Source organism: Mesocricetus auratus, unplaced genomic scaffold, assembly GCF_017639785.1.
Source record: "Mesocricetus auratus isolate SY011 unplaced genomic scaffold, BCM_Maur_2.0 Super-Scaffold_15014, whole genome shotgun sequence".
Lineage (NCBI taxonomy): Eukaryota > Metazoa > Chordata > Mammalia > Rodentia > Cricetidae > Mesocricetus > Mesocricetus auratus.
Genome location: NW_024429186.1, coordinates 53,636,279 through 53,708,367, shown reverse-complemented (window position 1 = coordinate 53,708,367; position 72,089 = coordinate 53,636,279). Strand labels below are relative to the sequence as shown.

The window sequence follows — 72,089 nt, the reverse complement described above, 5'->3', positions numbered from 1 at the left end:
ATAAACAAGATTTTTAATATGACATGTAAAATGTAGAGAAAAAACTTTTGAAATTTTAATTTTGATTGACATCTCAAGAATATTTTCTGTGCCTTGATTATGGTGAAAGGACTATATTTCTTTAACAAAACTAATTGCTAAAAAATTGAGTAATAATGTGAGAAAGGACTGGCAGGTGTTCAGGGGGCTTTATTTGTGGAGATATACAGCATAGAGAATTATTCAAAATCACATTTGGTCCTTGTTAGGCATGTGTGTTCCCTAATTGGCACTAGACGAAGCAATCGTCCTATTCTCCCTCAACTAGGAGACCAACAAATTCACTTCAATATTTGCATTTTGAAGGTTTGGCTTCCAGTTCTTTAAGATAGGATTTTTCTTGATTGTAAAAGTAGCAATACTTTGGGAGGTTAACATATACTTCAAAGGGGCATGGAATTGTGAGGAATTACAGGTTTAAAGAGCAAGTGTCTCAGAAGAGGAAGGGAATGAATATATGGTCACTATCTTTAGAAGAATTTGCCCAGTGCTTAGTCAAGCCAATGAGAATATTAGCACCATAATGGTTATTGATTACTGTTTAGATTAGCTAAATCCTTGTGCATAAAGGAACATTAGACAAACCAAATAAAATGAATAAAAATATAATAATCACTGTGACAAACGACTTTCATATTCTGCAATTAGGTTGTTTCCACAATTTGAAAAGAATCAGAAAACTTATAGATTTACAAAAGTTCTTGAAACTGACAATGTATAACAACATATATTTTGAGAGAAAAAGAAATATTTTAGATTATTAATGAGTATTTTCCTAAGCCAAAAGTAATTTTAGATTATCTAGCAAGTACTGACTTCATAATAAAACCTAAGTCTAAGTACTAAGTCTACATATAAAAATGTATAATATATGAAGAGTAACAAAAAACCTGTAGAATGGAAATTTAGTAATCCTTTAGCTTAATCTAACTTACATAACTTCCCTTTGCCTAAACTTGGCTATAATTTGTCATAAAAATATAACCTTATATGCAATTATTAGAAGCACAACCCTGGACAGGCACTATGAAAAGAAGTATGGAAACTCCATAAAAACTGAAAAATAGATTGTCATATCAGTGTACTTACCTCAGATTACATACGAACAAGTCAAAGCCAACACAGAAAAGAGATAACTTGGGGCTGGAGAGATGGCTCAGAGGTTAAGAGCACTGACTGCTCTTCCAGAGGTCCTGAGTTCAATTCCCAGCAACCACATGGTGGCTCACAACTATCTACAATTCAATCTGGTATATATGTAATAAATAAATAAATCTTTAAAAAAAAAAAAAAAAAAGAAAAGAGATAACTTCATTGTGGTGCCTATTATTCAATCAGTCCTGGTATGTATCAGGAGAAGAATGGATAAGGAAATGTGGTTCACATACACAACAGAGTTTTATTCATTCATAAACAATAACATACTTATACAACCAAAACCCTAAGATTGTCTATGTACCTTGTCATGAATGTGTTATCCAATACCAATTTTCATTCCTGAAATAGAATCCATTCAATACTATAAGGGTCCAAGTAGATACACACACAACACACACACACACACACACACACACACACACTATAAATAGTTTGATGTATTTCTGCTTGCAATTTTTCATGTTGCATCACCCATTTTGTATCACAAATCTCTTTGCAGTCTGAGTTCTAAACATACATCATGCACCTTGCCATCACAAAAAGGAACACAACAACACAAACAAATGCTTCTTGAAATGACTTGTCTCAGAATCAAGACCACTTTATATTATGAACTGCAATGGTTTTACTGTAACATATAAAGCTTTCTGCATTTGTAATAGCATAATTGTTTCATTTTAAGAATTCAAAGACTTTAATAGATTTTTTACCCATCATTCCTGACCAGCTAATAATAAAATCTATTCACATTTTGGTTCAGTTATTTTAGTTGCTGTATTAGTGGCTTTCCTGTTGCTTTGATTAAAAAAAAACTTGACAAAGTAAATTAAGGAAGAAAGAGTTTGCTTTCTTTCTTATGTTTTTGGAACATATATAGTCCCTAATGGCACTGGAAATAGAAGCTTAAATGTAAAGCGGGTTATCACATTGCCAGTGTTTAGCAAGCAGAGAGAGATGAATTGTGAGGTCAGCCATCAGTTGAAAAGAGGAAAGAGGCAGAATGGGTGGCAGAAAGCTTTGTACACTGTCCATGGGCATACACTTCCTAGGAGACTATTTTCCTACCTTAAGCATTCCTTAGTTGCCTCATTATTTGTGCATGTGGGTTATTGGGATGATTCCTCTCTACATTACTATGTCTATTTTAATTGTTCTTATTCAGCTCATATTTAGGGAGACTTTTAGGATGTAGCTTCTGACATTCCCAGGAGACAAATTTCACAGGAAATTTCCTGGTCATTTGGCTCTTACAATCTTGTGGCCCCTCTTTCCTGGTGTTTCCTGATACTTAGATATTTTGATTCAAGAATGTTTTGGAGATGTGTCCATCAATCCTGGATTCCAATGGACTGCATCATGATTTGGTGTGGGTTTCTGTCATGGTCTCCATGTATTGAAAAGACAAATTTCTTTAAATGAATTTGATTCTGAAGAGTTCTCTCTCTCTCTCTCTCCTCTCTCTCTCTTTCTCTCTCTCTCTCTATCTCTATCTCTGTCTCTGTCTCTCTGTCTCTGTCTCTCTCTGTATTTATTTATTTATGCATTCAGTGAGCCCATATCCATACCTACATCTTCAAACCATTTGAGTTCCTCTTAAATGTACAGAAAGGGTGGGTTAATAAAAAATCTCAAGAGATAATAAGTGACATGAGCTTGATGAGGTCAGATCACAATCTGTGAGGAAAAACCAAACCAAACAAAAACAAACAATTCCAGAAAAGGTGTTTGCAAACCCCAGTTATAAAGGTCAGTAATACAGTTAGAAAGAAAGCAGTCTAAAATGTCTTCAAGGTAAGAGGAAATATTTAAAGTCACCTCAGTCACTGCCTTAGTTGCCATTTTAGTGACTAAGCCAGCAAACATGATTCTTTGATAACACTGCACTTGAATTTCCATGCTCTTGTAAAGGAACACTGTTTAAGATCTTTGTTTATATGGTTTTTGGAAACAACTTACTTCAAGAAGCCTCTTTTCCTCAGTAGACTAGCTCCCGACTCATGTGTTAGTTCCTATAAAAGTGGTTTCTTCCTTTTTATTTTTTCTTCCTAAAATAATAGTCTTTTGAAATGAACCCTTTTATTACTAAAAGTTTAAGTGAAATTAACTTTTCAAATTTACAACTGTATTATACTTTCCATTTTCATATCATATTGTTTGATCAGATCTCCTTTCAAATATTCCTGTGCTTACACCACATAAATACATTGCCTCCTTTGGTCCTTTTCTGATAGCTATTCAAGGATTTAGGCAGAAGTCTACATTCTAGTCTTTGTGTTTGAATTATCATCAATAACAGAGCAGGTAAATTTGGTTCAGTAATTTAATAAGACAATGAGCTTCATAAACTGCTGCTTTGCTGAGATGTGAAGATCACATGCTGTGTTAATTGTTTCTATGTGTCTTTCTCCAGGTAAACAATAAAGAATATCTTCTGCATAAGAATAATGCTCACTTTCACATGGATCAGTGAGGTCTGTGTTTGTGCTTCCTGTTGAGTTATTGACGAGTAATGGGATTGAAGTGATAGTATCTGTTTGCCTTTATGTTTGTGGGTCTGAAGTTCACTATGCCATGTGGTTTGTTGGTTATTTGCATTCATAAACACACAAACACACACACAAACACACACACACACATACAAACATACACTCCTTTCTAAAGTTAATAAAGAAATTGGTTTTTAGCATACTGGCTTAAAGAGAGTCTGTATAGAACCAATTTGGAAATGTTTAATGAATTCAATATTTCATAATTTACATTATTTGGCAAATGAGACAAGATTAATATTTTGTGTTTTAGAAAAAAATGTGTGTTCTGATATGTCAGTGTTAAGTATAGCATGCATTTGATATTTCTTGTTGAATATTTCAGCATACTTACACTTAATGTTTAAAGTATAAGGGTGCAATTTAAAAAAAACATAAATGACAAATTAGTTTTAAAAGAATATTTTAATTAAATTAATTAATTAAAATAATTAAAAGAATTATGCTTTGTGATGTGTCTGTAGTTATATGATTTGAACTGGCAGTATTTGAAAAAGTAGTTATTCATAGACAGATTATTATGAGACCACTGGTACACTAATAGGCAAGGCTAAACTCTTATACTTCTGTATTTTATTTTGTATGCAACTAATAGAATGTGTCTTTGAGTTTGTAATGAACACTTAACTTCTGTCAGTTAAAGAACAGAATAAATTATATATGGCTGCAGAAATATCTGTACATGTGAATTATGCAAATTTGCAAGCCAGAAGTTAGCTACACAATGAACAGCAAGTGGCTATCTTTACAAATTCTCACTAGTATTTTCCATGACATTTAAATTCGTTACTGTGGTTACAGTTATAATTAAGAGGAGGCTTAAGTTTGGCTTGAAAAAAGTAACAAACAATTCCAGAGAGAAATAAGTGGGTAATTATTTCTAATGATTGTGAACAGGGTGATTCCTTTGTCTTCAGGTTTTCCTTTTACCTCTGACCTTTGTAACCCATTGAATAATTAAAGGCTTTTAAAACATAAAAGAACATAAACTCTATTTATAGTTATATTATTCAAAGCAACACAGGTATTTTAATATCAGCCAGTGATTATATTTAATTATAGCAATAACACATATTGCTATATATTACTAACATTGTTAAGTTGACTGCGGTATAATGTTCCCAAAGTATTTGCAGAAAGTAAAGTTTCATCCTATTCAGAATCTATGAAATTATTGAAGGACATTGTTTGAAAGTGAAATATATTTGGCTTAAAATAAGAGATAGAAATGCTATAAAATAGTTGAAATCTAAGTAGAGTTGCTCATTTTTATGCTTTTGTTTCCTTGACTTACTGTGGGACTCTGAAAGTCTTGAACGCTGTCTTTGTTTCCTTGGTTTACTGTTTGCACGCAGTATTAGAACAGTGCCTTCATTCAAAGTTTCAGTTACTTTCTGGAATGTTGACTTTGTCCCAACTTTACACCCTTAACTTAAGGTTAGTTTCTATCAGACATTTGGTTTTAAAAGCCACCCCTGTCACTTACTGATAGATATTTTCTATTGTAAAGATATTCCTGCTTTCTAGGATTACTACACTTATCTTCATTAGTATAATTGTGATCTTTTGTCACATAGGTCATATGGAATTTAGAATTTTATACTGTTTCTTGAATTTAAATGCACAACACAACAACTCTGAAAATAAAAAATTCAGTTGCTAGTCTTGAAGAAAAATTATGTGTTATTATACTGTATTCACATTTTTAACTTGACTTAGTTATATTTTTAAATATTACAAAGGCAAGCATTTCAAAGTTGTTTTGATTTACATTTTCCTGATGGCTAAGGATGTTGAGCACTTTCTTAGGTGTCTCTTGGCCATTTTAGCCTCCTCTATAGAGAATACTCTATTTAGTTCTGTACCCCACCTATTAATTGGATCTTTGCTTCTTGAGTTCTTTTAAATATTGGAGATATTTTCCCATTCTGTGGACTCCCTTTTTGTCTAGTTGACTGCGTCCTTTGCCTTACAGAAGCTTCTTAGTTTCAGGTGGTCGCATTTGTTAATTGTTGATCTCAATGTCTGTGCTACTGGTGCTATGATCAGGAAGCGGTCTCCTGTACCAACTCATTGAAGAGTATCTCCCACTTTCTCTTCTAAGAGTTTCCACTATATTCCTAGCAACATTATTTGTAATAGCCAGAATCTGTAAGCAACCTAGATGCCCCTTAACTGAAGAGTGGATAGAGAAAATGTGGCACATTTACACAATGGAGTATAACTCAGCAGAAAAAAACAATGGAATCTTGAAATTTGCAGGTAAATTGATAGCACTAGAAGAAACCATCCTGAGTGAGGTAACCCAGTCACAAAAAAACAAACATGGTATGTACTCACTCATATATGAATTTTAGACATGGATCAGGATAGTGCCAGTCTGCACTTCCACTGACAGAGATTCTGGGAAACTGGAAAGAACCTAAGAGAGATATGCATGGTACTCCAGAGAAGAGGAATGAGGCCAGATATTCTGAACAGATTGGGAACACGGCGAGGGGTGGGGGGAAGTGGGATCTGGGAAGAAGACAGGGGGAGAAGAGGAAGAGAGATTAGGTAATGGGGGAACAGGAAGGTGGAGTGGGGGTAGAATAGGGGGAAGAGGGAATAATAGGTTAGAAGACAGATCTGGCACCAGTGAGATCTCTAGTGGTCTAAAGGGATGACACAAACTGGCAAGCCAAGCAATAGTGGAGAGACCACCTTAAATTCCCATTCCTGATAATGAACTTGATGTCTATAACCATCATAGAACCTTCATCCTGTGACTGATGGAAGCAGAGGCAAATACCCACAGTTAAACATTGAACTGAACCCATGGAACCCAGTGACAGAGAGAGAGGAGCGATGAGCAATTTGGCAAAGAATGGGCAGGCAAAACCAGCAGAGACAGCTGATCTGAACAGGGGAGAGCTCTTGGACCCCAGACCGACAGTTGGGAGGCTAGCATGGGACTGATCCAGACCCCTTGAGTGTGAGAGTCAGTGAGGAGTACTGGGCAACCTATGGGGCCCTGGGCAGTGGATCAGTGTTTGTCCCTGGCATACAAATGGACTTTGTGTGCCCATAACAAAAAGAGGGATGCTCTCTCAGCCTGGACTCTTAGGGGAGTGTCTGGACCCTGCCCTGAGCAAAATGATAGACTCTAGATATCCCCTGTGTGGAAGGAAGTGGGGATAAGGTGGGAGATTGCAGGAGATTGTGGAGGGGTGCGGGAGGAGGGGAGGGAGAGGGAACTGGGATTGACATGTGAAGCAAGCTATTTAAAAGTAAAGTAATATAAAAAAAACAAAGGCAAGCATGTTTGGCTCAGTTGCATTATCCTAAGGAAAGAGGTAGAAAATTGTTTAGTTTTAATATTCTATTTCCTGAATATATAAAGATATCTTTCACTATTCTATTGTTATATGTAGATGCCAAATGACAAGTTTCTGCATTTATAACAGCAATAAATGTCTTAAAATAACATGTTATTCTCCTGCCCAAAAGCTCTTGAGTGTTATTATAGTAATATAATTTCTTTTATAGATTAAATTAGAATCTTTCATTTTTGCAAAGACATAATTATATACTTCAGTACATATACTAACAGGAAAGATAAAATTAATCATAAAAGTTTTTGAAAAGGGGGGTTTAGAAAGTAAGGAAAATGAGTAATCAAAGATTTTTATATTCAAATGAAAAGTCAGTGATTTGGTAGAATTTGACTTTGAAACTTTTTTAAACAGATCACAAGAATTATTTGTTTTGTTTAAGTGAAAAGATAAATTTTGTTTATATTGAGACAGCTGTAAATACAGATCAAATAAAGGAAAGGAGTGCGCAGATCAATATTGAAAAGTGTTATGTTAAAGCTCTACTTTAAACTAGGTACACAAAATAAACAGGATTTTCACAATAAAATCTGCAAAACTCTAAAAAGGAGTTAGCAGAAATTATTATTCTTTTTGTGTTAGTGTATTGACTTTGAAACTTTGAAACTTTTAGATGGAACTCTATAAGAAAATGCAGAGAAACTGTGGGCTGCTGCTTTTTGCTAGCACAACTAGATAGGAAAGATGGCATCCATATTGGAAAAAAGAGAAATGTGTATGAGTTAACACCATAATAATCTCCAGAAAACAAACAGTATCTTGTTAAGAATTCAAAGTCACATATTAAAATTGAATTGTAATTTGCTATATCTGACAGCAATAGAAAGTTATACATTAAAATTAATAAAAGAGAAGACATTGAAACAACAAGATGATGAAATGCATTTGTGTATGTATGACTAAATATCATTGTATTCCTGAAAGTGGTGTAAGACTTTATATGTGGATAAGGGTTTAGCATATTTATGAGTCAGAGGACTCAGTGATATCCATATGTCAGTTAGACTTTGCTTTGTTTATAGATTAAATATGGAAATAATGAAGGTTGTTTGGGGAAAAAGAAAATTATTATGTCAGAGCAACACAGGAAAAATGTGTTATTGATCTTGCTTATTTTAGTAATGCTCATAAATTGACCATAAGTAGTGCTCTGAATTAATCTACGCATGTGTGAACAAATGATATCACTCAGTTCAAGTCAGTGAGGGAATGACAGTTTTCAAACACATGATAGTTTCAAACACATGATAGTTTAGATAGGGTTTCTACTGCTATGATAAATACCATGACCAAAAGTAACTCAGGTAGAAAAGTAGGTATTCTTGTCTACAACTCAGAGGTCACAAACCATCACTGAGGGATGTCAGCATAACCTGGAGACAGGCACTGAAGCAGAATACATGGAGGAATACTGTAGGATTGCTCCTCTTATCTAGGTCAGTTTGCTTTGAAATAGCATTAACCACTGGGGTCTAAGCCTTTCCAAAACATTAATCAAGAAAATGACCTATGAGTTTGTCATAAGTCAAAGTGGATGGAACTATTTTCTCAATTAAGAGAATATCTTCCTGTCTATGACTAGGTTTGTGTCAATTTGACAAAAACAAACCAGAACAATGACTTTTGTCAACTTGACACACAATCCACTATTAAACCATACCCCTCGTTTTCTTGTTTATGCCATATTATTATTAACATCTTGGTATAAAACACATTCCAATTTTTTATCACTTCAAATTTTAAAAAATGCATTTAAAAGTTCAGTCTCTTTAACACATCCAAAGTCTACTTTGAAGTTCAAAGTTTCTCAAAAATATGCAAAGCATCTCAAAATGTATCAGTAAGTTATGTAATCTTATTTCAAAAAGAAAGAGCCAGGACACAGTTAAAATCAGATCAAAGCAAAGTCAACGACTTATAGTGTAAAGTTCAGTGACAGACTTATGGGACTCAGAATTTTCTGAAATGAAAGGGCTTAGGCATCTCCACTTCCCTGACACTAAATACACAGCACACACACACACACACTTGTCTAGTAGCATCAAGCCAGCTTCATTCCATGACTGCTGCTATCCTTAGTTGACCTTCCATATTACAAACATCTCCAAAATTGCAGTCCTTGCAAGTGGGCTACATGTTCACTGATAGTCTCTCTCAGTCTTTCTTCAGGGACTTTCTTCAGAAGACTGGCAAGCAGTACTTCTCTCTGAGACATCCAACCTAGTTTGTTTGTTTTGTTTTTAATACAACTTAAATTTTACCTTAACCAAAGGCCTCTCCTAGTCTTTCACATTGCCAAGGTTTAGGTGCTCTCAATGAACCCTTCATGCCTTCAAAACCAGTGGTTCCTGAGAAATTCTTTTATTTTTTTATTTATTTTTGGTTTTACGAAACAGGGTTTCTCTGTATTGTTTTGGAGGCTGTTGGTCCAGCCCGGCCTCGAACTCACAGAAATCTGCCTGCCTCTGCCTCCCGAGTGCTGGGATTAAAGGCGTGTGCCACCACTGCCCGGCCCTGAGAAATTCATATACACTATCATGCTTGACTGCCAACAGGTGGTGAGGTCTTGGCTGCTTCTGGACCACAGATTCTGTGTGCTGACCAAGAAGAAACACTTAGTAGAGATTTGTTTTTTTATCTCAATGATGATGGTATATCATTTTATTTTTGAGGTTTATAAATTTTTGAGCAAAACATGACTGCATTCTCTATTGGTTATATAATTTAGTTTCCATTTACTATGGTGTTTTATGGGGAATTTTGGGTTCATTTGTTTATTTTAGAGAGAAAGAAAGGGCATGTATTATTTGGGTGAGGAGGTAAGGAGGAGTGTCTGGGAGGATTGACCAGAATATAAATCATGGAAGAATTCTTCAATATAAACAGATAGATATTTTAAGTGAATAGAATTATAACACATTGACCCCCCAATCTGCTCTTTATGGTCCCATTACCCTTGCTTATGTGCCACCCCACTCTAAATTTCATAGCTTGTTTTTCTTTGATTGTTATTGTTACATACATACATACATATGTATGTATTACCTGTATGTACACATACGTAAATATATTGTGCTGAGTTAGTTTTGTTGTTTCTGTGAATAAGTTTTCAGGGCTGATCACTTTGTGTTAGGTAACCAATAAATGGTGATCATGTCTGGTAGAAGCTAATTCTCTCCATTCATTAGTTGCTTGTAACTCTTTGTCTATGGATAGTACTCAATGAATTTGCTCTCCTTATGTGTTTTCAAGTCTATTGATACTGCCATTGTTCAGCTTATGTTCATGTTTCCCTTTCTAGTGGAGAATATTTCACCAAAGACTTTCTTGTTTTCTGGCTTTTATAATATTTCCATTATCTTTTCCATGAACCCCTGATAATAGATGCAGCTTCTTTGATTTATATACACCTACTGATATTGGGCCTCTGATTACTCATTGATGTGTGTATTGCTTTTAGTTGTGCTAGTCTGTGACAGTCATTGTCTTTTATAATTGCAGATGGCTGTTGAGCCCCAGGTGACCAGTATCAATTGTCCCAGCAAAGCTAAGTTTTCACTTTTATATGTCAGGTCTATAATCATAGTCAACTCTTTAGTGCCAGAAGATGAGAAGCACACATTCTTCATTCAAAATATAAAATTGTCAGATCGATTCTTTAACAGAATTCCATTCCCTCTGAAATTTCATACTCCAGGTCGTCACCACCTACAGTGTTCTCAGCATTATCTTACGAGGTTCCCATGATATTTCATTAAGCTAAGCTTGTCTTTTTTAGCCCAACGTTCCTTTTATTTTGTTTTCTTTGTTTTTGAGGAAGGCTCTCACTATGTAGTCCTGGCTGGTCTACTCCCACTATCCTTGAACTCAGAGAACAGCCTGTATTTGCCTCCTGAGTACTGGTGTTAAAGCTGTGAGAAAACATACCCAATGCTTTCTTTGTACGCTACTTGTATTTATCTGAAAATGTGAAGAGAATAATGGACAGAATTGCAGTGTGAGAATTCATTTGAGTTCAGGTGATTAGATCATTTTGAATTTGAAGTCCTGTGTATATGTCAATAAAGCACTGTTGGCCAATAGGGAAGCAAGATAGGTGGGACTAGGTGTTGAGGAGGACTCTGGGTAGGAGAAACACAGAGAGTCAAGATGTAACCGCCATAGGGATAAGAAGCCCGGAAACTTCTCCGGTAAGAGAAATACTTAGATTAACAATTATGGGATAAATACTTAAGTCAGAGCTAGCCAGTAAGAAACAAGCAAGGCCAACAGCTTCATAATTAATACAGCATCTTGTGTGTTATCTGGGGACTACAAGGCAGCAGAGCCCAGGCGACTGGTGGGGAAAACCAAAGCAGCTAGCAGGGAAAGTCTTCTCTTTACATTTCTTTTTTTCTTTTTGTTTTAAATTTATTTACCTTTTTACACATGTTACTCTCAGTTCCCTCTCCTTCCCCTACTCCGCTGGCCCCCCATTCCTTCCAAACTCCCATCCCACTCTGTCTGCCCTCTGCTGCCCAGGGAGGGTAAGGGCTTCAATGAGGGATTTTCAGAGTCTGTCATATCATCTCTGGCAGAGCCTAGGTCCTCCCCCTTGTGTCCAGGCTGAGAGAGCATCCCTCCATGTGGAAAGGGCTTCCAGATTCTATTTGTATTCCAGGAATAAAGAGTGATCTATGTCGGGCAGTGGTGGCACACGCCTTTAATCCCAGCACTCAGGCGGCAGAGACAGGCAGATCTCTGTGAGTTCGAGGCCAGGCTGGACCGACAGCCTCCAAAACAATACAGAGAAACCCTGTCTCATAAAAACCAAAAAAAAAGGGATCTAGTCTCATAGATTGCCATGGCCTCCTCTCAGTCACCCAGGTTCAGTGGGAGGGATGTCTGGATCAGTCCCATGCTGGCTTCTCAGTCATCATTCTGGGGTCCATGTGTTCCCTGGTCTGATGGGGAAGTCCTGTGTATATGTCTATAAAGCACTGTTAGCCAATAGGGAAGCAAGATAGTTGCAACTAGGAGTCCAGGAGGACTCTGGGTAGGAGAAACACAGGGAGTCAAGATGTAGCTGCCATTGGGGTTAGAAGTTCAGAACTTTTCTCCGGTAAGAGAAATACTTTAGTCAGAGCTAGCCAATAAGATACAAGCAAGGCCAACAGCTTCAGAATTAATACAGCGACTTATGTGTTATTTGGGAACTACAACATGGCAGAGCCCAGGCGACTGGTGGGGAAAAACCAAAGTGGCATGCAAGGAAAAGGCTTCTCTCTACACTGGTCTTGATTCCTTTGCTCATCACTCCTCTCTGCAACCGGGTTCCAGGAGTTAAGTTCTGTTTTAAGTTGTGAGTGTCTTCCTCTGCTTCTGTCACTGGATGAGGGATCTAGGATGGCATATAAGGTAGTCATCTACCTCATGATAATGTCAGGGGAGGGCATTTAAGGTAGCCCTACCATAATAGAGGGAGCCATTATAAGTTGGAGGAGAGACCTGGCAGTAGTGAGACCCTCACATATCTACAAGAATGACACCAACTGGCATTAAGTCTACCTTGAATTTATTTTTCTAGTGTCTGTTCTAATGGAAAAAGTATACAATATATCTGTCCTGAATCTTAAGAGTTGGTCTGTCTGTGCTAATCAGTTTTCCAATATATCTTGTGTTATACCATGACTCCTTAAAATATTTAAGTTATGTGTCATTGTGACTAAATTTACATTAGATGACTTCCTGTCTCAGCTTTACTTGTAAAGATCAGGTCATTGTTTAGTCTGCTACACAATGAATAATGTAGAGTTATCTTTACTTAAATAACAACAAGAAAAGACGGTAGCAGCAACCATTATTAATGTTTATATGAAGGATTTCTGTAATTTCCTTTGAGAATCTTGATAACCTGTATATGTTTAACACCTTTGTCTAGCACAAATTTCTTCACATACTGTAAAAAGGACATCATTAATGTGGGAAGTATATATTTTTGAAATAGCCATTGGGTAGGGCAATGTAACTTTTTATTGTTCCTTTAAAATATTCATTTTTAATTAAAATAAAATTATATCACTTTACTCCTTTCTTTGCTTTCTCCACCTTCTCAAAGATACCAGCCCTCCAACCATTTTCATGCCCTCCACTCTCAAGTAGATAGTCTGCTTTATTATTATTATTACTACTATTATTATTATTAAAACCATGAATATGAAAATGCAACCTGTTTAGTCCTTTTTCATTCTTTGTTTGCATATCATTTCAAGACTGACCACTTTGTACTTAATAACCAACAAGGGAATTCATGACTAGGAGAAGCCAATTCTCCTTCTCCCATCAGTCATTGGTTGCTATCAATATTGTCTAGGGGTAGGACCCTATTATACTGTTCCCCTTCTGTTTTTGCCTGTCTATCAGTATTGTCACAGTTCATGTCTTCCTTTCGCTGCTATCTCTAGGAACTTTCACAAGGGACTTCTTGGTATACTGTCTGCTACAACCTTTCAACCCTCTTGTCTTAAATGTCTCCATTTTTCATAAAGAGAAACTTCTTTGTTCAGGTAGATATACTTATCTGTGGGTATAAAGATGAGATTTAGAATGTAATAACGCATTATGCTGTTCTAGCAAAGTTATGGTAGTAGATTCTTCTGTAAGGTCCTTTATCTAAAAATTGAGTAAATTTTGACTACCTCCTCCTGTTGAGTGGACCTTAAGTCCAATTAGACAGTTTTAGTTACCAGCAAATGTCTGTATTACTTATTGCACCTTTATAAATGGCACGACAATGTTGGTCATTCTATTATTTCATAGTCATTGTATGTGGGTAGGACTATTAATTGCTTCTATCCCTGGGCAGCTAACATATTACTTTAGATCCAGCTCAAATCCTGTGCCCTAATTTCCTAAATTTATCTATTGTATCTGGTTCTTAGCCACATCTCCTCCCTCCATTCATCTCCCCCATGGGGGATTGAGGTTTTTTTTTTTAACATGTCATCCTCATCATTTCATTTCCTCTTTTTTTATATATTGTTACAGCTTCCTGAATCCAATGAGTGTTGCACTTGTGCATGTGGGCATGGCTATCCCCCAAATTAAATGATTCTAAGTCAGCAACTGTCAACTAGAAGTGGTGTTTGTGTTGGAATTTTAATTAGCTTAATCCTAATGCAGGTTCTGTAAATAGCCACAGTTGCTGCAAGTTCATGTGACTTCCATGTCCCTTGAGCCTTGCTGGATCCAGGTGTTGATACAGATGTCTGTCCACAGCTAAGGCTCATAATCACTTATTCTCTTAATTTTAAATAGTTACATGTCTTTGTATTAACCACTACCATCTGCAATAATAATTTTCTTTGACCATAGTTAGGAGAGGCAAACCTACAAATGTAAACAAATATGTAGACGGCAGCTTGACAATATGACCATTTAGCAAAACAACATTTATAAGTTCTCCCCGAGGGCTACAGCTTTTTTAGCTTTGGTATTTGATGATGTTTATAATTTCAGACCTGAATTCTCTTCTGTGCATTAAGCAGATTTTATATCCCTGATTTATTTCCAAAACAAAGTTTATCTCTGACATTATTTCTTTGACCCTTCCTTCACAGAACATTATCTTTTCATTGTGCTCTTCCTCTTATCACTGTGCAAAGGTATTTTAAACACAGTTTCCATTTTGTCTTCCTAGTCCATTACCACTCAAATGTCATATCCATCATCATGATGGTTACCTGGTTTGATATGCTTCATGAGCAACTTGCCTGGGTAACTTTTGAATACTTCTGATTTTATTTATCATTTACACAAAATAAATAGTAGTTAATGTTTCATGATATGCATGTATATGTTCCTGAGAATGTATGAAAAACTGACATTAAGCAAGTTCTTGTATATAAAATGAAGGGTTTAATTAAGCCAAAGCCAAATTAAACACTTTGATATGTTTGGAGAGGCAGCATAATCTGCCTTAACCTGCATTAACATCAAAACAGTACTAGTGAGAAAGTTACATAAAGTTGTGCTAGAAGAGAGACAAATTACTAAGTAAATACTCAACATTTTAATAAAGGAAATACTATTTTATCACTATATATAGTTACACAGTCTTTTAGGTTTTTGACTAAATTCTTAGCCATATTCAGATTATATGTATTATTTTCAAATTGATATATTTCATCATATATTCAAATTACCACATTCAAAATTCTTGTCTTATTCTTGTAATTGTCATGTCTGAAAAACAGAAGCAAGGAACTTTTGTTTTTTTCTGACCATTCCTTCCCAACTTGTGAATTTAATTGTCTCACTTAATTCAGTTTTCACAGTGCCTTTGATCAGAACTAGAAATACATTTTATTTTCTCATTTCTTATATTGTAACACCTGAAAGAAAGTCTTACCATTTTAGATTATTGGAAAATATGTGTTCAGAATATCTACTGCCATATACAATCTACACAGTGAAAGAAAATAATTAAATATGAAGGGGAATTTTTTCAATTAAATTATAATTATGAGCATTTTCAGCCAGGAAATACAACTTTAATTGGAAAAGCTGAAATCTGTAGAGTTAATTACTTGAGTTAGGAATGTATTCCTCACTTTACTATGCATGTATGTGTGTTGTATGAAAGTCAGGTTGACACCCTGGAATCATCAGTACAGGACATATCCCCAGACAACAAATTCTCAGCAGCACAAAGTCATTTACTTGTCCCAGAAGGACAGAGGGAAGGATAAAGAGACAAAGACAGGATATAGGGATGAAGCAAAAGGGTAAGGGGACAAGGGAGAGGGGATAAAGGGGACAAGTGAGAGAGGGATGGAATAATTGTCGTGGAAGGACAAAGGAATGCCTTTGGATAGAAAGGAGACAGAGGTGGGTCCATAGGCAAAAGAGAATCTATAAAGATAAAATGGGAAAACCATTGTCAAGATGAGGTGTTTAATTTTCACTGGACAGGTTAATGAGGGGGGTTCTGATTGTGGGGCCTCAATACTTTGGTAGCTGGACCTTGGTAACCTACCTCAGGAGAAGGAAGTGGTCAAATAAGGGAATAGAACATAGTGGCTAGCTTTTTTGTTATTCTTGTTGCTGCTGCTCACTTGGTTGTTTGATTTTTGGTTTTGAGACAGGGTTTCTCTGTGAGACAAACCTGGCTTTGCTGGTACTAGCTCTTGTAGACCAGGCTAGTCTCAAACTCACAGAGATCCACCTACCGCTGCCTCCCAAGTGCAAGGATTAAAGTTGTGTGCTACTACTTACAGCTTTGGTGGCTAGATTGGGGAATCTAATCTAAAGTTTTTTAGCAAAAAAGAGGAAATAGGGAATAGGCAAGGCCTGCCAGAGCCTTGTTTGCCATGCTCAGGCCTATTAGAGTCCCTTCATTGTATATGTGTATACATATCTGTGTGTGTTTGAAAATGAAAAACTGAATGAATCAAAATTAGCAGTCAATAATAAAGAACAGGTGACACTACCTAGGAGTGACTCTATCTGTAAGTATACTCTACAAAGATGCTCAATTTCAAGGTCAACAAAACACCCTCATCTACTTCGAACATTCACCTCATTTCTAATTCTATTACTTCATCCAGAGTTAAATTGTGTACTTGAATTGCCCAGTGTATTCAGATAAAATGAAAGAAACCTTATGAATGTTAAATATCTTGCGGTAGCTAGGCTTCCTATCTGTCACAAGGTATCTTACCCTGAGGGCCTGCATCAATATCCACCTTCACTTTTGTTGCATTTCTGTGGTGAAGCATTTCAACTGAATTCTTCTTTCTCTCTACATTATATAATTGCTTTCTTTCTCCTTGTTATTTGGATTATAGTCACCATGATAATATTACATGATAAGGACTTGGTATCAATTAATCTTCAATATTTTTTAAAATATTTACCTCTTTTTCTGCTCTATCCTTTAACTCTTAAAGCTCTGACATAAGAAAATTAATCTTCATATCATGTGTCCAAAACCATCAAGTGTTAATTATGTTTTTTTTGAAAATAGATTTTCAGACATTCAACTCAATATATCCCAGCCACAGCTTCCCCTTCTTGCTTCCCTCCACTCCTCCTAGCTCCATCCTGCCACCTCCCATTTCTCCCGGATCCATTACCCCACCATTTCCTCTTCAGAAAAGTGCAGGTCTTTAAGAGATCGCAGCCAGATAGTACAAAGAAAGATACAATACATCAAGGAAGAAAATATTGAGACTGGAGAAGGTGATTTGATAGCAATAGAAGTCTTAAGTAAGCAAAAGACTCAGAGATATACCTCACAAGGACATCAAGCTAACAGATATAACATATACATGAAGGACCTGGTATAGACCCATGTGGGCCCAATTTTTGCCCTTTCTATCTCTGTGAACCCATGTAATCCCTGATTAGTTGATTGATTTGTTGGTTAAAATTTCAGTGGGCAATATTCTTCTGGTATTCTTTATCCTCTTTGACTCTTATAGTCTCCCCCCACCACTTTCTCAGGATTCTCATATTTCCAAATGAAAAAAAGCAGATAAAGACGTCCAATTTAGCCTCTCTCCCCTCATAGTGTGTGACTTTGTGCCTCTATACCTGCTTCTATATGCTGTGAGACCAAGCCTCTCTGATGACAACTGGAAAAGATACCAATCAATCAGTGTAGCAGGGTATCATTAGGAATCATTTCATTGATTATTTTGCTTTTTGTGTTTGGTTATACCCCAGATCTCTGAGCTATCCAGTCTCCAGTTTATGGTCATCCATGCAGTGTCCAACATGGATGGCTCTCAGGGTGTGAGCCTCAAGTTAAACCAAACATCTGTTGGCCACTCCCACATGTTCAGTGCCATCATTGCACCAGCACATATTACAGACAGAACAGATTGTGAGTAGAAGGTTTTATGGAAGGTTTTGTGGCTGGGTTGGTGTTCAGGTTTCTCTTCTTTTGGCATGCAGATTACCTTCTAGCATCAAAGAAACTAGAATGTAAGTGAGAAGGCTTCAAACCCACAGCAGCTCAAACTATCTACATTCAAAATGCTGACTGGACTTTGGCAATGGAGCCCTGCTGTCAGTTTTCAGAGGGGGATCTTCCGTCTTTTTTATCCTTTGGTTTTTGGAGGCAGGCATTCTCTGTGTAGCTCTGGCTGTCCTGGAACTAGTTCTTATAGACCTGGCTAGTCTCAAACTCACAGAGATCTGCCTGCCTTTGTTTCACAAGTCCTGGAATTAATGGCATGTGTCACCACTGCCTGGCTGGAACTTCTGTCTTACCATCAGCGTGGGTCATTTAGATTTCTCCACAGGTCCTCCAAGAAAAACTCAACTGAATATAACCCAGACCCACCACTGGAGGCCTTTCTTGGTTACAAAGCATTGTCAGTTCAGACTCCATTTCATTTACTACTAGGAGTCCTCACTAAGGTCACCCTCATAGATTCCAGGAAGTTTCCACTATATTAGTTTTCAACACCTCTTCAAATTTCTGCTGTTTCTCCCTGTAATCACTCCCTCCATTCCTTCCCCTCTCATCTGATCTCTCCCACCCTAAATCCATCCTCATAAACTATTCTACATCCTCTTCCTTGGAGATCCATGATTCTCCCCTCTTGCCCTCATCTTACCCAAACCTCTGCGAGTCTGTGAATTGTAGCTTGATTATCATTTACTGAACAACTAATATACATTTATAAGTGAATACAAACCATATATGTCTTTCTCCGTCCAAGTTGCCTCACTCAAGATTGTTTTTTGTTGCATTGTATCAATTTGACTGCAATCTTCATGAGCTTATATATTTTTAACAGTTGAGTAATTGTTCAATGTGAAAATTTACCACAACTTTTTTATCCGTTCTTCAGTTGACCAATACCTCAGTTGTTTCCAGTTTCTGGCTATTATGCATAAACTGCAATCATCATAGTAGAGTAGATGTCCTTAGGATGCATTGTCCTTTGGTTATATGCCAAGGGTAGTATAGATGCATCTTAAGTTATATTGATTGAAAATTTTCTGAGGAACTGACATATTGATTTTCATAGTGACTACAGAAGTTTACCTTCCTGCCAGTTTGTTCCCCTTGTTCCACATCCTGGCCAGCATGTACTGTCACTTGTATCACTGCTCTTAGTCATTCTGACAGTTGTAAGGTGAAATCTCAATCAAATTGTGGGCTGAAATCAAAACAAAACAAAGAAAAGAATACAAAGAATCAATGAAACAGATGGTTCTTTGAGAAAGTTAGCAATATATATATAACTCTTATCAAAATTATGTGAAATACACAGAAATATCCAAATTAATAAAATCTGACACAACTATATTCATTGAGTTCATTTTGATTTCATATACTGTTACCTTGATGTCTGAAAATGTATTTTTCCCAGTTCTATATGAGAATTTCTCTCTAACATAAACCTTAGTTTATGAAAATCTGAGAATTAAGGTCAGAGTTTATTTCTTAGGGCCTGACACTGGTGATTTTATGATTCATTTCATCATCCAAGGTACAATCAAAGACCTGCTTTTATTAACATTCAAAGCAAAAATTAAAACATCTATAGTGAAGTATTTTAATATTCTACATATAAAAATGAAGGAGAAGCTATTCACAGCAGGATTATCTCCATGAGTGAAAAGAAACCTTATAAATTAAGAATTATTGTTGGTGAGTTTTTTGTTAGATCATCTACTATTGAACTTTACTTCTGATGTGGGTAATGGAAATGAGTATAGTTTAGGTAAATGGCCAGGTTCTAATATGACTATATAACATGTTGTACAAAATGAAGATTTTAAAGTATGAATATCTAGTCAAGAAATTTCTTTAATGAGTATAAATTAGAATCTTGTTTTACATCTAAGTTACAATATAACTTTAGAGTCTATAAATACAATATCTATCTCTATTTTTCCTGAAAAAATATATATACTATAATTATTTTGTTGCTATTTTATTATAGAGACCTCTCTGAGTCCAGAAATGAACAGTTCATTTCTCATCTGCCTATAGAGTACTAGCTTTATTGGAACCTGTCAACTCCCTTTTGAACCTCTTTCTCAAGAAATCCATTATAAAAGTCATATTCATCTCAAAGAATTCATCTGTGTATCTTTAGGGAATATTGAAGAATATAAAAGAGTGTGCAGGACTCAGTGTGGGTGAATGTCAGTACTTGAACTCATTCACTGATACAAGAATCAAAATAATATAAGACCCAACAAAACAAAAACTGATATTGCTGCTTGAAGATGGAAAAAATAAACAAATGTGTGGGAAATGTTTTATAGGCTGAGAAACAAAACAAAACTGTTACAGATCCTTCTATGTTTCTCTTTAGATTTGATGTTTACTAGGGTTCCCTAGCCACATTCCACTCTTGCATTCTGAGATATCTGAATGGAGATTATGATTGGGAAATAAAACCCAACATCTGAACTCCTATGTTCAGCACTATTTGTGAAAAGTGAAAAAAGAGAGGGAAAAGGAAGTTGGAAAAACAGAGATGCCCATCAGTAATTTCTACAAGCATTTTAACTGGAAAGCAGTTTTCCTCATTGAGAGTCTTAATGCAGGCTATTATAAACATTATCAAGTCTGTTCCTGTTCCTGCCTAAAAGTAGTAATTCTCTTCTGATACATCAGTTATCATTTTTGTTTCTGTTCTTGCCCTTCAAAGATGGGCCTTCACTACATATACTTTAACTTATTACATTGCCCCAGAACATCTTTATACTTTCAGCATTCTACTTATATTAGCCCAAAGCATTAGAAACTAAACAATAGTGGAGAGACTACACTAATAGCCCCTCCTTGATGATAAGGTTGATGACTACCGTATATGCCATCCTAGAGCCTTCATCCAGGGACTGATGGAAGCAGGGACAGATACCCACATCTAAACACTGAACTGAAATCCTGGAACCTAGTGACAAAAATGGAGGAGTGATGAGCAAAGGGGTCAAGACCATGATGATGAAACCCACAAAGACAGCTGACCAGATAAGAGGGAGCTCTCAGCCAGACTGATGGCTGAGAGGCCAACAGGGGACTTATCCAGATTTCATGAATGTAGTGCCAGGGAGGAGGCCACAGAAATCACTGGGGCCTTGGGTAGTAGATCAGTGTTTACCATGGTGTATGAGTGATCTTTGAGAGCCCATTTCAAATAGAGGGATGCTCTCTCAGACTGGACACATGGGGAAGGGCCTAGGTCCTCCCCAGGATGAAATGACAGACTTTAGAGATTCCCCCCAAGGAGGGCCTCATCCTCCCTGGGGAATGATGTGGGGATTGGGTGGGGGGCTGGGAGCCTGGTGGAGGAACAAGGTAGGAGGGGTAGGAGAGGGAGCTGGGACTGACGTGTGAAGAAATCATGTTCCTAATTTAAATAAAAACATATATTGAGAAGAAAAAAGAAATTCTCAAAGAACTAATAAGAAAATTAGAAAAGAATAACTTTTTTAAAAAACATAAAAATAGAAAAATGATCATATTTGTATCATTCTGGAATACATGAGACACTTTCTTAACAAAAAAGTAGAAAAAGTCAGTCGTGTTGCTATTTTTCTTGGTAATTTTTTCCTTTATATATTTTTTCAGATTGATCACATTCCTCTCCCTATAGTAAACATAGTTTGTTTTGAGTTTTTGGGTTTTTTTTATCATCATGAACACGTATTATCTTTGGTCAGATTGTTTTTCTGTCTATGTCAAGATGATCACGTGTTTTTTAATTCTTCAGTGTGTTTCTCTGATGAATCATATTTATTCCTTTTTAAATGTGTAATGCATTTGCATGCCATTTCTATGCTCTACAGGAAGTTGTGCAATGCCACAATCACATTGCTGTTTTTTTCCAAATACATTTCAAGTACACAAACATGGGCAGTGAGAGCATTTGGTTATCTTATGGTATTTCATTGATGAGAATGTTTTAACAATATAAAGTCTCCTCATACAGTAGCATACATTAGAAGGAAGGAACAACAGAAATAAAAATAAATTAGAAGAGAAACAGAGAAGAAAAATAAAGAAAAAGAGTGGGAACATTTATGGGCTTATATTCATGAGAAGTTCCAGACACATAAGGACCTTATCTGTAGATGGATTTTTTCCATATGCCACCAGCTCATAAAGAACTAAACTGAGGCTAATTAATTATGAAAGTGTGGTGTTGCTTGCCTCACAAGCTCTTATAACTTAAATTAACTTAAATTTTGCTTTGAGACTTTTTACCACTCTTCCATCTTGAACCTCTTGTTTCCTCTCTGTCTGCTGGCACCTGTCTTCTGCCAAGTTTCATGTTCTCTCATTTACTCTCTACCCAAAAGTCCTTCCTACACCGCTTCCTGCCTCGCAACTACCTGCCTCATTCAACTCTTTTTATTTTTATTTGTTTTATTTAACTTAGAAACAATCATATTTTACATATCAATGCCAGTTCCCTCTCCTTCCCATCATCCCATGTCCCCCAATTACCTCCCCACCCTGGCCCCATATCCTACCCAGGGAGCATGAGGCCTTCCATGGGGGATCATCAAAGTCTATGACATCATTTGGGGCAGGGCCTAGGCTATTTCCAGTGTATTTGGCTGAGAGAGTGTCCTTAGTAAACCAATCACAGTGATACATCTTTACACAGTGTAAAGGAATATTCAGCAGCATTTCCCTTTTTGTATAAATAAAAAGGAAAAGTTCAAACTCTAACATAATAAAGAATTATATATAATATCTAGTTCATTTGGATTTGGAATATTCAGATAAAACACTTTATTATCTAAATTACCTTCATAAATTTATGGTATTATACCTAAGCCATTTTTATCATAACTGGTATTGCCATCTTAAAACAGTCTTTTTTTGACATCAAAACATTTTCGTAAACAATTTAAGCTTTTATTTCCCTCAACCTTATATATTTTATATCTCTTTTGTGAGTTTCTTTTATGAATCTGGTAATAAAGAAAATTTTAACTATAATCATCTCATCTTCAAATACATCAAAGACCCAAGAAAGGTATAATACTACCTGAGTTAACAGGAGGAAGTGCTGACCAAGCAGCTTCTAAAATTATAACAATGATAGACACATCTGGCTGTCTGGATAGTCTCCTGAAACTTCCTCTGCAATGCTGAGGCATCAATCTTTGATCTATGACCCCAAATATCTAACAGACTTTTCTGTGAAGCAAGAGGTTTTGTTTTGTTTTGTTTTTCTTTCTTTTGTCTCTCATCTTACCTTGTCTTTGGAAACTTACACAGTCACTTTCATTTGCGTCCTGTTTCTACTGTTAGAACAGCATACAGCCAGAAGTCTAGTGCAGCTATTTTTCCCCGAAATGACTAGCATTTGCCACAAAGAAAGAAAACTCCATATCGAGGTTCTTTGATGTCCATGATTATTCTTTGAAGTAGATTGGTACTGCTAGAGCAGATATAGCTCACAGTCATGCAAAGCCTTATGCTATTGCAACATTTTAAATGCCATATTCTGTAGGCCTTCAAAGGTGTTTGAAGATCAGCTGTTGAACTAGTATATATTTCTATGACTTTGGTATTATATCAAACATGATTATAATTTTGATTTTTAAAGAAAACTATTCAGCTGTATTTCTTTATTATCCTAGGTAGATTTCAAAAACTAGAATGTAACATCACATTTTAAAATGATCTGCATAGGTACAAAACCTTAAAAAATAGAAACATAACAAGAAAAATAACTACATATGTATCAATATGCAAAATATCTTAAATGACAGTAGAAACACATATACAGTACAACAAAAATAAGTTTGTATCAATATTAAAAAATCCATATGAATGTAAAATATTTGAGACTAGTAGTTGCTGTTTAGTTTGAAAGCAGGCATAATAATCTATTCTTTTGTTGTATCATTTCTGAATCTTCAACTTACTTTTCAGAGCAAGACCCTTCAAACTAATTTTCTTCCTGACCATCATCAATCACAACTTGTGACCAAACCCCTAAAAGATGACAAACATCCATCAAATGAACAAACCCATCAACCCCGCCTCTTGGGAATGTGGCTATCATGTTTTCTATATTGCTTTCTGTTATCTTGGAATGATGGCATCTTTGGGGAACACTGAGAATACTGAGATAATTGTCAAGTCCTTGAGAAACTAACCATAATATTTGCTTTCCAGTCTTTATGCAATGGTAAAGCATAAGGTTTATCTGTCGTCTTCATAGAAATTCTGTGAGGCTGGACATCCTCTGCTAGCAGTCTTGAAGCTGTTCTGGATTCAGAACTCTGAGGAATCTGTGACAGTGGCACTCTGAAAGACTAGATCATCTGGGCCATATATTTTCTTTGGTGTTTGGTCTGCTTGCTCTGAAAACACATTAACTTTCAAAAGTAATATACATATTTATATTAATGCAAGTATGACTATGTGTTGTACATAAGCCAGGCAAAAAAATCTTTGTTTTTTGTTGGGTGCAATGAGTAGTCAGATTTTTCTTTGGGCCAGAAGCTCACAAAAAATCACACGGAGACTTAATATTAATTATGAAAGCTCAGCCTATAGTTTAGAGTTTCCCACGATCTCTTATTTCTTAAATTAACCCATTTATATTAATCTGTGTTTTGCCTCATGGCTTTTTTTAACCTCCCTTTCATCTCCCATCTCCTGTTATTCATCCATGTCCTATGGCGTTTCTCCACAGTCAAGATTCATCTCCTATTATTTTCTCTTTTCCCTGAAAGCTCATTTATTATTTGTTTTGTTTAGTTATTGGACACTCAGGTCTCCATTCAACTTATCAAAGTGACACATCTTTACACAGTGTAAAATATTATTAGGTCACACTTAGCTTACAGCTTTGGACGTTCTTTTTCTTGTAAAGGTCTTTCCCTACTTCTTTCTTTTCTAGGCCTATCTAAATAAATAGGTATTTAAATCTACACCTCCAGATCATTAGTATGTCCTGCCTAAATTTGGAAGTATTTATTTTTCCCATTAATGTCAAACAGGATGGTTTGCACTTCTTTTAATACATTTGCATTTAAATAAAAGACAGTATTTCCCTAAATATATTTTGAACAAGGATAATAACAGCAGGCATATCAAACTGAGCAGAGGAAATCCCATAAGACTACAGCTATACACAAAATCCTATTAAACTAAGAAATGCTGAGTGCAAGAAACTAGTCTTTCCCAAGAAAGAAAATATCAACTGGTTATCCAAAAGTAAATGTTCTTCTTTAAAAACATGTATTCAAGTAACAGTATATAGACTAAGATGATTATATTTAGGAATTAATGTATACATATATATATACATGTAACAATGAATGAGAACAGAGGCCAAGCAATAGAAAGAGAGCATGGAAGGGTATTTTGGAGAGTTTGGGGGAAGGAAAAGAAATGGAGAGTTGATATAATTAAAAATTAAAGAAAGTTTTTAGTGAAGAATGGAGTCAGGAGTTTACTTCAGAAATTATATGTTGTGTTGAGACCCACTTCAAATGAAATGAACTAATGTGGAATTAACTGTGACTTTCCACAAGGAAATTACAACAAAACTCAATATGTGAGAGATTCAATTAACTATTGGACAGATACTCTTCCAGATTGAGGAAATTATTTTTATTTATATGTACCGATTCCAAAATATATCGATACATGTGAGCACTAATACAAAATTATATGGCTAATAAAGTTTATCACCAACTTCAGGTAAAAATATGTATGTTATAATCAAAATATAGGTGACAGACTGCATATGTACCGGTATATATGCTTGCCTAGGAAGTGCTATTTGATTGAATAAGTGCCAAACTATTTGTTCAATTAATTGATAAGAGGATTAAAATATGAACCAGATAATTTAACCATTGTTTTGGCACATAATACAACACACAAGGGTGTTTTATTTTCGTTACTTAGCAGACAGTGTATTCTCATCCTCAATTCTGGAACTGCCTACAATGAATTTGTGATAGAGGGTCAAGCATATATGAATTGTTCATGAAAAATGGATGTAAAATTTTTTTTAGAATTATCTAATGTGCTTGAATGACCACTTGGGAATATTGTAGTAGTTTACTTTGTGTCTTAGTGATTAAATCAAAGAGTAACTACTGACTTCAATCAAACAATAACTCATGTCTTAGAGATATATCAGTGATCAGCTTGACTACAATGAGTATCACCTTGTGGTAAAAAAATTCATGGAGGAGTTGAAGACAAATGTATCTTAAACCTAAATGATCATTTAAAATTGTGCTACTTTATGCAGTACATGGAGTATCTCTTTACTTCAGAGTATTCATCTTTTGGTGTGGTCACAATAAATTCAGTGAAATATTTGAAACACCTAATTAGCTTGTCTGAATCACTGAAAGGATGTTTGTCCTCTATTTTAACTTGTTTATGATATTTTCACTCCTCTTCTATGGAAGGAAATGTGCAACATGGCCATCTCATCTGCACTGAAAAATCCACCATTCATGGCATCTATAAGTGGAATTTGGACCACATCCATGGACAAAGCATAGCATGATTAATTGTCTTTCAAGATCCAGATGACATGTGATTCTATATGATTTCTAATGCCAACTCTTAAACAAATTTGAATGTAATATGCACTCAGTGCCCTGGAGACATAATATGATAATTCACAGGAATTCTTATAATACTTATAACTGTGATTGTCTGTGGCCCTAGTATATTGAGGTACTAGACAAATGACAGCATAGAAATCAGAGGTAAATGTGTCATGTATGAATATTAGTTAATATTTTTATTCTGACGTTTCATTAAATCCTCCATAAAAAGTTTATGGTTTAATCATTCTTTGTAGATGATATTAAAACTTTTAAAATTGTACTTAGGATACAGAATTTGTTCAACAAATTAGGTTACTGCTATTTACTGGCACGGAAATCCCCATGGGAGTCAGAATAGATAAAGATTAAGAAATTAAATATGGAACTAGATGTCACATTACATCTCATGTTGAACTTCTATTTAAGTGAAAGTTTCCTCATTTCTAAAATAAAATGAAATATGTATTACATCATAAAACTATTGTAAAGGTTTATGTGACTAATTTTGTAATCATGGTAGAATTTAGAGGACACATCAATGGCAAAAACATAGTAAAGCAGCTACATATTCACATGTATCTAAGAGGTAAGCCCCACAAAAAATTTTGGAAGGAAAACTCCAACCCAAGGAATCTAACTACAACCAGAAAAACATAGGCATTAGAGAATCCCTCTCTACCAACAGCCAAAAGAACAAAGGGGTGAAATTCCACACAGAATTCCACCAACAACAACAATTGCAAATCGAAGAAGGATGAGCAATCAATGGTCATTAATATCCCTCAATATTAATGGCCTTAACTCACCCATAAAAAGACACAGACTAGCAGAATGGATTCGAACACAGAACCCTTCCTTCTACTGCATACAAGAAACACACCTCACCCTCAAAGACAGACATTACCTGAGAGTTAAAGGTTGGGAAAAATATTTCAATCAAGTGGACCCAAGAAACTAGACTTTAAAATAAAATCAATCAAAAGAGATGAAGGAGGTGATTACATACTCATCACAGGTGAAATCCACCAAGATGAAGTGTCTATCCTGAACATCTATGCCCCAAATACAATGGCATCCACATTCGTAAAAGAAACATTATTAGAACTTAAATCTCATCTAAAGCCCCACACAGTTATAGTGGGAGATTTCAACTCACCACTCTCACCACTAGACAGGAATACCAGACAGACACTCAACAAAGAAGCAAAGGGTCTAATAGAAGTAATGACCCAACTAGGATTAACAGACATCTAAAGAACATTTCATCCACATAAAAAAGAATATGCCTTCTTCTCAGCACCACATGGAACCTTCTCAAAAATCGACCACATATTTGGCAACATATCAAAATTCAGCAGCTACAAAAAATTGGAATAACTCCATGCATCTTATCAGAGCACCATGCTTTAAAATTAGAATTCAACAACAACACAAATTGCAGAAAACCTACAAACTCATGGAAATTCAATAATGCTCAACTGCACCATCCTTGGGTCAAAGAGGAAAAAAAAAAGAAATTAAATACTTCCTAGAATTCAAAGAGAATGAAGACACAACATACCCAAACCTATGGGACACTTTGAATGCAGTGCTACGGGGGAAGTTCATAGCACTAAGTGCCCACATGAAGAAACTGGAGAACAGTTATACTAGAGAATTAACAGCACAGCTGAAAGCTCTAGAACACAAAGAAGCAAACTCCCCCAGGAGGAGTAGACGCCAGGAAATAACCAAATTGAGGGCTGAAATCAATAAGGTAGAAACTAGGAAAACAATACAATGAATCAATGCAACGAAGAGTTGGTTCTTTGAGAAAATCAACAAGATAGACAAACCTTTGTCCAAGCTTACTAAACAGCAGAGAGTGAACATGCAAATTAACAAAATCAGAAATGAAACGGGGGACATAATAACAGACTCCGACGAAATCCAGAGAATCATTAGGCCATACTTTGAAAACCTATACTCCACAAAATTCGAAAATTTAAAGGAAATGGATGACTTCCTGGATAGCTATCACTTACCAAAACTAAAACAAGAACAGATAAGCATTTTAAATAGACCTATAACCCCAATGGAAACAGAAGCAGTCATCAAAAGTCTCCCAACCAAAAAAAGTCCAATTCCAGATGGCCTCAGTGCAGAATTCTACCAGAAATTCAAAGAACAGCTTATACCAATTCTTCTCAAAGTATTCCACACAATAGAAGCAGAAGGGTCTTTGCCAAACTCTTTCTATTAGGCTTCAATAACCTTGATCCTCAAGCCACACAAAGATACAATATCCCTCATGAACATTGATGCAAAAATACTCAATAAAATACTGGCAAATCGGATTCAAGAACACATCAAAACAATCATTCACCACGATCAAGTAGGTTTCATTCCAGGGATGCAGGGATGGTTCAACATATGAAAATCCATCAATGTAATCCACCATATAAACAAACTGAAAAACAAAATTCACATGATCATCTCATTAGATGTTGAAAAAGCCTTTGACAAAATCCAACACCCATTCATAATAAAGGTCTTGGAGAGATCTGGGATAATGGGGACATACTTAAACATAATAAAAGCTATATAGAGTAAACCAACAGCCAACATCAAACTAAATGGAAAGAAACTCAACACAATTCCTCTAAAATCAGGAACAAAACAAGGCTGTCCACTCTCCCCATACCTGTTCAACATGGTACTTGAAGTTCTAGCTATTGCCATATGATAACAAAGGGGGGTCACGTGGATACAAATTGGGAAGGAAGAGGTCAAACTTTCACTGTTTGCAGATGATATGATTGTTTACATCAATGACCCAAAGAACTCTACCAGGGAACTCTTACAGCTGATTAACACCTTTAGCAAAGTGGCAGGCTACAAGATCAACTCAAGAAAATCAGTAACCCTACTATATACAGATGATAAAATGGCTGAAAAAGAAATCAGAGAAACATCACCCTTTACAATTGCCACAAACAACATAAAATACCTTGGGGTAATGCTAACCAAACAAGTGAAAGACATATATCGCAAGAACTTTGAATCTTTAAGAAAGAAATTAAAGAAGCCCCCAGAAAATGGAAAGATCTCCCATGCTCTTGGATAGGTAGAATCAATGTAGTAAAAATGGCAATCCTGCCAAAAGCAATCTACAGATTCAATGCAATCCCCATTAAAATACCAGCACAATTCTTCACAGACCTTGATAGAACAATACTCAATTTTGTATGGAAAAACAAAAGACCCAGGATAGCCAAAACAACCCTGTTAAACAAGGCAATATCAGGAGGCATCACCATCCCTGACTTCAAGCTCTATTATAGAGTTATTGTCCTGAAAACAGCTTGGTATTGGCACAAAAATAGACAGGTAGACCAATGGAATCCAATTGAAAACCCGGGTATTAACCTACACACAAAGAAGCTAAAAATATACAATGGAATAAAGAAAGCATCTTCAACAAATGGTACTGGCATAACTGGAGGCTAGCATGTAGAAGAATGCAGATCGATCCATGTTTATCGCCATGCACAAAACTTAAGTCCAAATGGATCAAAGACCTCAACATAAATGCAGCCACACTGAACCTCTTAGAAGAGAAAGTGGGTGATACCCTTGAATGAATTAGTACAGGAGACAGCATCCTGAACATAACACCACTAGCACAGACAGTGAGATCAACAATTTATAAATGGGACGTCCTGAAACTGAGAAGCTTCTGTAAGGCAAAGGACACAGTCAGCAAGACAAAAAGGCAGCCCACACAATGGGAAAAATATTCTCTAATCCTACATCTGACAGAGGGTTGATCTCCAAAATTTACAAAGAACTCAAGAAGCAAGTCTCCAAAACATCAAAGGACCCAATTAAAAAGTGGGCTGCAGAACTAAATAGAGAGTTTTCAATAGAGGAGTCTAAAATGGCTGAGAGGCACTTGAGAAAGTGCTAAACATCCTTACCCATCCGGGAAATGCAAACCAAAACAACTCTGAGATGCTATCTCACTCCTGTCAGAATGGCTAAAATCAGAAACACCAACGACAATTTATGCTGGAGAGGATGTGGTGAAAGGGGGACACTCCTCCATTGCTGGTGGGAGTGCCAACTGATTCAGCCACTTTGGAAATCAGTATGGAGATTCCTCAGAAAAATGGGAATAAACCTTCCACAGTACCCAGCAACTCCACTTTTAGGCATATATCCAAAACATGCCCATTCATACAACAAAGATGTCTGTTCCACTATGTTCATAGTAGCATTATTTGTAATAGCCAGAACTTGGAAGCAACCTAGATGTCCCTCAACCGAAGAGTGGATAGAGAAAATGTGGTACATTTACACAATGGAATACTATTCATCAGAAAAAAACAATGGAATCCTGAGATTCGCAGGCAAATGGATGACACTAGAAGATACCATCCTGAGTGAGGTAACCCAGTCACTAAAAGAGAAACATGGCATGTACTCTCTCATATATGGATTTTAGACAGATGTGGGGAGTGCCAGCCTACAATCCCATGGCCAGAGAGTCTGGGAAACAGAAACTTCATTTAGAGGCTGATCGAAGAAGAAGCAGACTCCCTCGGTTAAGTACTGAGCTGAACTCAAGAAAGCCAGTAACAGAGAGGGAGGACTGATGACCAAAGGGTTAAGACTGGGCTGGTTTAACCCACAGAAACAGCTGACCTGACAAAGTTTAACTCTTGAATCCCAGGCATCAGCCTGGGAATCCAGAATGGGACTGATCAAGACCCCCTGAATGTGAGCGTCAGTGAGGAGCCCTAGGTAATCTATTGAGCCTTGGGCAGCAGATCAGTACCCATCCCGAGTATACATGGACTTTGGACTCCCATCCATCAATGTGAGGTGCACTCTCACCCTGACCTCTTGGGGAAGGGTCTAGGCCCTGCCCTATATGAAATGACAGGCTATGGACACCCCCATGGATGGCCTCACCCTCCCTGGGGAAATGAGGGGATAATGGGGGGGTTGGGGGGAGGGTACGGGAGGAGGGGAGGGAAAGGGAGAGGGACCTGGAATTGACTTGTGAAGCAACCTTGTATCTTATCTAAATTTAAACTAAAAAATAAATAAAAAACAATTAAAAAAAGAGGTAAGCTTTTGAAATGAGATAGACTGTTTAAAATATATCCTTTATTATCTGCATCCTATTATGACATTTACACAGTCTCTCTAAATCACTTTTATGTTCATTATCTGCATAGCATATTATTGATTAATTGGGAATTTTAAAAAAAATGATCCATGGATGGAATCCAGTAAGATGTAAGACCTGAATAAACAATTGCAGTCATATTTTCTATTCCTACAATCTTTTTTACCGGATGTAATTTTTCATCATTTTTATTGATCACTTGGGAAATGGCACCTTATGCCATTAAACATCACCTCCTAACTTTTAAGATCCTTTCTTGAGACATTAATATCATAACGCCTGAACATATTTTGAAGGATTGATCTCTCCTAAATAAATGAAAATTCTAAGTTAAGAAAACTCTTGCCTGATGCATGGTTAGCTCATGAAGTGTCACATAAAAAAAAGCATATGCATGCAGAATTCTAGTTTTCCAACACTTTACTACCCACTAAGCTTTAATTAAAAGCCATCTCATGAAGTACAGTTGCTGCTGCCTATATTTTCTTGGATGTGTGGTCTTCAACTGCATCTCATATTGGCATCCCTAAAACACAATAGCTCACACTCTCCCATCAGCAATCAGTTGCCAATAGCATTTTCGTTAGGACCAACTTGGGTTTCCCTTGCTGTACCAGGATTTTGTTTGACTTAAGTTAGCATAGATCTTAGGCATGCTGTTGGATTGCTGTGTTATGGTGTACAACACCTCTGCTATGTTCAGAAAATACTGTTTCCTTCTCCTTTTACTTACAAGCTGTCTACTCCATATTCGTCAGCAATCCTTGAGTTTTGGAAGGAAGGCACTAATATAAAACAAAAAGAAATGACTACAAATTTTGGCATGGTGGTGATAGGATAACATTTACTTACTGTTAGTGAGAGTGGAAACTGTTATAGATGTCAGTGTGAAAGTTTTTCAAAAATTAGAAATATATATATATATATTATACTTACAACATTTGTGGTTATATATTCAAATTATTACCTAACCTAATATAGAGATAGTTATCTATCCATATTCACCAGTGTTCTAGCCAAAATACAAAGGAAATGGGAACATCCTACATGCGCATTAACTAGTGAATAGGTAATGAAGATGTAGTACATCTGCATGGTAGAATATTACTTAGTTGTTAAGAAAAATAAAATGAATGGTAAGCATATAGACACAAATAGAGGCAAACTTTCTGTAAGAAGTAAGAAAGGCCTAGAAAGAAAAAATGTTACATGCTTTATTTCACTTGTGAATGTCAGTTTTTGAATCTTCAGGAATATATAATTCCTTTTGTAGAGAGAAATCTTCCCTGCCGTCCACCTGGGATCTTCCACAGTTGCAGTCCCCAAATCACACAAGACACTATATTACTTATGAAGCTGTTGGCAGTTTGCTTGGTTTCCTCCTGGCTATCTCTGACTTAAATATTTACCTCATAATTTTTAATCTAAGTATTTCTCTTACCGCAGAAAGGGTCCTGACTTTTTACCCCTGTGGCTGCTGCATGGTGGCTCCCTGTGTTTCTTTCCAGAATCCTCCTCGACTCCTAGTCCCACCTATCTTGCTTCCCTATTGGCAAACAGTGCTTTATTCAACAACCAATAAGAGACAGATTTCAGAATGACATCTCCCATTATCCTTTGAAATACATGTGGAACCTAATTACCCTTTTGATCTTCTTGCCTCAATCTCCTGAGTACTGGTGTTATAAGTGTATGATACCATGCTTGGCTCTAAACATGATTCTTAGCAGGGAAAAACACAAAGATTTTCTGCTAAAATCAGCAAAAGAGAAAAGAGCTTACCTTTCACTACTGCCTTAAAGCATGGTATTGGAAACTCTAGCGAATTTAATAATAGAGAAAATAGAATTTACACATATTTTGGAGAGAAGAAGTAAATTTGCTTCTGTTGGTGAATTACTTGTGTGTGAATTTATGAATATATTACAAAAAGAAAAAAATATTTCAAAGTTCTCTTTAATTATATATGAGCTTACATAGTGTTTACATACTAAAAGAATAACATACATATCTGACTACTTTCATAGATAGGAAAAATTAAAAAGTAGATTTTCAACTCAATAAGTATTCACATTAATATTTACATTAGTAGCTTTATAAATGAATTATCTACAAAATATATTTATAACATATATCTACAAGAAATATCTATGAGACACATTAAAGAAACTGTAAAATACATTAAATAAATTTATGAAATTTACTCAGAGATTCAGTATTGCAATGATATAATTTTTGAAGTTTTGACTCATAGATCAATGCCAGTAAAAATATCTACATATTTACTTCATGAATGAATACGAACTGAGTCGTAAATTCACATAATACACAAAATAATTATACTATCCAAGGCAGTATTAAAGAATAAGTAGGTCAAAGGATTGACATTTACTACAGCAGGCTCTGATGGCATATACCTTTAATGACAGAGTCCTAGGAAGCTGAGATGCAAAGATTAGCTATTCAAGGCCTACCAGGGAGCATTAAAAGGTTTCAATTAAGATTTAAAGACAAGGAAAAATGTAAAATGTAAAGGGATTGCTCTATGGTACAGTACTTTCTTAGCATGCACAGGACCCTCCACATAATTCCTGTGTTAGAGTATGCTGTAGTGAGAGCAAGATGTACAGATATAGAGAGAAAGATGGAGAGGGAAAGGGATAGAGAAGAAAGATAAGGAATGTAAAACTTGAGTAATTAAAGGACTGTGGTATTGGCAAGGACATCCTGAATATCAATGGTACATGATGTCACAGAATCTGAAGTACAAGAGGTAGACACACATGTGCATGCTTATTTTTCTAAGGGTTGATAAGCAAAGACAAATCAATGGCTAAAATAGTCGCAAACAAAACTCACATCTTGAAACTTAATTTAAAAGCTTTCTTCCTTTGGTTCAACTTTTGTTACTTAGGAATTATGTGCTTTGGAAAACAGTGTATTGAGCAACTTATCATAGTACATATAGATATATAGAATACATTGCAACATATTTTTTGTGAGGCAGTAGGATCTATTTTTATTATTATCATGAGAGACATGCATGATACAAAGCCTTTTCCATCTCCAAAGTCTTACATTAGTAGCTAATCTCTGGTCAGTTTCTTTTTTATTGTTTTTATTACATTTTTTTAGAGAAAAGAGCTTGCTCCACATGTCAATCCCAGCTCCTTCTCCCTCCCCTCCTCCCGTGCCCCCCAACACTCCTCACAGCTTCCCACTCCCTTCCACATAGGTGATATCCAGAGTTTGTCATTTCGTTCAGGGCAGGGTCCCGGCCCTCTCCCAGGAGTCCAGACTAAGAAATCATCCCTCCTTGTGTTATGGACACACAAAGTCCATTTGTATGTCAGGGATAAACACGGACCTACTGCACAGGGCCCCATAGGATGCCCAGGCCTCCTCACTGACTCTCAGAATCAGGGGGTCCAGATTAGTCCCATGCTGTCCAAGAGCTCCCCTTGTTCATGTCAGCTGTTTCTGCTATTTATAATCAAGGTGTACATATTGATTTCATATTGTGAATATATTGTTGTTTATAAACAGCAGTTGAAGAAAAATTTAGGAAAGAAAGAAGCAAAATGATTTTAAAGCTGCAATTATTGCATTATCAGAGGAGAGAATTAATTAGTTTAGGACAAATCAGAAGAGTGTAAATGTGTATTTCAAATAGAACTGACACCTTATCTCACAAATATTTAAATTGTACATACTGTGATAAGGACACACAGTGTCTACCTACTAGGTACAAAGAAGAAAAATTTAAATACACCAAGACATATTAAAAACAAACGATATCAGTGAGACAGCTAAGCAAGAGGAGGTATTTGCTGTTAAGCCTGAGGACATGAATTTTCTTTTACATTTCAATTGAAAATAATGTATTTTTGTAGACTTAGTTCTGGTCATGGTTTCCCCTGACTCAGGTCCTCACAGATCCTCCCCACCTCTCTACTCTTACAACTACACACCTTCTTTCTCTCTCTTTAGAAAACAGACAAAAACAAAAACAAAAGAGCTATGTCACTCTTAGAAATGATCTAATATATCACCACTTGCCACTATGTATGGGTAGTAAAATTATTTTACTGTAAATTTTATTTTTTGTGTCACAGTTATTTACTATTTATTACTTTCTTGTATTTGGAGCATTACTAACATAACTAAGATAAAGATAGTGAAATTGGATTTTCCTTTGTGATTTTTTTGCATTGTTACTTCAAAAACTTGTGGGTTTTTCAAATATATTAGCTTAGTACCATAAGCAATGCATTCAGTTACAAATGACATCACATAAACAAATGTAATATACTACATTCACTTTCTTCATTTGATTTCATAGAAACAGTGTACCATAATTGTTTCTAGGTTTTCTTTAAAAATGAGCCAGTCAATATGTTTAAACAACTAGAAATCTTTGAACTATGAAGTTAATATTCGTAAGTAAAACCCAAATAGCTTAGCCAGCAAAGGACAAAGGTATAGATTTCTTATCAATAAAAAGATGCTGTATGTGAAAAATTATGTAAATATAGTTTAGCATTAAATAATTAAGCAAAAACTATTGTTGTTGCCCTTTTTACCAAAAACATTTAAGAATTCTTAACCTCAATAAATACATATACTCATATTTTCCAAATATTATTTGGTAAATGAGAAAGAGGCAAATATATCAATTATTTGGAAGATAGTAAATATGATTGTAAAAATTTGTGATGGTAACTAAATTAACATGTTTATTTTAAAATTTGAAACATAAAAAAACTTTTTTGTTTTAAATATATCAATTTGAGCTTTAGCTTTCCCAGTACATGTCTTCATATATATCATATATTCTTCTTATACCTTGGTATTTCCAAAACAAGGAATGTAATCTTAAAATGTCAATTAAATCTATAACAATGATTTAATTTTGGAACTAAATGTAAAATAACATGTCTCAAAGAACATTCAAGCCAGAGGTCATTAAAGTAAAGCAATGGTATTTTAAACAAAATTTCAGCATTGAATTATATTATTGGATGAAAACTGATTCTAGTATACAATCAATCATGTTAAATGTTAAATTTTATTTTCTTCAGTTTGAAAAATAAGGTGTACTATGAAGTAGATATGTTCTCTTCATACACAGCATGAATGTATCCTCCATAAATTTATTGTTGCAGTGAACCATGGCATGTCCTGGATGAGTTTGCTTTAAGTTAGCCTGATAATCAGGAACCATGTGTCATGGAAGAAAGGTGAGATAAAATTAGGGTGCTAAATCAGAGTGGGTTTCCCTTTTATTATATGGAATTTTAAAATCAGTTTATCTGGTATTTAATCATGTCAAACTGCTTTGATTATGTTTTTGTTCATTATAGATTAAGATTTATATAAAAAGTCTTTGTAGCTATTATATTTGTATAATAATAATATTAATAGTTAAAACATCACATTCTGTCTAGGAGGCATGGCACATTTGAAAGATTGAAAATGAGAATCAACAGGTCATTTACGTCTCTATTTTCAAATTCAAAGTGTTCATAATAAAATATACATTAAGCTTCATGACACATTACATTTAATAAAGTGTTGAAGCCATGAAAAGTATATTTAAAATATGAGTGAACTATTATAAAATAGATTGATAATATTGGAATAAAGATCACTGTGCTTCATACTTTTCAAAACTTTATTAATTCTGGATAATGCTAAAATTCCCTCTTTCTAGCCCCTCCCATATTTTCTCTACTCCTTGCTTTCTTTTAAAATCATGGACTCTCTTATTAGTTATTAATAATATAGGATATACATAAATAGTATACACATAACAATATAATATATGCATAAAACTATGCGTGTATGCATACACACATATATATATATGCATATATATATATTTCCAAATATATAAATACTACTTTTCATCCCATATAGAGAAATTTACATATATATATGTTTTCAGGGCTGATGGTCCTTATGTATTATCATCATGCTAAATCAAGAATTTCTGGGAAAATCAAAATTCTATTAGGAGAGGGTTTTACTTTCTGTGTAAGTGCTGTATTTTACCTAATGCTTTTAAATAAATTCATCTCCAAGCATCTGGAAGCTGTCAACAGGAAGATCCTGTGTTGAAGGTCATTCTCAGGTACATAGTCAGTTTGAGGTCAGCTTAGATTTCATGAGATGGTCCAAAAATCTCCAGAGCAAATCCTAATTTCATGTTCAATATCTGTCAAGCACTTAGTACCATTGTTGACATTATGTATTTTTTCTCTATAATTTTAGAAAATATTCATGTTCTAATGGTATTTCTGGGTCTATATTATAAAGCACAGTTGTTACATCTCCTAGTAACTATGATTACAATATTTTTTGATGAAAAGCAAATCTAAAAGAAATCAATGAGACCAGTGAGGTATGGCAACTATGGCATCATGTAGCATCCCTGTTTAAGCTCACAATATTGACTGATGTGGTAATGTTACACAAACCTAAAGTAATGAATTACAATACCTTAGAGAATCTTTTGGGTACCAGGACCTGCTATTTCTGACTTAGAAAGTAGAAGGCTCTTTCATGGAACCTATCAGAAATACAAGTTTTCTCCAGGGTTACTTGAGATATATTAACATAGTTTTGTTTCCAATATCATAATCTTTCACTCATGCATCTAGGTTTTAGTATTTTTAATAGGATAAAAAATTTAGAGTTTTAGACATAAAGTAATTGATTGTGTTTACATGCTAATGCTCTCTACCTATGAAATCGTGAAATGCTCCAAAATTTCTTACAAAGTAGTGATATTCTTAAAACCTAATTGACATGAGAATCCTTTACTCTATTTCCCTGATGTATCTTGAAGTGAACAACTAACCACAAATTTTATGTATAATAACTTAGTATTACAATCTGTAATTTTTAATGTGTCACTAAATGTTGAACTCTGTGAAAGTAAATATTTAATATTTTTAAATGTGCTTCTCCTCTTAAAACATAAGCCTGATGTTTATGAGATGCCTCAGAGGGTAAAGGTGGAGAAACACATCTTACTCTCACCAGTTGTCTTCTAAAATCTACAAGTGCACTGTGGCATGGTCCATCCCAACATTCACACAGAAATCTACGAGTATATAGTTACATGTCAGGAGGAAGCATCAACCACACACAAGTGCATAGAGAAAAGGGGAAGATTTAAAATATAGAGACAGAAATGAAACAAATGTAAGACTGGAATGAAGATGAAAACAGAAGTTAATGAGGAAGTGGAAAGAACACAAGGAAATTACTGAATATTAGTAAAATTTCCAAGGTAGATATGCATAATTAAGGTATATAGAGACAAGTAGAATAGGCAGACATATACAGACATAGGTAGATTTAGGTTTAAGTAAGTAGATATAGGGAGATTTTGGTAGATTTGGTTGAGATATGTAAACATAGGTGGACATAGTTATACATGGATGGACATGCATGGAAACAAGTAGAAATAGGTGGATACAGGGATAAATAATTACTTATAGGTTAACATAGGGAGACATAGGTAGAAGAGGTAGGAAAACAACAATAAAAATACAGATCAAGAGAAACTAAACGCATAAGTTTTGAAAGAATCTATCACATTGTCAATGCAGGAATCCAAAGATAATAAGCACTAAAAAAGGCAGCCTTGTGAATTGTGTATAATCAGAGAATATATGAGTCTCTATATTTCCTACCTTGTAAGTGATCTAGAATGTATGTCTATTTGAAGAGGTTTGAGGTTGAAGAGTACTTGTATGTTAATTCTTTGAAAAATGCCATAGATGGATGCTTTCTCAGCCTAGACATACAGGGTAGGACCTAGGCCCCACTCCAAATGATGTGAGAGACTTTCATAATTCCCCATGGAAGGACTCACCCTTCCTGGGGAGCAGAAAGGGGATGGGATGGGGCTTGGTGGGGAGCATGGGAGGGAGGGAAGGAGAGGGAACAGGGATTGATATGTACAATAAGATTGTTTCTAATTTAATTAAAAAGCTAGAAAAAATAGAAAAAAAGAAATGTAACCTCTATCTATACTTACTCTAACTAAAGGACTTCAGAGAACTCTACTGGACTCCATCTTATACCAAAATTCCCTTACACATCCAAAAACTGTATAGAAACTTATTTTAGTACTAGTTCCTAATTGTAAGCACTTCACCTTGAATGTTAAATGACTAGCCTAAAACCATAACACAACCTTCACATGCAGTTGCATTACTGTTACTTTTCTGAAAAGTTATCTTTACAAAGATAACAAAGTCTTTTAGAGCTTTCTATGTAACAATCATTACAAATTGTTATTGTCATTATCTTTCATTCCAGCAAGGACTGCCAACTAGCAGGAACTGCCATATTCATAATGAAGAATAATTTCCTTAGCCATAGAGAACATTTATTAATACATTTGCATTTGGTTTATAATGCTTGATTTTCTACATGTCCCGTGGCAGCGTCTGAACACATCTCTTCCAGATGGTGAGTAACATCTGGCTTTCAGGCTGCACTAAGGATATTAAGACATCTGCTACCCAATCAACCTGCAAGCCAAACGTGAAAGTTTTATGATGTCACAAGATAAAAACTCAATGCTCTCCTTCTTCCTCTAGAAATAGTATTTATCCTCATAACTTTTCCTATTTTCTCTACTTTCTTAGTCTTCCAGAATACCAACTGCTGTGAACTCTATTTTTTGTCAATTGACAATAATAATGGTCTTACAGCATCAAGTTGAAATCTCTACTGTAAAATGCTGAGCTTCTATATCGTTAGAGTTACTTTTGCTTTTCGTAATCAAACTGGAACTTACTGACTCTCAGTTTTCTCTACTGGGGTCACTACTCCTGGTTAGAGAAAGTGCAATCTTGTCTAGGTCAGAATTTTGACAGCTCTTACAGCATCTCTCCACTTACTTTGTCCTTTCATGTCACCTGCCTTCAATTTTCCAAGTCATTTATGTATTTCCTGTTCATGGATACCTTCCATCCTCTGTGGCTTTATTTTATGATTAAAAACTCAATGAATGATATTGACATACATTTCTTATAATCAACCTATTTGTGCTTAGAAATTTGATTACATTTCCTGTGTCCATAGAAGATTCTTCACCATACTGTGTTTTAAAATCTTTTTAATGCACTCTATAAGAAAATAACGTCATAAAATAGTCTATAAATGACCAGATGTATGGAAAAAACTACAAAGAGGAAAACATCTTTACATACTGGGAATTTATTCTGTTTCATTTCAATATATTCAGGTGTACATTTTAAAATACATTTTCTCAGTAGTAACTCAACATAAATAATTTAAACTTTTAATTCATTATTTTATGAATCCCACTGAAGAATAGTGCTGGAATCTTTGTTCTCAAGGTCCATTTATCTTCCCTACCTATCCAACTTTGTGTTTGCATTTATATTTTTTAAACTCACTAAGTAACATCTATGCTGACATACTTTTGGATGTATGATCTTTCAATGGAGCTTAGTCAATCTACTAATAACAAGAAAACTTATAACTAAACAAGCAGAATACAGACCACAATTAGCAATAGCATATGACAACTACATACAGTAGATCCAAATTTCCCATTATTATCTGTTTAAAAAGATGATTTAGAAGATAAACTTTATAATGTATTATCATTTCACTTACAAATATGCAATACAAAAGGAAAATCTGATTATCAGGATTAATGATCAAATGCAGTGAATTAATATTGTTTAATCTTAATACAACAGTGCTTTGTGTGTGTGTCTAATATTTTCTTTTTTCCCATATTTTTTACTTAACATTTTATGCATGTCACTTTCAGTTCCCTGTCTCTCCCCTCCTCCTCCACTCCCCAAACCTCCCAATTCCTCACCCCCACTCCATCTCCCCTCCAATCCCTAGGGAGGGCAAGGGCCTCCATGAGGGATTTTCAGATTCCATCACATCATCCCTGGAATGGCCCAGGGTCTTCCCCTTGTGTCCAGGATGAGAGAGCATCCCTCCACGTGGCATGGGCTCCCAGAGTCCCTCTGTATGCCAGGAATAAATACTGCTCCATTCTCTAAGGTCCTACAGATTGCCAAGGCCTCCTCTCTGTCACCCAGGTTGGGTGGGAGGATGTCTGGATCAGTCCCATGCTGGTCCCCCAATCATCAGTCTGGGCTCCATGAGATGCCTCTTGTTTAGGTCAGCTGCCCCTGTGGGCCTCGCCATCGTGATCCTGATTCCCTTGGTCATTACTTCTCTTTGCAAGTGGGTTCCAGGGGTTCAATCTGGCTCAAAGCTGTGGGTGTCTGTCTCTGTCTCCATCAGCCATTGGATGAGAGTTCTAGGATGGCATATATGGCAGTCATCATTCTCACCATCATGGTAGGGCATTTAAGGTAGCCTTAATGCCAGTTGGTATCATTCCTGTAGATCTGTGAAGAATCTCACTAGTGCCAGATCTCTCCTCCAACAGTGCTTTTTATATGTGAATAATTATGTCAGGTGTTTGGAAGCAGATAAATATATGTGTGTGTGTGTGTGTGTGTGTGTGTGTGTGTATGATATATATATATATATATATGCACACATCTGTTTGTGTTTGTGTGTTTGTGTAAATAAATCTGGTCAAATGTGTGTATATTTAGAACTGTTCAATGTATTATATCAGTTTGACAAATAAGAGCTCAATACTTTAAATACTCCAATAAAATTTTTTAAGGAAAGTGATGTTTAATGTTAAAGGTTGTAAAAAATGTTTATTTTATAGCTAATTAAAACAAAGAGCTTTGAAGAAACCTGGAAATACATAAGAAAAACGTCTACCCTAACATGGAGGAATTAAATGAGCTGTTAGGTGTAATAGAAACAATGATGACATTTGAAGAATGAGTTTTTAGTTAGTCCAATAATTACTGAACAGACATGGGTAATTATCCTGATTTGACTCAAGTTAGGTCTAAAATGGGGAGATGTAAAGGGGATGACTGTAATACTTAATAAATTATCGCTTATAGTTAAATGACACTAAGTTGCTAGGGCCAGTTTGATTGCGGTATAAATGATGAAGTGAGATGAATTAAAAGAGTGTTAAAATAGTGAAGGAAAGAAGAGTTGTTGATGTGAACCAGGGCAGAAGAAGTGGGTTGGAGAGAATTTGGTGCAAAGGAGTTGGCTAAATGATTTGTAGTTGACAGTCACTTAATGGAGAAAGTATAACAAAAAATTGAAACATATTGCCAATAATATTGAAATTTTTTGTTTGAAGAAGAAAATAGCAACATAATTTAATGAGATAAAGATAAAGGAAATAATGAATTTGAAGCTAAAGGATTTATTTGATTGCTAATAGGTATGCTGGCTTTGGACACATTTCTCTTTGAGTGGAGTTATCTCATTGTTGAGGTCTATAGGTTTCAGCATGGGAGTAGATTGGCTTGAGATATAAATTTGCAGATCTTTGCAATGGTAGAAATAAAACAAAGCTTCAGAGACAGTGTTTATGGACATGTAAATTTAAAACCATAAAGTTCATTAAAAAGATTCAAAATGTAAGAATTATTGATGGGGCTACATATCCCATGAGGATTTAATAAGTTGTTACAAATATATAATACTAAGACCATGGCTTTCTTAGAGAAATTAGTTAGGAATTCTAAATTTTTCTGCTATGTAAATTTGCAGCAGAGACAATTAGCATATCCTAAATATAGATGAATTTGTTGTGTTTCTTAGTGAACTTATTGTTAAAGTCATATGAATTAAGGAGGAGTCCTGACCACACATAGATGATCAAAGCTGTGATAATGAGGCCAAGCCTTAAATAGAACATTCTACAAAGAGAGACTAGGCAAGGTAGGTGAACTTGTTATATTGTAACAGACATTCTCATCTGCCATCAGTTATTGAACATTTTGCAATAGTGACATGCCTATGAAAAGAGGAATAAAATGGGAGCATTGTTGACTAGAGCTTGCAAAAAAATGCAGAACTTATTTTCCCTAGACCAGAGCTACTAATCGTATGATTCTTAGCTTTGGTTTATCATAAACATAAACAGTTTAAAAAATATTTAAAGTGCCCAGGCAGTGGTGGTGCATGCCTTTAATCCCAGCACTTTGGGAGGCAGATCGTTGTGGGTTCGAGACCAGCCTGGTCTATAAGAGCTAGTCCCAGGACAGCCTCTAAAACCACAGAGAAACCCTGTCTGGAAAAATAAAAAAATATTTAAAATGATGAAGATATATTCCTAGAGAGCACTAATCTACCAAATAATATAATAATATTATTAGACCTAACGACAATTTTTTGCTAATACCTCTCCATTCCTCACATACTTGTTTGATTGAAATAAAACCAACAACAGAAAACTAAAAGAATGATTCTACCAAGCACGATTCACAGGTCAGTGCATTATGGAAAGTCATAAGTTTTACACCTTGTCATAATTTTTAATTCTGAATACTTCATTTATACTCAAAACATACATTATTAGAATGAGCAATTGAAAGTATTCACATATCTTGTTCCTAATTGTTAATGAGATGATTGACTCATCTAACTGGCATTTAAAAATATTAACTAGGAAGATAGCCTCATAAAATCTGTTGCATAGCCCTACAAATACTAGATACATAGCTTTATGACTTCCTCTTAGAAAAAAATGTAATGTGTTTTTCTGCAGATTATTGATATTTCTTTCTTCTGTTTTTTAAATTAGTGAAGCAAAGTAAATTGAAAACTATTTTCATAGACATAATTCCAATTATTGCCAATGTCTTTTGACTTTAATAATAGTATTTATTAAAATGTGTATTTAGTACTTGTTTCTTGTTTTTTTAATACATATAATTTTTAATTTTAATTTTAAACAGCTTGTTTTACATGTCAATCCCAGTTCCCTCTCCCTCCCCTCCTCCCGCACCCCCCTATCCCCCCCATCCTCCCACCCTATTGCAAATTCCTTCTGCATAGGGGTTATCTAGAGTCTATCATTTCATTCAGGGTAGGGTCCAGGCACTTCCCTGAGAGTCTAGGCAGAGAGAGCAACCCTCTTTGTGTTATGGACGCACGATGTCTGTTAGTATTCCAGGGTTAAACACTGATCCACTGTTCAGGACCCCATAGGTAGCCCAGGCCTCCTCATTGACTCTCACATTCAGGGGGTCTGGATTGGTCCTATGCTGGCCTCCCAGCTGTCGATCTCGGGTCCAAGAGCTCTCCCCTGTTCAGATCAGCTGTCTCTGCTGGTTTTGCCAGCCCATTCTTTGCCAATTTGCTCTTCGCTACTCTCTCTCTGTCACTGGGTTCCTTGGGTTCTGTTCAGTATTTAACTGTGGGTGTTTGCCTCTGCTTCCATCAGTCACTGGATGAAGGCTGCAGGATGGTTAGGAACATCAAGTTCACTATCAGGAATGGTCATTCGAGGTGGTCTCTACACTATTGCTTAGCTTGCCAATTGGTGTCATCCCTTTAGATCACTAGAGGTCACAATGGTGCCTGATCTGTCTTCTAACCTATGATTCCCTCTTCCCCCTATCCTACCCCTCCAGTCGACCTTCCTGTTCCTCCATGTCCTACTCTCTCTTCCACTTCTCCCCCACTTATTTCACAGGTCCCTCTCCCCCCCATCCCTCACCATGTATGTTCACCAGACTTCACATACAAATAATGAGTTGCCTAGTGTAGTAACATGAGAGGATCTTCTGAGTAGTTACTACTTCTTGCAATCCTAGTAATTGAACAATCATAAAATTTATGTGACTGAATGTTATGTAATTTATAGACAAACCACAAGAGTAATCAGACAGTTAATATAAAACTCACATCTAGTTACTGTACACAACATACAAATCATAAGTTGGTCAAAAACTGTAAAACAAAATTGAATGCAAGAGTTTTCCTTAAGTTTCTTTTTCTTTTAATTACTATGTGTGCTATTTCTTTTATAAGGTTCCCCAAAACCTTTAGAATTTGTTTAATCTTCATCCTGTATGGTTTTTTAATCTTTATTTACATTTTGAGAAGAAATGAAGCTATGTATGTAGAATGCTCTTATTTGGAATTGTTTAGATATTTCTATCATTCTCAGGATGGGGATATTAATTGAGGAAAATGAATATACTAGAAATAATGCATGTATCACCTTGAAGCACATCAGGTGTACAAACTATATTTACTTGGATCATCTTGATGAAACATACCTGACAGATTTCTGCATGGAAATTATCTCAAGTTACACCATTTTTCTATTCTGTATTCTAGTAAGAAGCACCATTTCTTTGTCTGCATTCCCTTGAGGATAGATTGCCTATGAAGTCATTCAGAATTTTTCTACATATGTTTACTTCATTCAAATTATGCATTTACCAAAAGTTTGTGTGCTGTTATAGACTTGGGGTTACTTTTGGATATAACTTCACACTCTATTCACTGATTCTGTCATTGAAATTTCTCTGAATAAAAATTTTTATTGATTTTGTTCTAAGAAACTGCATCATTGTCTCAACAATAGTTTGCTTTTGGGCACTATAAGACATTCTAGGCTTGTGTTAGTCACATTTACATTGCTGTGACTGAACACTTACCAAGGAAAGAAAAAGAAATAAGTTGGGAGATAGGATAGAGTGTCGGTATGGGACATGGGTGGGTGGGAGGGAGAAGGAACTGGGATTGATATGCAAAAAATGTTTCTAATTTAAATGAAATTTATAAAAAGAAATAATGAACCCAGGCAAAATGACTTAAGAAAGGGATTTTGTTATCTACAATTTTATGAATAACCCAACATGGCAAAGGTAACTTGTAGCATGGTATGTGGCACCTGGTCTCATTTCATCTAAAGTAAATAAAAAAGCATTGAGCAAATTTTAGTGGTACTCAACTTGCTTTCTTCTTTTTATATATTCAATCCAATACCATACCCATAATAAGGTACTAATCTTCATTCTGAGTGATCTTTCTTCTTGTTAAACCTCTTTAGAAAAACTAAGAAGGGAGCACCCAGAGCTGTGTTCTCTAGGATTCAAATTCCAATGAATTTATGATTGAAATTAATCATGGCCAGGAATGCCATACCCTGAAATAATCCAAAATTATTGTATAGTTTGTGGTTCTGATAGATAATTTGCATTACAAGCTTATAATCGAGAGGAGGCAGGGAGTCCAGGGAAGCAGCTGTTCCTGTGGCAGCATCAGGGGCAGCATCAGGTAAACAGGCCAGCTTCCCGGCCTGTGTTCCAGTGCCTGCGGTTAGCCTGGGAACTGCACAGAGTTTCCAATCCCGACGGGAGCCAAGCACCCCAGACTCCAGATCTTCTCTCCCAACAATGAGACCTGGAAACCAGAGGAGGCTGGGAGTCCAGGGAAGCAGCTGTTCCTGCAGCAGCCTCAGGTAAACAGGCCAGCTTCCTGGCCTGTGTTCCAGTGCCTGCGGATGGCCTGGGAAATGCACAGAGCTTCCATTCCCGATGGGAGCCAAGCACCCCAGACTCCAGATCTTCTCTCCCACCAATGAGACCAGGAAACCAGAGAAGCCAGGGAGACCAGGGGAGTAGCTGTTCGGGATCAGGTACAACAGGACTCAGCATAGGGTCCAGGTAGGAGGCTAAGCACCCCAGATTCCTGTTCTACTTCTCCACCCACGAGAACAGAAAGAGGACAAGGAATAGAAGAACCACCAGATTATTGGACTTGCTAGCACCCACCAAAAGGGAACTCTGGTCCCCAGACCAGTAAGGGGCTCTTTCTGCACCCACTAGAAGAAGAGATGGGAAAGAGATAATACAAAAACAAACTCAGCAACAGAAAAACAAATATGACACCGCCAGATTCTAGAGACTCCACACCAGCAAGACCCCAACATTCCAATGCGAATGAAGCAGAAGAGAACGACCTTAAAAGCACTTTCATGAAAATGATAGAGGCCCTAAAAGAGGATATAGGAAAATCCCTCAAAGAAATGGAAGAAAAAACAAACCAAAAAATGCAAGAAATGGAAGAAAAAACAAACCAAAAAATGCAAGAATTGGAAGAAGAAACAAACCAAAAAAGGCAGGAAATAGAAGAAGAAACAAACCAAAAAATGCAAGAAATGGAAGAAAAAACAATGCAAAAATGCAAGAATTGGAAGAAGAAACATACCAAAAAAGGCAGGAAATGGAAGAAGAAACAAAGCAAAAATGCAAGAAATGGGAAAAAAAAGCAAACCAAAAACTGCAAGAAATGGAAGAAAGTACAAACCAAAAAATCATAAAAGGCAACAAATGGACGAAAAGATAAACTGAAAATTGCAAGAAGCAATGCAAACACTGCAAGGGTTGAAAACTGAAATAGAGACAATAAAAAAACCACAATCTGAAGAAAGGCAGAAAATAGAAAAGCTGGGCAAACAGTCAGGTACTACCGATACAAGCATTACCAACAGAATAGGAGAGATGGAAGAGAGAATCTCAAGTGTTGAAGATACACTAGGAGAAATGGATTCATCAACCAAAGAAAACCTTAAGTCCAACAAATTCTTAACACAAAACATCCAGGAAATAAGGATCACCATGAAAAGGCCAAACCTAAGAATAATAGGTACAGAAGAAGGAGAAGAAATCCACCTCAAAGGGGCAGAAGACATATTCAACAAAATCATAGAAGAAAACTTTCCCAACCTTAAGAAAGACATGCCAATGAAGGTACAAGAAGCCTACAGAACATCAAATAGAGTGGACCACAAAAAAAAAATCCCCTTGCCACATAATAATCAAGGCCCCAAACATGCAGAATAAAGAAAGAATATTAAGAGCAGCTAAGGAAAAAGGTCAAGTAACATATAAATGTAGACCTATCAGAATTACACCTGACTCTTCCATGGAAACTCTGACAGCCAGAAGGTCCTGGATAGATATTCTACCTACACTAAGAGGCCATGGATGCCAGCCCAGACTACTATACCTGGCAAAGCTCTCAATCACTAAAGACGGAGAAAACAACATATTCCATGACAAAACTAGATTCAAGCAATACGTATCCACTAATCCAGCCGTACAGAAAATTTTGGAAGGAAAACTCCAACCCAAGGAAGCTAATTACAACCAGAAAAACATAGGCATTAGAGAATCCCTCTCTACCAACAGCCAAAAGAACAAAGGGGTGAAATTCCACACATAATTCCACCAAAAACAACCACTGCAAAAGCGAAGAAGGATGAGCAATCAATGGTCATTTATATACCTCAAAATTAATGGCCTTAACTCACCCATAAGAAGACACAGACTAGCAGAATGGATTCGAAGACAGAACCCTTCCTTCTGCTGCATATAAGAAACACCCTCACCCTCAAAGACAGACATTACCTGAGAGTTAAAGGTTGGGAAAAATATTTCAATCAAATGGACCCAAGAAACAAGCAGGGGTAGCAATCCTAATATCTAACAAACTAGACTTTAAAATAAAATCAATCAAAAGAGATGAAGGGTGTCATTACATACTCATCACAGGTGAAATCCACCAAGATGAAGTGTCTATCATGAACATCTATACCCCAAATACAAAGGCATCCACATTTGTAAAAGAAACATTATTAGAAATTAAATATCATCTAAAGCCCCACACAGTTATAGTGGGAGATTTCAACTCACCACTCTCACCACTAGACAGGAATACCAGACAGAAACTCAACAAAGAAGCAAAGGGTCTAATAGAAGTAATGACCCAACTGGGATTAACAGACATCTATAGAACATTTCATCCACATAAAAAAAAATATACCTACTTCTCAGCACCACATGGAACCTTCTCAAAAATCGACCACATACTTGGCAACATATCAAACCTCAGCAGCTACAAAAAAATTGGAATAAACTCCATGCATCTTATCAGAGCACCATGCTTTAAAATTAGAATTCAACAACAACACAAATTGCAGAAAACCTACAAACTCATGGAAATTCAATAATGCTCAACTGCACCATCCTTGGGTCAAAGAGGAAATAAAAAAGGAAATTAAATACTTCCTAGAATTCAAAGAGAATGAAGACACAACATACCCCAACCTATGGGATACTTTGAATGCAGTGCTACGGGGGAAGTTCATAGCACTAAGTGTCCACATAAAGAAACTGGAGAATAGTTATACTAGATAATTAACAGCACAGCTGAAAGCTCTAGAACACAGAGAGGCAAACTCCGCCAGGAGGAGTAGACGCCAGGAAATAATCAAATTGAGGGCTGAAATCAATAAAGTAGAAACTAGGAAAACAACACAAAGAATCAATGCAACGAAGAGTTGGTTCTTTGAGAAAATCAAGGACATAGACAAACCTTTGTCCAAGCTTACCAAACAGCAGAGAGTGAACATGCAAATTAACAAAACCAGAAATGAAAAGGGGTACATAACAACAGACTCTGAGGAAATCCAGGGAATCATTAGGTCATACTTTGAAAACCTGTACTCCACAAAATTTGAAAATTTAAAAGGAATTGGACGATTTCCTGGATAGCTATCACTTGCCAAAACTATACCAAGAACAGATAAGCAATTTAAATAGACCTATAACCCCTATGGAAATAGAAGCAGTCATCAAAAGTCTCCCAACCAAAAAAAGTCCAGGTCCAGATGGCCTCAGTGCAGAATTCAACCAGAAATTCAAAGAACAGCTTATACCAACTCTTCTCAAAGTATTCCACACAATAGAAGTAGAAGGGTCTTTGCCAAACTCTTTCTATGAGGCTTCAATAACCTTGATCCCCAAGCCACACAAAGATACAACTAAGAAAGAGAACTTCAGACCAATATCCCTCATGAACATTGATGCAAAAATACTCAATAAAATACTGGCAAATCGGATCCAAGAACACATCAAAACAATCATTCACCACGATCAAGTAGGATTCATGCCAGGGATGAAGGGATGGTTCAACATACGAAAATCCTTCAACGTAATCCACCATATAAACAAGCTGAAAAACAAAAATCACATGATCATCTCACTAGAAGCTGAAAAAGCTTTTGACAAAATCCAACACCCCTTCATGATAAAGAAGACATCTGGGATAACAGGGACATACTTAAAAATAATAAAAGCTATATACAGTAAACCAATAGCCAACATCAAACTAAATGGACAGAAACTCAACGCAATTCCTCTAAAATCAGGAACAAAACAAGGCTGTCCACTCTCCCCATACCTGTTCAACATGGTACTTGAAGTTCTAGCTGTTGCCATACGACAACAAAGGGGGATCAAGGGGATACAAATTGGGAAGGAAGAAGTCAAACTTTCACTTTTTGCAGATGATATGATAGTTTACATCAATGACCCAAAGAACTCTACCAGGGAACTCTTACAGCTGATTAACAACTTCAGCAAAGTGGCAGGCTAGAAAATCAACTCAAGAAAATCAGTAGCCCTACTATATACAGATTATAAAGGGCTGAAAAAGAAATCAGAGAAACATCACCCTTTACAACTGCCCAAAACAACATAAAATACCTTGGGGTAACGCTAACCAAACAAGTGAAAGACCTGTATCACAAGAACTTTAATCTTTAAAGAAAGAAATTAAAGAAGTCCTCAGAAAATGGAAAGATCTCACATGCTCCTGGATAGGTAGGATCAATGTAGTAAAAATGGCAATCCTGCCAAAAGCAATCTACAGATTCAATGCAATCCCCATTAAAATCCCAGCACAATTCTTCACAGACCTTAAAAGAACAATAATCAATTTTGTATGAAAAACCAAAAGACCCAGGATAGCCAAAACAACCCTGTTCAACAAGGCAAAATCCACAGGCATCACCATCCCTGACCTCAAGCTCTATTATAGAGCTATAGTCCTGAAAACAGCTTGGTATTGGCACAAAAATAGACAGTTAGACCAATGGAGTCGAATTGAAAACCCAGATATTAACCCACACACGTATGAACACGTGATCTTTGACAAAGAAGCTAAAAATATACAATGGAATAAAGAAAGCATCTTCAACAAATGGTGCTGGAATAACTGGAGGCTAGCATGTAGAAGAATGAGGATCGATCCATGTTTATCGCCATGCACAAAACTTAAGTCCAAATGGATCAAAGACCTCAACATAAATCCAGCCACACTGAATCTCTTAGAAGAGAAAGTGGGCGGTACCCTTGAACAAATTCGTACAGGAGTCTGCTTCCTGAACATAACACCATTAGAACAGACAGTGAGATGAACAATTAATAAATTGGACCTCCTGAAACTGAGAAGCTTCTGTAAGGCAAAGGACACAGTCAGCAAGACAAAAAGGCAGCCCACACAATGGGAAAAAATATTCACTAATCCAACATCTTACAGAGGGTTGATCTCCAAAATTTACAAAGAACTCAAGAAGCAAGTCTCCAAAACATCAAAGGACCCAATTAAAAAGTGGCTGCAGAACTAAATCGAGAGTTTTCAATAGACGAGTCTAAAATGGCTGAGAGGCACTTGAGAAAGTGCTCAACATCCTTAGCCATCCGGGAAATGCAAATCAGAACAACTCTGGGATACCATCTCACTCCTGTCAGAATGGCTAAAATCAAAAACACCAACGACAATTTATGCTGGACAGGATGTGGTGAAAGGGGGACACTCCTCCATTGCTGGTGGGAGTGCCAACTGGTTCAGCCACTTTGGAAATCAGTATGGAGATTCCTCAGATAAATGGGAATAAACCTACCACAAGACCCAGCAACTCCACTCTTAGGCATATATCCAAAAGATGCCCATTCATACAACAAAGATGTCTGTTCCACTATGTTCATAGCAGCATTATTTGTAATAGCCAGAACTTGGAAGCAACCTAGATGTCCCTCAACCAAATAGTGGATAGAGAAAATGTGGTTCATTTACACAATGGAGTACTATTCAGCAGAAAAAAACAATGGAATTCTGAGATTCGCAGGCAAATGGATGACACTAGAAGATACCATCCTGAGTGAGGTAACCCAGCCACTAAAAGAGAAACATGGCATGTATATATGGATTTTAGACATAGATCTGGGGAGTGCCAGCCTACAATCCCATGGCCAGAGAGTCTGGGAAACAGAAACTTCATTTAGTGGCTGATCGAAGAAGAGGCAGACTCCCTTGGTTAAGTACTGAGCTGAACTCAAGAAAGCCAGTAACAGAGAGGGAGGACTGATGACCAAAGGGATTAAGACTGGGCTGGTTTAACCCCCAGAAACAGCTGATATGACACAGGTTAACTCTTGAATCCCAGGCATCAGCCTGGGAATCCAGAATGGGACTGATCAAGACCCCCTGAATGTGAGCGTCAGTTAGGAGGCCTAGGTAATCTATTGAGCCTTGGGCAGCAGATCAGTACCCATCCCGAGTATACACACGGACTTTGGACTACCATCCAACAATGTGAGGTGCACTCTCACCCTGAACTCTTGGGGAAGGGTCTAGGCCCTGCCCTATATGAAATGACAGACTATGGACACCCCCATGGAGGGCCTCACCCTCCCTGGGGAAATAAGGGGATAATGAGGGGGGGGTTGGGTGGGGCACAGGAGGAGGGGAGGTAAAGGGAGAGGGACCTGGAACTGATTTGTGAAGCAACCTTGTATCTTATCTAAATTTAAACTGACAAATAAATAAATAAATAAATAAAAATTGCAATAGACTAAGACCTCAAAAAAAAAAGCTTACAATCATGTATTTGGTTTTCTGAATATTGGAATGTGTTACATGGATACTCTAAGTCGATGTAATAGAAACAAGTCTCAGTATATATAAGTAACCCTTTATTTTAACATCTATACCTACCTAAGTGTAAAATGAGTTCAAAGTTTTATACCAAACTACAATGCCATATCATGGAATTATTCAGTCCCTGAATACCTATAGGAAGATTGTTTAATCAGCTAGAGTGCAGTATATATGAGGATTCTTTTTAGAGTGACAGAGTCCTCTTTGTTGCAAAGTGATTTAACTCGATCAATATCCATTCTCCAAATTTTTAAAAAGAAGTCCTAGTCTGTCTTTATGATATGGTTATATGTCTTTATGAATATGCTCACTTGTGGAATCGTCTTAGCATTTCCTAGAGGTACTCATATACATGACCAATATTAACACTCAATATTAGGTATAGAAAGTATAATAAGTTTTGTAAATGCATAATATTGTATATTTATCACTACAATATCAGAAAAGTACCATCAACCTAAAAACTTCCTTATGTTCACCCTTTTCACTGTCTGTGCTTTTCTAAACTTTTTTGGTTTTGGTATTTATTTATTTTATTTATTTATTTATTTTGCATGACAGCCACAGTTTTCCCTCCTTCCTCTCCTCCCATTCCCTCTCCCCACTTCCTTTTACTGCTCCCATCCACTCCACTCTCCTCTCCATTCAGAAGGGGTAAGCTCTCCCATGGGAGTCAACAAAGCATGGTATACCAAGGTGAGGCAGGACCAAGGTCCTTCCCTTGTACCAAGGCTGGGCAAGGCATTCCACCCTAAGGAATAGGTTCCAAAGAGGCAGCTCATACATCATGGACAGATCCTGGTCCCATTGTGAGGGGCCCCACAAAAGACCAAGCTACACAATCGCACCCACATGCAGAGGGCCTAACTGAGTACCATGCCAACTCCTTAGCTATCTGTGCAAGTATGTGAACTCCCACAAGCTCCCACAAGCTCTCTCTGTGGTTTTTCCCTGTGATGATCTTGACCCCCCTTCTCTCTCTCTTCAACTGAACGCACAGTGCTTGGCTGTGGATCTCTGCATCTGTTTCCATCAGTTACTAAATGAAGACTCTGTGATGACAATGAGTGGAGTCACCAGAGAATTACAGGCAATGGATACTGTTTACTATCACTACAATATATCCTTTATCGGAATGTCACTTTATACTATGTGTTCTGATGATTTTCCTTCACTGAACAATACACACTGGACATTGATCCTTATTTTTATGAATTGATGATTTTGTATGTTTTTTCTTCAATAGTGTTCTCTCCTTCTGAATACAGCCATCAGATAATTCATTAGTCTATGACAGAAATTGTGGTTGCTTTACATTTTGTTACATTTGTAGTATTGAGACTGAAACATAGCCCTAACAATGTGAATACGTTGCACAGTGCCCTATCACTATTAATTATTAAACCTTGATTGTGTTTTCAGGGCTTATGAACAACACTTCTACTAGCACTCATTTTATATATTTTTCATTGACATAATTGTATATGTATTGAGAAACAACTACATGTGTTCATTGATGAAAAAATGATGAATGATCATACTAAATATGAAGGGCTGTAAATATTGTCACTGACTTATTATTTCTATTGTGAAACAAGTATTGGTTCTAATAAATAATTGGTGTATAATATTGTTCTCAGAAATTGTTTTTATTAATGAGAACATTATTGAGTATAACTACATAAATTTGTTTTCCATTGAAATTCTTGTGAGGTACTCTTTCGTTTTCAAATTATGTTTTTCCATTGTTTAATTTTAATTTTCTTTCAGTTTTGAAAATATTTTCCTGTTTATATGTGTACCATTCTGCATTCCTTTAACAGTGATTTTAATGCTAATTACTAATAATTTTATAAGTTATATTTAATATTTTTCCTTTTGCAGATGATGCCGTGGATATGGTGTATTAATTCCATCTGTAAACCAACATTAGATATTTCAATCCATAATGTCTTCCAAAATTTCTACACTTTAAAATTTGCATTCATCTCCATTATCCCTTGGGAACTAATTTTTTGTCTGTGTGCATTATGAAACCTTATGTCTAGTTTCATTTGTTTGCAAATAGATACCCTGTACTGCTGACACTACTTTCTGGAAGAACTATTCTTTCTTCATTGATTTTGCTTCACTTCTTTCTCAGAGATCAGTTGCTTCTATTTGTGGATGCCTATTTCTGTGTTCTCCATTCTGCTTCACTGCTTGGAGTGTCTTCTTTTCCAAAGCTATCTGTGGTTCCCACACAATCTTGAAATTTGACAAGTATTCCAAATATCCTCTCAGTCTGTTTTGGGTTGCTTTACTTACTATTTTGCATTTTCATATGTCTTTTAAAATTATACTCAGCATCTACAAAATGATTTTCTTGAATTTTGACTTATATTTTATTGAGAAGTACATGATTTTAGGAATTATTAAAATGTGAGCAATATCTATTCTCCTAATCCACACAGATAATTAATTCTTGTATATGTGTTCTAAATGCTTGTTGGATTCTTGATTACAAAATTTATGTTACTATAAAAGATACATGACAGACTTTGATGATCACACATGGAAGGCCTCACCCTCCCTGGGAAGTGTATGGGCAGTGGGAACGGGGTGTCGGTGGGAGGCAGGTGAAGATGGGAGGGAGAGGGAACTTGAATTGATATGTAAAATAAGATTGTTTCTAAATTAAATAAATAAATTAAAAAGGTATAATTTCAAAATTGAAATACACTGTAATGCAATTGTAGTTTTCATAATTTTTATAAAATACTATTCATATAATACTGTGATAATTGTAATGTACAATTCAGTGGCATTAAATACATTCACAATGTAATGTAAAACTCAACAGTGTCTAATACCTGACTTTAAGTCTTCCTGAGTACAAGTTTCACATCAATTAACCAGTTGATCTTAAAACTCATTCCCTAATCCTTTTGTGCCCTATTTGACATGCTTCCTCTCTCTACACATTATCCTTTCAGAATTGTACCTTGTTTCTTTTATATATATATAGTTTTTATTTCTAAATTATTTAAATTTAAATTAGAAACAAGGTTGCTTCACATGTCAACTCCAGGTCCCTCTCTGTTTCTCTCCCCTACTCCGAATTGTACCTTTTAACAATTCATGTTTTTTTTCTATTGCATCTTTGATTGCTTGTCTGTCTACTTTTCTTTTATATATATATTTTTATTTAAATTTGAAGCATTCTCATTTTACATATCACTTCCAGTTCCCTCTCTCCAATTCATGTTTTTTGTTTGTTTAGTTTTTGTTCAGTTTAGCTGGTTTTAATTAATTGTTTTTAAAATACTTAGGTTTTTGTCTCATCTATCCTGATGCAAATATTGCTTTCAAAGACACACATGACAGGGCATGAACGCAAAAGAGTTTGGGGTAAAGGAAGAACAATTTAAGTACATGTGTTGCACTGAGTTATGGGAAAGGAAATAATGAGAAGGAGAACCACAAAAAAGTTTTGTATAAATCATGAAGGTACCTACCATAAAAGGCTGATTTTTTTAAAAATAAAAAGTACCCAAACAGTTACAAAATGTGTTCTATCTCAAGAGTTTTTAACTTAGTAAGTTTTCAATCAGCTCAGACATCACTTTTTGTTATCTTTCCAGGTAAAGTACCAACAATGACTAAGGACCACTCTCCTATATAACCTTAAAATATCATGTATAGATAAAATTTAAGATACAATACTGAATTTTCCTAATAAGTGAATGAAAGAGTTTTCAATGTGTCAGATTAATGATTTAAGCACCTTTACTTGTACATTATCAAAATTGTTTACAAAAGGAAATAGGTGTTTGTTATGATATTCAGAAGAAGGGAGTTGGATGTCATCAGGTTAAGGAGATTCAGTTTAAAGTATCTTCTTTGGAATGATTAACTTATAATGCATAGTATTCCATCTTTGGTAACAAGGGAAAAATAGCAGTTAAGAGGTTTACCTAACCTGGAAGACCTCTACTAGCTCTAAGTGTGTGTGCATGTGTATGTGTTTGTGTATGTTCACATTTGTGCCGAAGTGTGCACATATGCGCATACCTGCATGTATGCGTCTGAGCTTACTCTACAATTAGGTGAAACGAATTGTATTAATTAGAATATGTCCCTGTTTAAGAAGGATTAACCTAAAAATGATGGGATATAAATGAAAAAAATGTAATATTTTTGGTTTCATGAGGAACTGTAAGGAAATTCAAATATACATGCTTAACCAACTGGAGGATCTGTAGCTAAATACCGAAACAGAGAACTGAGGGTCACAGTAGAGGCTTTGAAACACTTTCAGTTCATAGTTAATACCACCCCCCAAATTTCTATGGTCATATTTCCCCTTAAGTTTTCATCAATCTGATATGAGAGTTCTTCAAAAATGTATATTTATTATAAAATTAACCATTTTTTGAGGTAGAGAATTTTCTTTTTCTTGAACTCCAATGTGGTAGATTAATATTTTAATGTTTGTTTCATGAGTTCAATGACTGTAATCTACATATAAGCATTAATCCCACCAGTGGCAGGTCTTTCATTTAATTAGAATAAAGCTTCTGGGCTACAACCTGGAGCCACAGCTAGGCAGCTTCATCTCGTTGGTAATGAGGAAAGCTTTGAATGAAATAAATACTACAATTAAAAAAACTTAAAAAAACTGATTTCAGAAATAAAATCTTGCAATTTTGTTACAAGAGAATCCCAGTCTTTCTCCGGAAATCTAAGGTGGAGTGTGGGAAGACAGGATCTGTGTCATTACTAATATCCCACTGAAACACAAGAGAAGGCTGGCACATTTTAGAAGAGGGGCAGTAAAACAAATATTTTACTTTTTCAATTTTAAAAATTAAATGCAATTTATTTCTATATTCGTTAGTGAAAGCCACATGTTTGCAGATGCCTACAGAGAAGAGAAGGGCATGCCAGATCCCTTGGAGTTTGACTTACAGGCAGTTGTGAGTGGCCCAACATGGGAACTGAAGTTGGGTCGTCTGTAATAGCAATAATCATCCTTAACTGCCAAGCCATTCCCCCAGCCAAGAAAGCCTGATTTTAATTAAGCATGGAGAGGTGGCTTCAGGGACTTTTACCTAGAAGGAAGAAAAACAATACAAAATAAAATTAACCAACCAAGCAAACAACTCAAAATTCATTATGTCAGATGCAGTTTTATTTACACATGAGAGAGCATTTTAGTTTTGACAGGAACTAAGATAAAAATTTATCAGTATTCACACAGTTCCTGTAAGAAAGTTAGAAAAGAAGCACTTTCCTTTGATTAAACCTCAGCTCAGTATAAACATTGATAAGAGTGATAAGCAGTATAGATTTTTGAAAGATATTTTCCTGGACTGTAACATGAGATGTGATATTGTGAAATTCCCCTAATAAATAAAAGACCTGTAGGATAAAAACAAAAATGAGTGCTTTATTTACAATACCAGACAGCATATGACCTGCCTCCCTGTCATTTTTTGTTTTGTTTTGGGGTGATGTCTGTTAATTACCTCAGTCCAAACATGGTCATTGATTTCCTCTGGATTCCTCTGAGGGAGATCCAGTTGTGGATTTCTGAACAGTTTGGGAGGGAGTCATGGCAAAGACCCTGGCTTCCTCAGGGCTGTGGGAGGAGAAGCATTGATTGCCTTGCTGGCATGTGCCCTTCTTCAACTATCCATGAGGGACTATCTTGAGTACTGCACACTGAGCCTGGAACTCAGTCTGACTTCTGCTTTTTCTGCAGCAAGCTCAACCTCTCCTGCTGGTGGCTATTTGTTGCCTTTTACCTTGTTTGGGCACAAGGACTACAACCCAGCTGGATTCAGTGTTGGCCTTTAAGTGTTTCACTCTTTGCCAGTAAGAACAGAGGTTGACATTATCTCAGATAAGAACTTAGCTTTCAGCCTGGTCTTCCTTCACCCAGGAATTCATGGAAGGAAATGTGCACCATCCAATCTTACAAGCATAGGCAAGTTTATTAGTTCTTTTTCTATTGCTGGACAAACTACTATGACTAAAGCAACTTATAGAAAGAAGGGAGATGTATTTGGGTTTATGATTCCAGAGGGATAAAAGTCCATCACAGTCATAGCTTGGAAGGATGGCAAGAGGGAAGGATGCCAGCTGGAGTAGAGAGCCCAGAACTGACATCTTAAAATGCAAGCAGGAAGCGTAGATAGTCTTTAAAGTCTCAATGCTGGCTCCAGTGACACACATCTGGATCCATTGCATCTGCTTGGACATGTGAAAGGGTTACTGCCTCCAGGACACACCTCCAAGCAGATGCAATGGATCCAGATCATCAGTCTGGAAACATACTGCATGCTGCACGCTCTCTCTCCCTCCTTCCCTTCCTCCCTCCCTCCCTCCCTCCCTCCCTCCCTCCCTCCCTCCCTCCCTCCCTCCCTCCTTCCCTTTCTTCCTCCCTCCCTCCCTCTCTCCCTCCCGCCCTCATTCCCTCCCTCCCCTTCACTCCCTCCCTCACTCCCTCCTTTCTCTATATCTGTCTCTGGAGGTGTAGCTTGATGAAAATGTATGCTATATTCTCAGGCACTTGTTCCCCAGTTACTAGAACTCTTTGGGAGACTTATGGCCACCCTGGACTCTGCCTCTGCCCATAGGGAACTAACAAAATGGTTGTCACTTCCATAGTCCTTATACTCAAGGGGCATAAAAGCATCATGGGCCACAGAGAATTTCTTCTGGTCACCAGGGTCTCCTGAAGCATTTCCAATACCCATCAGGTGGAATTCTCCACAACACACTCTCTGACTCAGCATCACCTGCTTTCTGGCAGAAGCCTGGATTTTGGCTTGGCCTGTGAAAATAATTCACAAACACCTCTATTTCGAAGGGCCAGACTGTGGAAATATGATCCTTAGGGATATCTGGTGTCAGTCTCGGCTCTTGACGGCCATAAACCATCTTTGCTATAGTATTTCTTGTCTCTGTTTCCAATCATCACTGCCATGTCCGCACAGGTGACAGACAGAAGTCCTCCGTTTTTCACAGCTTGCACTGCTGAGTCCACTGAAGTGGCAGGGCTTCTCTAAGAGTGCAGACCAAGGACTTCAAAGGTGTTCCGTGTGTTTTGGTGTTGGAACACTAGTATCCTCAGAGATCACGCCCTCTGTGGCTATCCTGGTTGTTAGAAGTCAGTCTCCTGGGACCGGGTTTTCCTCCTCTTTCAGTTGAACTTTTTCCTCCTCTTGAATAGACAAGTCCACAAGCAATAATGGTAGTTTTCTCACCTAGAGGCTTGTACTGGAGTCTACTTCTCTCTTGACGAATTGAGCAAACTTGGTGATCACAGCACATCTGGAGGATTGGAACGTTCATCTTGCACAATCGTAATAACACATCTGTTCCAATACTTTTTTAAAGTTGAGATTTGATTCATGTACAACAATAGCCCCTCTGAAAGTGTAAATTTTCTTAAGCCCTAGATTTTTGCAGTTGTACAACCATCATCATTGCCTGATTATTGAATATTTTCATCATTCCAATAAGGAATCTTTCATAAATTCTTACCAAATAATTTCACATTCCTATTCTCCAGCTGCAAGCAACTATGTTTACATCTATTTATGTGGATTTGTATAGTGGAAAAAATCGTATCAGTGAAATTATACAGAATTTATCTTTTTTTAATTTCCCCATTTTGCTTTTTGTGATATTATTTCCCCTTATGCCTTTTTGTGATTGAATTCATTCCTTTGTACTTTGTATTAGCTTCCTAGGGATATGTGTGATGGTTCGCTTACAAATAAAAATGTATTGTCTCACATTTATGAGAGCTAGAAATATGTATTGAAGGCCATAATCCCTCTAAAATTTTGGGTGGAGCCTTTGCTTTTTCCTAGCTTCCAGTAATATTACTGGCCCTATTGCTTCCTTGGCCCAGAAGTATTTCCACCTCCTCTCTGCTGGAGATCACTTGATTTTGTTCTGAGTTTTTCTATCTTCAAATGATGCTCAGTTCTTTCCCACTCCTTAATAGCCTCATAATTACTTAACCATGTTTGAAAACTTCCTATTTTGAAATGAAGTTTCATTCATGAGTACTTTAGCTGAAAGTTTTAACATACATTTAAGGGGAAACAGGACAATCCACAATGTTAGTTGTTTATTAATTATTATATTAGTTGTTAAGCGTGTGGACATTTGTTTTCTTTAAACAGTTTGAGTATCATGAATAAAACTTAAATGGAACTGATATATATTGCAGATTATATTGATTTTACCTGTTTGAGTATTTTGTAGTGCTTATTTGATTGCCACTCTCCTTCCCCCAGGAAATATACCTGAAAGTAGAACTGATGAGTTATATAGAAATGCTTTCTTATTTTCTTTATCTAATAATAAAAAGTTTTCAAAAAGTGTTCATATACATTATGCAATCCATCAGTGTTTCCAACTTGAAATTTCTGCCAACACTTACATTCTATCATTGGAATTATAGTTATCAGATGGATAAAAATTATGTCACTACTTATAATGAGTATCATTTCATATGTTTATTAACTACTTTAGCACAAAATCCTACCCCTATTATTTATTGGGCTATATGTCGCTCTTTAATCCTGGGTTAAATGAGATGTTTTGCTAGTAAATAAACAATGAGCTGGAATGTTGAATCTGAATTATATAAACATAGAGTTGCTTACTCTAAAAAATTCATAACATGTGTCTTATGCATGTATTAGAATTGTTTGTGAAATTATGTAATTAATATCAGCTATGGTGTGCAAAGGAAGGGATATGGCAAGATATGTTTCTTTGAGTCTTTCCTGTAACATTAATGACTCAGGGTAATAAGCATGGGCTCTTATGACATTCCTGATAACTTACATAAAAGAACGAAATTTAGTTAAGGAGAAAATTATGTATGACAGATAAAGTCTAGTTTATATTGCAAATTACCTAGATGATAGAGGTTTACTTAACATCAATATCTATGAATTACACCTGTGAGAGTAATTGTAAAATAAGGGCTATTCTCATCACTATAGTTTCTATTTTTACAAGGAACCTATTTACCAGAGGGTTTGCAATGTATTGATTGTGTCTGTGTGTCTGTGTTTTCTCAAGTTCAGATAACCAGGAAATAAAAAGATTACAGTTATGCATATTAAATTCTTCCTCCCCAGGGAATACCAGACAGACATCATTTACATTTTCTAAAGAGTTAAATGAATTTCTCAAAACTAAAAATTATGTATGATCATGGTACTATTAAGAACCCAAGCTTTTTCTTTTATTTATATATTTATTACTTGTTTATTTTTTAATAGAAGCAAATGTATTCTACATAGTTAGGTATTCTTACCTTGCTACAAATTCATTACTGAAATGAGTTGTTCCCAATGTAGGCAAATGAACTCAAAGTGTGCTGTATCACCACCCCCTGGGAAATCTAGGAAGTTTGGAATCATATACCCCACATTAGACCTATTCAATCTGTTAAAATTCAGTCCTAGTTCTCATTATCACAAACCTATTGCAGCTACTTTACCAAGTACTGATATAGACTGCATAAATATTATGAGGAGTCCTTTCAAATAATCCAGGCTCTCTCTCTCTCAGTTTAAATCAGTATTAAAGTTTGCTTCAAGAGCTGACTCTGTGATTGCATTTGGTAATAGTTGTTCTTAAACTTATGTTTAGATATTTTAATGTACATGAATCTCTTGACCTGCTTTGATGTACATATTCTGGGCACCCATACAGTTACATGTGGTAATATGACATTTTGTGGGTACTGAGAACTGCAGCCAGGTCCTCTACAAGACCAGTGAAGCTCTTAAAGACTGATATATCTCTAAAGTGCCCAACTTAGCAATTTTTGAGGATAAAGGAGCTTTGGGTATTTTTGTCATTTAAAACACTTAAAGGTAAATATTATTGATATTGTGAAAATACTTATCAAACTATAATGAAATATCATATTCCATAGTTACAATTGCTACTACAAAAGAAAATGACAAACATTGATAAAGACATGTGGGGAAAAGTAATCCCTTGTGCTCTACTAATGCAAATGTAATTCACTTAGGTCATTATGGAGAACCACAAGGGTATATCATAAAATCAACACAGAAACTAAACAAAAAAATCAAAGAAATCTCAACCATCTATCATAGTTCTGAGTATATATTTCAAATGGATTAATCAGCATACCAAATACAACAGTCATGTTTTATGTGGCACTGCTAACAATATCAAAAATAGAACATTAACTTAGGAATTAATAAATAGATAATTATTATTGTTAGCAACTTTATTCATTGTTATGATATAACATACAATCAAAGCATGTCCATATAAAAAGAGTTGTTTTGACTCATCTTTTGAGGTTGCAGTACCTTCTAATAAGGGAGGCACAGAAGCAGAAACAAGGGTCACACTGCATCAGTAGTCAGCATGAAGAGAGAGTACTAGTCCTCAGATCACTTGCTTTTCATGGTGCCACAAACACTTAGAATGGGTCTCCTCCTAATTCATGGAATTCAATACCTCACACATGAATTCAGAGACTTATCTCTTTACTTATTCCTGATCCGTAAATTTGATAATGCATGTTAGTTTTAAGCCCACTCATATCACTTTTAAGCTATAACTTTCCAACAATTATTACCAAAGCTAATAGATATGCAATAATGCAAAATGCATTCAGTCTCAATTCAAATTTTTCTATAATTTTAAGAATTCTAACAATGTTTAAGGTAAGTTACTGTTGTGTTCCTGTATGTGTCTGGTAGCTCACAACCATCACTAACTCCAGTGTCAGGGGGCCTAAAGTACTGCTATAGTCTCTGTGTTCACCTGGTCACATGTTATTCATAAACTCATGCTAACACAGACACCTATGAAGAAATAAAGTACAGTAAAATTGGAAATTCCAATACTTTCTGAGAATCAAGGTTTTCTCTCACTGACAATTCTTGTGGGAACAAAAAAATCAGCATGTCAAAACACCAAGTGTGTAGCGCCATGTAAACTACATTAGGGTCATGATGGAATCTTTGAGCTTCAAAGTGCTTGAGCAATTATCTCCATGAGCTCTGTTGAATAAAGTACTAATAATTTCTCTCATGGGTGAGGTCTACTCCAGCTTTTCTTGGCTTACATACCTGACATTTCCAACATTATGTACTCTCTACTTCACTTTAGATATTATCTTCACATTTAATACCTAATGGCTTGCTTGAATGGACTAATGATTTACCACATATTGCCATATTTTGGAGCCTTGACACAAGTATCTATGATGCTCTCACACACAGGACCTGACAGATTCAAATGCATGTATCTTTTGACTTTTGTGACTAAATGAGTTTCTTGTGATTTATTTTGGTTCTTTTTCTTGCTTGATTGTATTGTCATATCCCAATTTGTTTTTTATTTATTTCATTGTATTGGATATTATTATTCCCCAGATGCCTGTGTTTTTTTCTAAGGAGAGATAGAAAGTGTGTGGATCCAGATGGAGATAAAGTGAGGAGGAACTAAGTCAAGTAGGGGGAGGGAAACCATGTTTAGGATATATTGCACAAAAATACTTCTCTTTAAGATAAGAAAAATTAAAGAATAAATAAGAAAACAAAAATATTTAAATAAAATAAACATCTATCTTCTTCCTTTCCTACCCTTCATTTATTAATCAATGTGACATGGTGTATATTCAACTAAGTCAGCATTCTATGTTTTCTATTATAAAAATTATTGAATATGTTAAAACAAATTTGTATTCATAACAAACTATACATGCATATAAAGGAACACAAATTATTACAGATTAATAAGCAGTATTGTTTGAAATATTATACAAACATTATTTTAAAATAGGTATTTAAATTAAATATCATCACATATACTAATGTATCATTTCTAAATTTTGAACAATGATAAAATACAAGAATGAGGTTACAGAATAATAGTTAACATTAAAAATAGAACAAATAAAGACTACTGATACAAGACCATGATCTCGGACTTGCGTATATTGTCTCATGCCTAATCAAGCATGTGAGAGGATGAGACTTTGGTAGCTGTGGTAAGATGATTGACATTAGTTCAAGGCAACACTGAGTTACAGTACTACTGAGAGACTGCCTCAGAACATCAAGACAAATTAATAAAAACTTTCATCTCATGTTTTGCATTCATACTATTTATCTAATCCCCTTTCTTCCAAATATTCTTAATATGGATATTATATATTGTGTATTAATGGGAAATACTATTTTAACCAATGAATGAAGTAGTTTGCTGTGTATTTCAGTGTTTTAAAGGTAAAATTCTTGAGTGTCTGTGCAATTATCAAAGTCTGTTTTTTTAAAATAAACTGTCTTTGCTTAAAGAAATAGTTCCCTTTTGCTAAAATTTAAATTACATTTATTCTTAATACACTAAATTAATATAATTGGTTATGAAAATATAAACAAAAATTCAGTTCCTAATTTAGTATATACATAAAGTACATATCAATCTATATTAGTAAAACATTTTTGCAATAAACCCATCTAGAAACCAATAAGGGCTTTTTATTACATACTATTTATTTTTAATATTTATCAACCAAAATCGCAAATATTATTGTCTGTTTAACTCCTATCTCTAAAATGTTCCTGTATTAACTTTATTTTCAATGGATATGTTATTATAAGTAAGATTTTCTTCTTTTCTACTCCAGCTTCAGAATAATGTATGCAACATTGAACGTGTTCCTGAGATCTTATACAACAGGATTAGGACTAACTATACCCTTGCACTCTACATTATTCTTTTAATGACAACTCCAGTGCCATTTAATGTTATTTCTTTAATGCAAAAAAAAGATCTCTTCATTTGCTTCATCACTTTAACCTTGAAAATCATCTGGTTTAATGGGTTTGGTTTTGATTTTTTTCCTCATTTCATTCCAAATTGCACTAAGGTATTCATGACTGTATGGAGTTTATAATGAATCCAACCGCATATCACTGAAAATGACACAGAGAATCAGAGATACAGCCACCTTATTAATATTATTTTATCCACAGGAAGAATCATGTTGCTGTTTGAAATTTACTTTCATATCACCCACTTCAATGACATTTTTAATGACCCTGTCATATTATTTTGCTACAGAATTAAAATCTATCATAACTCTACTGAAATAGTGAGTTTTGGAAGTCCATAGTTCTTCTTGTACAATATAGAAAAGCAGGGGATAATTTGTTTCAACAGGTGGTGCAGTACTTCTTACATTTGTTAATTTTACGCTAAAATGAAGGAATAACCTATCTTGAAGTTTATTGATATAACACAAATTCACATAGTATTGGAGTACATTGACCTGCAATTTTAAAATTCAATTTTAAATTTCTAGTCATTGGCTCTAATTTTTCTTTGGCTTGAACTTCACTTCAATATGAATTTTGCTTCTATAAGTTAAAATTAATTTTGAAGGCTTTTGAGTTGAGTTAGCTAAAAAATCAAATATGATAAAAGCATTTTTCTTGAATAAAGAACTGAAAGAGTTTACTTTTTATTTAGAAACAATTCTAGTTTTTCAGTTATACGAAACAGTATTTCTCCTGCATCCTAGAACAGGTGTTGCTTCACCTAGGGTTATCTGACAGACACCCAACCCAGTCATTGCCTAGTCATCACAAGAGTGCAAGCATCAGCTCCTATAGATCATTAGGACTCTTGGTAAACTATCCCTCAGGGAAAAGTAAGTGATGTTTGTGAACCATATTCTAGAAATTCAGTGCCAGGTCTTGCAAGGGTTGAAATGTCTTCCTTTAAGTAAACCATCAGTGGTACTGTTCTGGGACAAGATGACAGAAATAATCTAGAAATCAGGAAGTTAAGTATCATAAATGTGTTGAAGTAATGTTTGCATGATTGGGTGCATTTGTCGATTCTCCTTCATAATTTTATTCTAAGTGGCCCTTCTATGATAATATTACCTCCCATAAGTGAGGCTTGCATTTACCAGCATTATGATTAGTGTTGTTGAAATTATGATGAATCATCACCCTTGTTAATGAGCATTGGTTTTGAAAATAGTTATTGTTTATAGAAAGGTTCTAATTTGAGATGACATTAATCAATGGAGGTTATGACTCATGTCAGAGTGCTAAATATTCTAAGACCTGTGAATGAGTTATGAGTAAAACAATCATTGTTTTCTCAAAAGAACTTAACTCTACTGAGTAAAGGTGATGTCACCCAAAGTATATGTACAATAATAGCATTTATTTCTTCTAGATGATACATGATCATTAAAAAGTGAAAAAATATAACTTCAATTTTTTGTAATATTGTAATATAATTTTCTATTTTCTGAAAATTATCTTTCTTCTACCATCTGAAATTTCTTCAAATATTTACTAATAGATTTTTTTCCCACATGATCTAGAATACTCAGTATGTGGACCCATCACATGAGGAATACCTAACAAAAACCCAGGGTCTCTGAAGGTGATTGCCAAATTACCCTTTTAAAAAAAACAAAAAATTTTGTTTTGGTTTGTGTAAATGTATCTACTATCTGTATTTTATGGTTCCAGCTTCAATAAAATCATTGTTTTTCTTATTCATGCTTTTAAAATTTCATGTCAGTGATTAAGAAGATTGGTAACTCATCTGGAGCAGTTAATCATAGCTTTAATTCATTTCAATTTGTGAAATTATTCAAGTCTGCACTTTTTGAAAGTTGGAATATTTATACTTTGTAATGTATGTGTTGATAAAAGATATGCTGATGCGATGAACCCAAAAGCTAACTTAGATCCCTATGTTAACAAAGCCACATTAAGAGAGAATCATAAGCATAGAGAGAATCTGAATCAACATTCTCCTATGTAAGGACTACTAAGTACCCTGCGTTAGGCTATTTGGGGGAAATAAAAGCAGACAAAATAATTGCATAGACTGGCAAAGTCTTATTTCTAGAATCTTAAGTTTCTAAACTGGGAGCTGGTGACAAAAGTTCACTATGGGTAAAGAATTGCTGATGGAGACACAATCTTTCACCATTAAAACATTAAAGATTAAATAAAGATAAAGCTCAGTACAGCAAGAAGAGCTCTGGAGACTTGGAAAGGCAAGATGTCCAGATGTTCTTCTGTCATTTATCACTGCTATCTGCAGAAAGTGAAGGAGGTCAATTGGGTAGGCAGCTGATGGAAATGAAGACAATTGTGTCATCATCACTTGATGTCTTAGAGTCTGAGAATACAACAGTTACTTCTAACTGATTATCTAATGATTTGCTGTCTGTTTTAAAGACTATATTGAATTTTATTCTCCGTATATACTTTATTCTAGTAGTATTTATAATAATCATGTTAACCTTATGTAGTTCTGTCAGTTATGTTTCAAACAATATATTCTGATATTCTAGCAGAATTATAGGAAACATCTATTTCATGATCATAATGCGTACATATAATTTGTTGATATGGCTCTACTGAATTTTATATTTATACTATGCTACAATGAGGGCAATACTAATAATCCTGGGTGATTTAATATTATCTAAACAGGAATCCAAAGACCATGCTAATGTAACTTTTTTTTATTTTCGTCAGGCATTCACAAGGCACATGGAAGTGATAGCAATGTTCACGTATTGGCGATGTTCATGCATATAATTATGGCCCCTTCCTTTGAGTTATTGATACCTTATATTGACTATGTAAAGGGTCAAGTTAGAACAAGAAATAATGTGATTTTTTAACTTTTTATTCATTTTACATATCAACCACAGTTCCCCCTCCCTCCCTTCCTCACACTCCCCCACTTCTCCCATCACATCTCCTCATCTACTCCTCAGTTGAAGAATGGATAAAGAAAATATGGTACATTTAAACAATGGAGAATTACTCAGCTATAAAAAACAATGATATCATGAAATTTGCACGCAGATGGAATTAGGTAAAATCATCATGAGTGAGGTGTCCCAAACTCAGAAAGACAAGCGTGGTATGTACTCACTCAAAAGAGTACTAGATGTAAAACAAAGGATAACCAAACCAAAATACACAACTCAAGAGAAGTTAGGAAACAATGAGTACTCTAAGTAATTTTTATTACAAATTGCACACAGTATTTTAATTCCATTGCTCATTTGTTGTCATGTTTTCCTGAAGAACAATTAGAAAATTGAATGACTGACTGATCATCAAATTACTATTAAGTACCACAATATTTTTCTTGCATTTACAGATTGACAAGTATGCTTCCTGTGGCACAAATAGTAAAAGACCCAGAGATTCATATTGGGTTTCAAGCTTTAAGATGAAGATCAGAGAAGAAAAGCACCCAAGCAAGTAAATCTTTCCTCCACCAAGCTGAAATGACAATCCATTCTCCATGAGTATTCAGAGGCAAAAGACTATTGATTCCTGTCTTCTCCTCATATTACTTTCTCAAAACAACTATATCACTCCTTTCTCTATCTCTCTAGTGATGGGATCAAGGTGTGAGAACTATTATTCTTCATTGTTATGTAGGCCAGGGTGGCCTTGAACTCTGAAGAATCCAGCTGCCTGTCTCCTGAGTCTTGGAATTAAAGTGTATGTCATTACTGCCTGGCTAGCTAGTATGGCTGCTGGGATCAAAGGTGTGTATAACTACTACTTGGCCTCTATAGTTTGTAGTTGGCTTTGCTTTCTGAATCCTCAGTCAAGCTTTAATAAAACACAGTTACTTATTATAGGTCAAATCAGAGTCTAGCAGTAGGTTCGTGCCTAGTGCCTATGTCCTTGGTGACTGACCGGCTCTTGACCAGATTTTTAGTTCCAGTCATGGGTTCTTGCTTATAAATGGATCCTCAAATCCAATCAGAAACTGGTTTGTTAAAGCCATTATAGTCATGCCACTACTGTATATACTGAAATTTCTTGCTAGACAGTTTGTTATTTCAAGTAACAAAGTTCACAACAGTGTAAGACTATTGATAGCTTTTCATCCATGGTAGACAATTAAGCACTGTCTGGTAGTATTAAAATTTCAGCTCTTGTCAATTTGATTTCTACATATCCTGTGAATAAAGCATGTGGTATGTTCACGAATAGGACCTTAGAATCAAGTTATGGTAGACTGATAAAATGAATGACAACAGTTTATATTATTATGAGGCTCAGGTGGCTCCCTAACTAACAACTCAAAAGAAGAATTATATATATGCTTCTCTTGTATGTGTGTGTATGTGTATTTTTTTTATATCTCAATAACATTATAAAATTTGGGGAAGTTTCATCTATTGAAAGTCTTTTTAAAATTTTTATTTTTATTTTAAGAAGTAAATAATTCTTAAAACTTAATATGTTTTCATAATCTATATTAGATCTGATAGACTATCAATTTATGTAGTAATAAATTATTTTTCTTGATTGTTAATATATAAAGAAATTTATATATATTTTCTCTGTGTATTTCAATGACTTTCACAAGAATCTAATAAACAAAATAAACCTTGTCATTTGTTAGCCCATTCCAAAGCCTTAATATACCTAAGAAAGTTATGTAAACATCACTCTTTTTACAATCCTAAAACTAATAACTATGAAGATATATCTACTTCATTACCTATTGGTATGAATAGGATGATGACTTTGGAAATACAAACTTCAAGACATCAATAAAAACCCAAACTTACTTTTAAGAGACTGTTTCCACAACTAACTTATTTAATAAGGAACAATCACCCCTAATTAATCTGTACAATAACTCAAATGAAACTATGCTTCCATTCTCTGAATTAGTCATGTTTTCCACATTAATTCCTATAGTTCATACTACAATATTTCCTTTATACACAAAATGAATGGATTTTAAATTGCATCTATTCACAGTATTCAAGTAACAGTCTCATGTACATTAACATAAATGCATTGTACATTCTTGACAACTGTACACTCTTAACTGCCAAGACCCACTGAGATATTCTTACCCGTGAGTACTTGCTACCTGCTACAAAGAAGGTATCTGTCTTTAACAGTGAATTGGTATGCTTCAGCTTTAGAGAAAGATATAATTTCAGCTCAAGAGATGGTTCAACCATTAAAAGCTAGGAACATAATAATCAAAATATCAGGAAAATATGATTTGTTACATTTTCTAAATTTCTCATATTATATTCTGTTTTTCAATTTAAATGAATATATTTATACCATTCCCACTCTTTCCTCACCACAACCCCTCCCATGTCTACCAACACTCCCCTTCTTAATTTAAAGACTTTTTTAAATTTTTTATTGACACACAAATAACATATGTGAATAAATTAATAAATGTAAGGCTTTTTTACAGGAATTCCCTGATCCTTAAGTGTAGGGATTATGTTGACATGAAACAATAGGGACTGGAAATCCCACTATTAGATATTCTCTGCATTTTTTTTAACACTGACTTTCTGTAATATTCTTCAACTACTGTAAAATGAAAGGATGATGGCTAATTTCTTGACACATATCTGTGGCTAAAAGTATAGACTATTAGAATGCAATTAACAATTATACTGGTTCA

The 72,089-nt window shown here is 35.6% G+C and overlaps 1 long non-coding RNA gene across 1 annotated transcript; it reads right to left on the bottom strand.

Annotated features, from left to right (window-relative positions):
- Positions 1 to 19,167: 19,167 nt before the first annotated feature.
- LOC121139485 lies at positions 19,168 to 61,874 on the bottom strand. Its single transcript, XR_005876438.1, has 3 exons — positions 61,808 to 61,874; positions 58,512 to 58,654; positions 19,168 to 19,272 (listed from the first exon to the last, which is right to left on the bottom strand). It is a non-coding gene; the product is annotated as an uncharacterized LOC121139485 (long non-coding RNA).
- Between the last annotated feature and the right edge of the window lie 10,215 nt (positions 61,875 to 72,089).